This window comes from Aplidium turbinatum, chromosome 5 (assembly GCF_918807975.1).
Source record: "Aplidium turbinatum chromosome 5, kaAplTurb1.1, whole genome shotgun sequence".
NCBI lineage: Eukaryota > Metazoa > Chordata > Ascidiacea > Aplousobranchia > Polyclinidae > Aplidium > Aplidium turbinatum.
Genome location: NC_137476.1, coordinates 36,004,861 through 36,076,949, shown reverse-complemented (window position 1 = coordinate 36,076,949; position 72,089 = coordinate 36,004,861). Strand labels below are relative to the sequence as shown.

The window sequence follows — 72,089 nt, the reverse complement described above, 5'->3', positions numbered from 1 at the left end:
AAACCGCTGCAACGCTTGCAATACATTGTACATGTGAAAGTATCTCTAGTACTTGAATCTCCCGATGCATGTGATTGAATTAGATTACAAGGTTGATCATTTTAATTAGATTCTTTCAGAAAAAAACATGTTCAACAATAAAAATCTAAATAAATGTTAAAGTAGTTATTTCATTGCAGGATTGGTAACGGTTAATATCCAACAGAACCCAAATATCCCGCAATGGTACAAGTTCAGGTCAACTGGAAGGCTTGCAGACAAGGAAGATATAAGTAGATGGAACAGACCTCCTCATGGGGAAATGCAAACCTTCGAATTATATCCCAGGTTTTATATTAATTTCAGTTTATAGAATAGATGTTTCAGGTATTTATTTAAGCTATAATGCGTCATCATCATTTGACAGCAAACTTATCCAAATTGTTTCGGCAATCTGTCCTTTCGGCAATTTGTCCATTCAGCAATTTGTCCATTCGGCAAAATGTCCTTCAACAAAATATCCTTTCGGCAAAATGTCTTTCGGCAAAATGTCTTTCGACAAAATGTCCGCGCACGGAATTGACTTACAGCTAAAACAACAAACTTAATTATCAATTTTCATATAGAAAACAGTGATGATTTTCGTATTAAAAAAAAGCAATTTTGGTTTACCTTGAAGAGCGCTGCCAATTACAAGATAGTAAAAAAAAACCACTTGCCTGCAATATATCAAGCAATAATGACAACGACTGTTGATCGATTACAAGTAATTGGTTGAGTACTGTTCAAATAATGATTCATACCACCGTAAAACAAAAACAAGACAAATTCAAACACAAAGATGTAGCGCTGGGGGACACACAACAATGTAAAAGTTCGAGAGAGAAAACACAATTTCGCTCTACCTTGAACATTGCTATATCATGCCAAGTTCCCAACGGCGGAACAGGTAGACGAACTAAATCCTGCTCAACGGCTGTGAAGGCGGATGAAGGCTGCAGCGTGTCACCAGCTTCAATCATCTTAGCTTACTTTGCCATTGGACAAAGCTGGTGGCGCTGTCAAGTTTTCTTGTGCCTGTTGAGTGTATGCCATCAAGTCTACGTTAATCAACCCACGCACAGGCGTGCCAGCGATAAATTACACCCACAAACAGCTCTCCCAAAAGATCTTGCATGTTCTAAATGAAACCGATTTTTAAATCCAGGATTGGACTCATTAGCCATTTAAGAACTCATCGTTAGCATTTCATTGCAAATACCATCATCCTCGAAGACGAAGAATAGCCATCATCATCACCATGCCAATTACTGGGTGGAAAATATATACTCCGGAGTCTACAAAAGCAAGCAAAAAACGGCAACAAACACTTAGCTGTTGTGCAATCACAAAAGTAAAATAATCAATTACTCTTTAAAGAAGTAAATCTCAGCAATAGACACCCAATTATGAGAAGTGTTGCATCAAGCCTGGCATAGCTCTCCCGTGATTTTGGTAGACCTAATATGCGCCATTTTGTCGAAAATGACTTTTTTGCATTTTTCTACGTTTAAAGACTTTATGCATCTCCTGACAAAAATTTGTGCCCTAATGTAGTATGGTTTTCGAGATAATTGGTGGGTAAAACCTAACATATACTAATCTGTGCAAGAATAATTTTTTGAAACTTAACATATTCATCTACTCCAATCACGTAACAGGATATCGTCACGTGACAGCCATAATTTCAGAAGCAATTGCAGCAGGTTATTTCACAACATCTTACATATCTTGAGTTGCATGAAGCGGATTTAAAAGCGTTTGATAAAGTAGATTGAGCGAAAATGTTGTCTAGCACTAAGTAAGCTTAATTATGTAGGCTAGCCTAAAAATGTCCATCCGAACACACTAGCTTTTCTTTTCATTAAATGCCGTATCATTTACGTCTCGTCGATCAGTTTGATGTTTCGTTGCCTACTGGTGTAGGCTACTGATGGCTTAGTTGACTTTACGGTACCCTAAATAACTTAGCTTGCATATGATTATTAAGATTTTAAAGCAGAGGACCGGGAGTACGCTACTCAGTGTGTTTGGTCATTTTTAATCAACCGTCCCACATGCTGTGTAGCCAATGAGCCAATGTAGTACGGTAGCCTTAAATCAGGGGTGACAAACCTTTTTGCGGTCGCGGGCCACTTTGTCAATTACACATGAGTTATCGGGCCACACAACTTAGCGCTTGTCAAAATTCTATGACGTCATAGATTGGAATCGACCAAAATTACAAGGTGAAGTTGGTGAATAGTGTTAACAACTTTGCCTTATAGCTTTTCTATTTTCTAACTTTAAACCTTGGATGTTAGTGTTTAGGGCAAGAAAATAGCAAAGGAAAGGTGTACCAGTGATTGCATAAAACAGCTTTGAGATGTATTTTGTCTTTAATGCATGAGCAATTGTCAAATCGTTTTGCGGCCTCACAATACTCTTTGAGAGGCCGCAGGTTCGTCACCTCTGCTTTAAATGAAGGCATGGTTATTAAGTAGGTTACCAGCAACTAATTTTGAGTCAGCGATAGCCTTTAACCTAGCAGGCTTTTGTGATATCAGCAAAGTCATCTAAAGATTACAGTGATGAAATGATACACAGTTCTGGGAGAAATCCAGAGGCTTACCGGTACTTTAGGTTTGATTTAGGCTTACAAAGCCAACATAGTGTGGTCAAAGTCAACATTGAGCTTATATGAGGCTTTATCATACAAAAACATAACATTAAATAAGCCAATAAGGCGGTTAAAATCAACATCGAGAGTATATATTAGGTTTTATCATACAAACCTAATACTTTTTTTATAAGTAGTTATCTGGCAAAACCAAATATACGCCATATTTTAATAAACAAACAAAAACCTGGCTCAAATTTCATTCTTAAAAATTCTGTTTGGTTGTCCCCTCCAGCCTTCCAAAAGTCAACTTCGAGTGTTTTACCTTGTTAATTTTACAGCTATAAACACAAAAAGTCGTTTATCTCGAAAACTTGAAAATGGCGAATATTAGGTTGTGACAAATCACGGATACTGAAACTTAGCCTACATGGAAACCTAGGAGTTAGCGTTTAGGCATCGCGGTTTTTCATTATGCTGCCAACGTGTTGTTTCTTGAACAGTTGTGATAATAAAATAAATTTAAATCTTGTACAAAAACATTGTGGTAAGAAGATTACAAAACATCAATACAATATAAGTTTATTTCTTATTTTCACAGTTCCAATCAACAATATTCCACTGAAGTCCGATTTTGCTACTTCAATGGCAGAGACCAGATTCGGTTCAGTTGTGACGTTGGTTGGAATAATAATTTTATTTTATATGGTGGAACTAGCACAACATCCGAAACAGTTTTGCTGCGAGGGGTTTACAGTTACTTGAGGCTGTCTGGCAGTAGCGGCACGGTGTCTGACGGTGGCAGCACAAAGATAATCACTTCTCAAGATCCTGTGGTCTTTACCGGGCATGAGGAAATAGTAATACCATTTTTCATTCCAGGTAAACTTTTTATATACTAAAGAACTCTAAAAAACAATTTGTGGTCACATTGTCGTGTAATGTGTCGGTTTCTACACAAAATCTCAAACCAGATTCATATTCCCTCCGTTCTTTATCATATTTGATTTCCTATTTGCTATTCCAGTAGAGACTTAAGAAATGAAGGTTTGGCCAAATGGTTTTCTACCTTGTCAACAAACAAATTTTGTCAGTTGTATTTTCTTTATGAAAATTTAAGGTCTTTGAGCTCACAGCTTCTCAACTTGGGCAAGCACGCTTAACTGTCCATGATGACCTATCGAAGGGGTCTGCAAACTTTTTATACAAATAATGATTTTTCTGGCTTTTGGTTTCCGAGTTTGTGAAAATGTGAACAATTCAAATCATAAGATTTGACAGATAAAAGTTTTTTTAAGACAGGTTGTGTAGAAGTTTAAATATGTTTCAGACCACAGTGTCTTCATTGGAGCGCGATCAGATGTCGGTAAAATAAATTGGTTTTGGAGTGATGGAACAATGGTAACTGACCCAGACTATCCAACATCCAATGCAAGGGTTTGTCAACAAATGTCATGGCCGTTGACATACGATAATAGAATCAATTTACTTTCCAAGCAATGTACTGAAGATCGAGCATATTTTTTTTGCGAATTCAAATGTAAGTTTTTCCATTTATCTAGTATTTTTAAATTGTGTTGAATCGAAAATTAAATGTCTGCATCCTTTGACACTCCAAACACTTTGAGCACACTCAAGATTGCTTTTTTGTTATATGTCAAAGTGTGATAGGAAGATTGCCCGCAGGAATTTTGCCCTTGTGGGAAAATTGCCGTCGAGTAAATTTCCACCCGGAAAATTGTCCATCTTTGAGTAAAAAATAGCCGCGAAAAATATCCAGCTGTGAGTCTGTATTGAATCACTGTTCCTCAAATAGTCTAAACTTAGGACCCTTGCAACCAGATTGGTGCGACGAGATTTAATTATCACGTTTTGACACTGATCTTTGTCATGTACTAAGCGAATTTCATAAAGTAGCCTGCTTTAATCTGTAGCAAACTTGAAAATGTACATTAGGTAATTCACAGTAATAAAGGCACATCACATCATAAATTTATCATTTAGACATTGAAAGTAGCAACTATTTTTCATGCAGGTATGACAAGTATGGGGAAGGTTTAATTGATATCAGAAATTTACATGATTACTATTGTTGCTCATGTGTTAACCAAAGCGATCATACAGAAGGCAAATAATGAAAATACATCCATCAAAACACCCGGACGATTCCATGATAATATGCAAAGTGTAAAACAATTAAGAAGGGTGGCAACATAACAGTTCGTGTCATGTGCTTTGTGCATGGCAGATCAGCAAGTTTTCACTTCATATAGTTCACAATAACAACATCAATTACAGGGATTTACAAAGGCATGTCGGTGAAGCCTTATTTTAATTTAGGGTTACTTTTAAAATTCAAAATATATGCATATTATTATAGGCCACACTTCTTAAATATGACATTTTATCATTACTATCATATTTTGAAATAAGATTTATAAGCCGGACATCTAAGTCTCGGTATTTTTTTCGCATGGGAAGTGTATCCCCTTTTTCCAATTAAATTCTTCTCTCGCATGGGCTAAACTTTCTTCACTTTTTAAGGCATTGATTAAATTCCAAATATTAGGATGAGTACAACAAACGGATTTATCTAAAGAATTGTGAAAGGCCTCGACGCTATTAATGAATTTTCAAACCGAGTATAAATATTCCAACTAGCAATGGGGAATTGCGGGAGGTCCCTCCTCCTATTTTGTCAAGTTCCCCATTCAATTCCTATATAGGTGAATTCAAAATAGGATAAAAACTCAGGAGGGATTTCTTCATCATCGGAGAGTTCATCAAAAGCTTCAGTAGCATCTTAAGTGGGAACAAACGCGAGAGCAAAAAAATAACGCATCTTCAAACTGAAGCTTTTGTTATTATGGTATTCATGTGTTGCTCCAACTGAAGCTTTTATTATTATGGTATTCATGTGTTGCTCCTATGGCAGAAAGTTTAATAATGAGCTCGGCAGAAATGGAAGAAACAGCCATTATGAGTAGCACCAGGGAAGACTTGTTTTACTGCATTCATTGAAGCCTCTTCAGAATCACTTGTCACATGCTCTGGAGCATCACCAACCAGTTCCTTAATTTTGGCATAAACCGCTCCATATTATGTAACTTCGGTTTTATTTGGTAAAAGGCCAAATGTTTGTGGAATTGTTACATTAGCGATTTGAACATGAACAGTAAGAACTTGTAGGTAAATTTCTGGAGCGACCTTAAAAGTCCCATCGACCGTCAACTCAGTGTAAAGCTGTATACTTTTTTAGGTATGAGATATAGACAGTTGATATTTATATTCCCCAGAAGCATTTTTTCATTTGGTGTGGCGTTTGCCAATTAAAATTTATCACCCCTTTTATCACAGCTGGGTGCTAAGTGTAAACTATTGGAAGAACAATGGTTCAGCACAGACTCACAGCTGGATTTTTTTCGCAGCTATTTTTTACTCGAAGACGGGTAATTTTCCGGGTGGCAATTTTCTCGACGGCAATGTTCCCACAAGGGCAATTTTCTGGCGGGCTATATTCCCACACGGGCAATTTTCCGGCAGGCAATTTTCCATCGGGCAATTATCCGACGGGCAATTTTCCTAGTGCCATATCAAAGGCAAGTCTATAACAATCAATTTAACCTCACTGTGGTGCAGACATGGAAGCACTGAAATATGTATCCAGTATAGTAACGTTAAGCATTGCACCAAACACATACAAATAACTTTACAAGTTTTCACATTTTTTAGGAAAAGCTTATGAAAAGACCCATCTCTATTATAGACTAATTGAATTTGAACTGTTTCCGATCGACATAGGCTTATAATATTTTCTAACCATTAACTTTTCTGCTATTTAAAAAGTGTTTCAAATCTTTATATAATTTGTAGTCACTGCCTCTTTAATGCCAGAGCAATGCAATGCATCCCTACTGCACTTGACATGGAATAGAGCGACATTTGATGGAATAGTAGGAACGCCACCAAACTTCGTTGTTGAGGTGCATTCATAGTTTTAGGTTAAGATTTTGATATTTGTTCAGTTTCTAAAGACAATCATTTTTTTAAAACTCACGCAGTGGAGAAATCCATTGTTAAGTTGTTAAGATTTCTTAGTTTTTTAACAAATTAAAGCTCGAAGGAGACAACGAAAAGCTTTCACTTCAAGTGGTGGGCTGATGATGCTGCAAATGTTAACGACATAAATGGTATGCACCCTGCTCCACAGAAATACAATTTGCAAGAATGCAAAATTGTTATTCCCAGCTGGTGGGGAATAACCGACGGAAAAAGCAATGAAACCCGTCCGCATGTCAAAATCAGTTGATCCCCACGTGCTTTAAGACACTGGATGTTCTTCGGCTTTGGGGATGTTAAAACAGGGCCCTTGTTTTGTGTAGTTTGGATTCCAAGTTTCATTAATGGTTGCTCAATCAACCACGAAAATTATTTATTTGTAAGCTCTTTTCTTGAAAATGCTTGACAGAAATTGGTGTTTTGAATTTTGTTTTTGAAATGTCAATAGTAAAAACGTTGTTTAATCTTCACATCAGACACAGCTAGACGTTGTCATAAAAACCAATGAAAGACAATAATTATTTGTTGTATTTTTCAGGTTACAATTTTAGAAGATTCGCGTAATCCCATCACTTTACCTTATAATGTTTTACATTCTACGATTGATGGTTTGCAAAAACAAACAAACTACACTGTGGTGGTAAGAAGTTGTTAACTAACTCACAAATGCAATTGTTAACCAAATATTTTCTTAAGGTTGTAAAAATTGCTGGTTGCTTCGTTTTCATGCACGTTGAACTTCTTGAAAGGTATTACAATGATTTTCTAATTACAGTATAACGTGTATTTCTGATCAGTAAAATTTTGCTTATTTTAGCGAATGTCACACAAACTAAAAAATAGAAGCAAAAATATGTATAACATAATCGCAAAAACATCTTTAGGAATCTAAGCTGTACTGATCACTTTATGTTTGATCAGTTGAATGCGATTTGTACTTTCATTGCATTGCAGCCGTTCATGGGTCAATAATAACAGAACTGACATTTTAGGCTTCGCTCAAAATGGAGGGTTGCCAAACTTTCAGCGTTGAAACGACAGTTAGAGGGAGAACCAGTTATGGATTACCTGATCCAGTTACAAAAGCTTTCATATCTAATTCAACATCATCAAGAGATTGTGTGGTGGAATGGCAACATGACCCATCCGATGAATATATTATCGCGTATGGAATATTTGTAAGTTTGAGTCATGATCAGTTTAATATTAGAGAAAAAAATCAAAGCACGTGTGAATATTGAAATAACCGGTTGACAATAATGACAATGGGAAACACGTATCAACAAAGTTTTATAAATTTTTCAATCAGAAATACCAGTTAATTGTTCTAGATTAATGTTTTGAACTGATTTTCAATATGTGCTTGTTTTTCTCTGGCAAATTTGATTTAAATAAAAAAATGCACTTATCATTTACGCATTTAGCAGTATTTATAAATTAAGCAAAACCTACAGTAGGCTGCTTGCCACATACTGCAGTAATGTTAGGAAACAAAATCCAATGTTGAAATCCGCACTGCGCTAGACCTTAAATGGTAACATTTAACAAAAACAAATGTCAATAACTTAAAGACCTGATGTGCTAGACAACAAGTAACGACATTTTTGAAATTATGGTAAAAATCTTGTTTTGAGAAACATAAAGCAATCTCTGACTATAAATGTTCTATTGATCAATGTAATGATTTCAAGCGCATGAGAGTGCTTTATACCGTTTAGTCATATGAGTTTGAAACTGGAGCATAAATGCTTACTCTTGGATCACTAACACGTGGAAAGAGAAGACCACATGCAATGCCTTCAGACTCCACTACTTTGTCTCCAACGCTTGACCCACGCCAAAGAAAACAAACTCAGCCGACTGTCATATTTTATTTACTTAGTAAGATTGCCATAACAAAGACTTTATAAAACATAGCTAAACATAAAGTAAGCACCTTAACTCTCTACTGTGCACAGAGCACGCAGGATCAATTAAACAAGACCAATCAACAAAGAGAATAAAAAGTTTTAAAACATTTTCCCAAACTTTAAAATGAAAGCAATTTATACTAACAAAAACTTAGCAGTAACTAATAATACATTAAACGATTAACGGGGCTTTATTCACTGGTGGATCGACGTAATATTTTGGTGCGACAACACTTCCCCCTTTTGTTAGATCGTCCTTAACAGTCTCAGGCTATGTACCAGTAATTGGAACAACATCTTTTTTGCAAAAATCGATGTACTATTCAATTCCGATGCTCCTGGAGGAGTCTCGGTACTGTCAATTTGTTCAGCGACTTTACTACTACTGATAGTATTTTCGACATGGTCAGCTTCATCATCTGGAGCACACCCTCTGTCATAAATGGGTACGATCTACATTTTTTCGGAAGATCCTCCATACGGTGCTAAATGCTTTGTAGCTACTGTAGAGGTTCGTCCATCTGGATATTCTACACCAGCGTGATGTGAATTAGCTTCAATGAGTTGTACTTCACCAACTAACGGGTTGTTTATAGACTCTCGTACATAGCGTTTAAGAAGCACCGGGCCCGGAGTCGACAACCACGTAGGCATTGAACATCCACTTGTAGACAGGGGCGTTGACAGGTGGGCCTAGGTGGTACTTTTGGACCCGGGCCCGGAATATTTAGGGGGTCCGGATTTAAAAGATTCCCTGCGACTTCAAACATTATCAAGATTTTAATATAATCAAATCTAAAGGAATTGCCATCAGAGGTTAAAACAGCCACTTCAGCCGTCAGATGGTAAAGTACCGGGCCCCCTTCCAGGTATAGTGATTTCCCTAACCAAGATTTTTTTTTCAAAAACACGAAATATTTTTCACCCACTCTTTAATTCTGAATTTATATATTTTTGGTGGTAATCACTTCTAGCTACTTGCAAATCATAGTGGTAGGAGGTGGGTGGGCAGGGGTGTGGGGGCGGTTGCTCCCCCGCTGAAAAAAAATGTTGCAAATTTGGGAAAAAATGTCCAGTTATTTGAGAAAATCAATCTTATCACAATGTTTCGACGCTTCACCAGTTTAGAAACTTTACATAATTGTTGAAATTTATGATACATTAATATTTTCCAATGAATGTAAATGGATTATCACCGACTTTGAAAACTGTTGCATGTGGTATTGCAATCTGGGCAGAATAAGTTTCGATTCGACAACTGCAAAATAGAACTGTAAAAAGCACAGTTGGGTAACAGAGGTAAGCTTATTACTGATATTCACTAACATGTAGGGCTGTAGGCTGCATTTCTTCATGGGTAGGCCTAAGATTTAAAAGCCTACTGGGTACTGGTATCTTTACGAGATTTTTTGTTTTTTTTCAATATCCTACTAATGTGGTTGATTATAAAAATCATTTGGGCAAAAATGTCTAGTTATTTGGACAAATCATTTTTTACCATAAGTTTTCAAGATTCTACCAGTTTAGTAACTTTATAGTGTTGCATTTTGTATAAAAAGCATTTTGCTTTGAATGTAAAACAGAGTATCGAGAATTTTGAAAACTTTTATATTTGGTATTAAAATTTGGGCAGAATAAGTTTCGATTCAGTATTTGCAGAAAAAAATGCAAAATAATGCTTCGACAAGCTGAGATAAGCTTATTGCAGATATTCGTTAGAATATCACACTATAGCCTACATTCGTTCATTGGTAGAATTTTGAAACCTTGCTGGGTTCTGGTGAACTGATAAAGTTTTTGTTTTTTCTCTATATCCCACCAATGTAGTTGTTTGTAAAAATATTTGGGCAAAAATATCCAATTATTGGATAAGTCAATTTTACCATGCGTTACGCTATGCTCGCAAAACTTGACTTAAATACTATAAAGATATATAGCTGATCATATTTAAATATGGTCAAACAAAATAAGCATTTCTTATAAACCTTAATAATCAACAGTTGTGAGGGCCACATATACACCACTTTTGTGAGCATTGATCCCGGCCACTAACTGTAATTATGTTATGTACAAAGTGAAAAATTAAATGAAAACAACTTGTGAATTTTCCTGGATTTAATTTCATGTTTTTGTGAGCTATGGTTTAACTCTTTTCTATATAGAATTTTTTTATATAAACTGCTGTTTGCCTTTGCCAGTCCCAGGGTTGATATGCTCAGCTATTTACTATCTATGACACAGTATTAGAGCAACAACAATCAAATATAAAGACACATGTTATGTTATTTTGTCATCCAATTCATGCAGTTAATATATCAGGCAATGTAAGCAGTGCTATTTTTGTGTCATGTTTTGGTAATGTGGTCTGTATTTTGTGGCAACGATTGAGTTTGAAGTTATTATCTGGGAGTCATTTTTCTTCAGTGCTTGTGATTTGAGTAGGCCTAGCTGCTTCATTTTGAAGTAAGATTATCTTTGTAATGATCTTCTGAAAAAACATTGACTATGATTTTATTGTAATATAATATCAATATTTTTGGTATCAAAAGTAGTTTTGTTCAAAGGTGGAAGTTTGATGCACATAGCATGGTAAACTGTCCAGTTATTTTCAGGCTGTAGGATTTGAAGCAGCATGGATTAAGAAATGTTACTGGTTGGATAAGTAAGCGGATCATTTTTTACCGGATCATTTTTAATCGGATCATAAGCGGATCATTTTCGGCAAAAAAGAAGGCTGGCGCCGTGTTTGTCGATCTCACGGCTGCCTACGACACTGTATGGCACAGCGGCCTTACTTGCAAACTACTCCGTCTCCTTCCTGACAGGCACATGGTCCATATGATTATGGAACTTGTGCAAAACCGCAGCTTTACCCTTTCCACCGGTAGCGGCCGACGAAGTAGACTACGTCGACTCAGGAACGGCGTCCCACAGGGCTCTGTCCTGGCTCCCCTCCTCTTTAACACTTACATCTATGACCTGCCTGACACCATCTCTAGGAAGTATGCTTACGCAGACGATCTGGCTCTCCTGCATCCAGCCGGAGATTGGCAGTCAATGGAGAGGAACCTAAGCCAGGACATGTCAACTATATCAACATATCTCCAGAAATGGAAGCTACAGCTCAGCAAGGCAAAGACAGTGTCGGCGGCCTTCCACCTAAACAACAAGGAAGCAAAACGTGAGATCAACATTACCACCGATGACGAACACCTCCCCTACTGCGCCGAACCCACCTACCTCGGCGTAACCCTGGACAGGTCACTTACGTACCGACGACACCTGGAGTCACTGCGCAAAAACTATCTGCGCGCGTTGCACTTTTGAGGCGGCTAGCGGGTTCCGGCTGGGGAGCTGATGCGAAAACCCTTCGCATAGCTACCTTGGCCCTCGTCCATTCTACCGCTGAGTACTGCGCACCAGTGTGGTGCCGCAGCTCTCACACCCGCCACTTTGACACCGCCATCAATGACGCACTACGCACTGTGACTGGATGCCTGCGTCCCACTCCAACGGACTGCCTTCCCATCCTTGCAGGCATCCAACCTGCTGAGCTTCCCCGTAAAGGAGCCATGATTTCCCTTGCTCGTCGCGCACTGGACCCCGACCACCTCCTCCACAGTACATTCCAGCGCCTACCTGGAGGACAGCAGCGACTGAAATCAAGACGCCCATTTGTGCCCGCCGCACGACAGCTTCTGAACAACGTTGAAGATCTTGGAATAAGTGCGGCACACTGGACGAACTACACATGGAACATGGAGTGGCAAAACAACACCTCCCGACTCCGTGATTTCCTACCCGACGTCGATCCCCACCCTCCGGGAATGTCCCTCGCAAGACTTGCGTGGGTCCGGCTTAACCGCCTACGAACCGGCGTCGGTCGCTTTCGTTCAGACATGTGCAAATGGGGCCTGGCTCCCTCACCGGAATGCGAGTGTGGCGCCACAGACCAGACAGTAGATCATGTCGTCCATGACTGCCCAATCCATCAACCACCACACGGAGCGCTTGGACTGAAGGCCCTGGATGACGAGACTGTCGAGTGGCTGATGACGTCATGCTCAAACATATAGTCCAGAAGAACAGCTTATACGACGAAGAAGAAGTAAGCGGATTGTCATTTTAATATTTTTCAATGCAAATTTACAAATATTGAGTCTTTGGACTATCTTTGAATTGAAAAGATTGAGCTACTTTTGGTCAGGCCTTTTATTGAAGTTGGGCTGGAGATTTTCATATAATCTGGTGACATGAATATTCAGCAATTATTGTTATCCACTTATTGGTGAAGTCTCAGTTCAAATTTATTTGAATCCAGTTAGGCTTAATATACTGTATATTTTTTGTGATACACAAGAATGTTTTAATTTGATGGTTTATTTAATTGGGACAGACAGGTCTATGAACGTAGATTAAAGTAAGTTCAGCCTTGTTTTTCTGTTGTACGTGTTTTTTTGCTTGTATTTCGTACAAGGCCAAGTTGATGACTCTCAGAGATTTGTGAATAATTTTGTATTTTTGAAAATATATACGCAAAGACAAAATTTGGGAAAATTATGTTCGCCCCTCCAAAATGTTTTACTTTTCTACGGCTACTCTACTTTACAAAGAATTAATTTCAGTCAAAAACTCCAACAATTTTAAACATATTGATGAAGATCGTGATTGAGAGCAAAGATTTTGCGGTTTATGGAGAAATCCTTAATGCGTAATTGCACAGTTGGGGAAATTCGTGGATACAACAAATCTTTGAGAATATATAAATGATATTCCTCTTAATTTTCTACATTGAACGGCATGTGTCATCCTCATTTTAACAGCACATCAATAAAAGTTTGTACACAACCTTTATATTCATAACATTGTCGATAAAGGGGGCCCGAAATTAAATGGGTACCGGGCCCGAGAAATCCTGTCAACGGCCCTGCTTGTATGTAGATCTGCGAACAAAGTTATAAATCTCTCATGTAGAGTGATGTTAGTAGCTACGCATGAGAGTGATCTCATCGAATATAGGACATCAGGCAGCACATCCTTCTAGCACTCAGTAGGTAAGCGTTTCGACTTTAAGGCTAGTTGAATACCTTTCCAAATAACGCCATTGCACCTTTCGACTTGTCCGTTTCCAACAGGATTGTACGGCGTCGTTCTGCTTGTGGCTACTCCTCTTTCCAACAAAAACTGTTTTAGTTCTTGACTCATAAAAGAAGACCCTCGATCAGAATGTATGTAACCAGGCATTTTAAAAACAGCAAACAATAAACATAATGCTTCGATAACACTTTCAGTGGTCATATTGGTAGTGGGTACAGCAAGTGGAAACCTACAAAAATTCATCGATGACACACAAAAAGTATTTGTTACGATTACGAGATGGGAGAGGTCCTTTAAAATCTATGCTCAAACGTTCGGATGGTTGCGTTGGCTTTACCAGGTGTCATTACCAGGGCGATGAAAGCTAGGTTTCATTTCACTACATATTCTGCAATCAGTTATAGTTTGTTTTACATTGTCAATTGAATAAGGCAGATTACGCACCCTCACAAAATAGGCTGGTCTTGTAACTCCAGGATAATTCAAGCTATCATATATTTTGTACAAGGTTTCACTTGAAGGAAGATCACACGACATCCTTGACAGGGCATCTAGACCTACATTGTCCTTTCCTGGTTTATGCATGATATCAAAATCGTATCCAGCAAGTTGAAGTTGTAACATGTACTATGTTTTTAAGCAACAAAATTATATTTTTACATTTAACCGAAACTTATCAGAATTGCAAAATGCATTTTAACGCTGCAAATTCAAAACCAAAATGTTCTCACGGAGTTTGGCTCACCGCATTTGTATTTCTGAAACGATACAATTGTGTAACCGGGTTCGTTTCATAATTCTCACGATAGGCTATTACTGATAAAAAGGCACCACATTATGAAATAAGCGGGAAATTGAAAAATGCAGACACTCAGTAACAGACTTTCAAAGAGAACAGACTGAACAACGAAAGAGCAGAAGGTTAAATTCACGACTGGAGAATGTCGCTCATCACAATAAACTAAACCGGTTAGACCTATTTTTTAATTTCCCGAACTTGTAACAATTGATTCAAAATAAAATACATTTAATATTACATTTTACTTGTTCAATTTTTGTAGGAAATCATACCCCTAGACAGAAGCATAAATTCCCTTTTTGTAGCTAGAGACTCAGAGTCTCTCAATAACCAAAGGTCTACACTAAAAAGATAGCCAATTATTAGCAAAACCCTACAAAGTCACCATCGCAAATTTGTCATTTTTTATTTTATCTTTGTGTCGCTGATCAAACATGAAAGTAACACTTTCTACAGTGATTACTCGTTGAAAACAAGCTACTCCGTTAGTGACTCCAAACGGTAACCTTGTGAATTAATTGATATAACCAGCCATCTGCCTCAAATTCCGTGGATTTTCTATTTTCTATTGGAAGAGGGACTTGATGTTGCGCGCTGGTCAAATCGACCGTATTGAAAACACGGTATTGAGCAATTTCATTTACTAATTCTCCCATGTCAGGCAACGGAAAAGCATCCAATAGTCTGAATTTATGTATAGTTTGTGAGTAGTCGATTGCTAACCTTTTTTAGAGCTTTGTCCTTTGACAACCACGACTTGAGCTCTCCAAGGTGACTGAATTTCTTCAATGATTGATTTTTGTAACAGACGAGTGGTTTCTCTGCGAATAAACGCCCGATCATTCAAAAAGTATTTTCGTGATTTCGTAGCAATGGATTGACAGTCTGGGGTTAGATGATTAACCCTATCTTAATACTAGCTGTTTTCGTAGGCGGAAAGTACGTCACGGGCTACCTTAGCCCCGTGTTAATTATTCGCTAATAACGGAAGCTTTGAAAATCACAGAGCCAAAATATTTCACAAGATGGTACTGCTATTTTGCATTCATCAAATGCTGGCATTTGCACAACAATCTAACCTCTTAGTGTAATTTATTAAGTTAAGAATCGATTTCGCTATAGTAATAGCATCTTCAGCTAGCACATGTAAAAAAGAAAATTTGAAAAATACGTAAAATGAACAAATAAAGCAAACTCAGATGTTATCAACATGCATAAAATTCTATTTTAAATAGATGGTTACATAATATTTAAAATCAAAACCTGCAAGCCTAAATCTTAATTGGTGTTCTCCCACGATTTCCAACAATATACTGGTACAAAATTCAAGAAATACATTATCCTTATCATCCATCTAGTAAATTACAACAGTTTAAGAAGGCAAATACAAAGAAAAACGCAATCTAGTTTCAGTCCATTGCCGTATGTTTACATTGATAAAACGTCAATAAAGAATAAGTGTGAATGGGCATCCATTTAGTAAATTTCAACAGTTCAACAAGACGAATACAAAGAAAAACGCAATTTAATTTCAGTCCATTGCCATAAGCTTACATAGACAACGCGTCAATGAAGAATAAGTGTGAAGAGGCATAGTTGAAGAATCTACACCACAGGGGTCGGAGGTTGCTGATGACATGGGATTTAAGTGGTTGGTCGAATCACTTTCTGTATGTTTATGGTGGCTTTGATTTTATGTAACCATTTATCTTCAGCGATGTCTAAATAATGTTTGCTGGGTTGTTCGGCGAAAGTAACGACAAAGCATTCTGCCAGAGCTGGTTTTTTTTTGAGTTCAATATTGTGGAACTTCGCATAATGTTTCAATAATGCTGCTTTGTCACCGGATTTATCAGAGAAATTAAAACTGTTCCAAATAGATCTATGTGTGGTCCAACGTGTGGAAAATTTTGTCATGGTTTGTCCTACATAGTGTTCGTGACATATGGTGCACGTTATGGTGCACAACATATGGTGCACAAGATAATAGCCATGTGTATTGTGCGTATAGAAATTAAATTATTACCCAACAAATTTATTGAAATAAAGTTTTTGAGATGAAAAAAACGTCAGACAGTCTGTTTTTATTCTAATTTTCCGAAAATAGCTTCAAAATTGAAATTTTGAATTATAACATAAAGTAATGCTAAACTAAGCAAAATTTACTTTTGCTCATAAATTTAAGGCATTTTTGGGCGTTTTTACATTTCAAAGCAATTGCACTAACATTTACTTTGCACTAACATTAACATAATTAGCCTATATAACTAGCATTGCACGAAAATGTCTACCCAGCTGAGATGAAATGCTTATTGTGAAGGACAGGAAGGTAGAAAAATGACCAATGTCGGTTTAAAAAATTTGCAAAGAATAAAAAGTAAAAAAAAGTCAAGAAATTTCACATCTCTATCATATTTTCTTCTGTGAAAAATTTCACTACTGGAGTGGGGCGTCCTCAAGAAGCCCCGTTAATCTTCAAAAAGGTAAACCTGCACACAGGCACAAAAACACTCGGGTTTCTCTCCATAATGAAATTATCGACTAAACATATAACATAAATTAAGCACCTAAAATCTTTACAAACCTCACAACGCAACTGAAAAGTAGACAAAGAGAAATGTGAATAAGAGTTTCGCGAACCACGCCAGAAGCCAACACGTTGTCTGTGCACAGAGCACGCAGGATCAATTAAACACAACCAATCAAAAGAGAGAATCAAAAGTTTTACAACACCGACTTGACTGGATACTGCTGAATCTCCTCCACACATCATGCATTGGGCGTTTCGGATTCTTGTTGCACATGTGGGGCCTATCAGCATATGCGGCATGCTACTATGGTGTAGAGGAACAGACCGAAAACCACTTACTTTTCAGATTCCCAACTTTTACTCCACCAAGGCAGTTGGTCTGCCAATGCTGGACGACTGCACCAGCAAGTAGGTGCTCGAAGAATGTCCCCACATCTGACTCTGATAATATGCATCTAAAAATAACTTCTCATGTGAAAAAAAAAGATTTTAAACTTTTTGGCACAGCGTTTATTTTTCTGCTTATTTTATTTTGAATAATCTAAAAAAAAAAAATTTTTTTTATTTCATTTGCAATATTGCACCGTTAGTTTCTAGACGTCACTGCACAAATGTTTCCTATTTTCCGTCTGTTTTTTGTTTTGTGGGCATCAGTATTCCTTTTGCAAACATACTCAGGAATGGTTTGACATTACTTCTTTTTCCAGCCTTTTGTATTTAGTTAAAATTATTTAATTTAGTTTACAGCAATAACGATGATGCAATAGAACTTGATGCCATCATGAAGCTTTCAGCAAATAATGAAATAAAAATACATTAATATAGTTCACAATTGTTTCATAAATTTTCGGTTGTGCTTGAATTTTAATTTTTAAAAGCAGTTTAACAAAACAAGAGTTGGTTGGTAGGACAGAACTTAAAAGAACTTTTTCTAAATATTATGTGTAAATCTTGCTCCATTTGTTAGTGTGGTAGTATGGGAATAGCTTTTGGTTTGGGAAAGGATAAAAGTTAAATTTCCAAGCAACGCAACCGCACGATATACCAAGTCCAAGAAAGTACAACATTGTTGTAGCAATTTCTTTAAATTGCAACTTTTTTAATTAACTGCAAATTATTCAACCACGTAGCCTACGAAAGGAAATCTAAAGACTTTGACTTCAAGTTGTTGTGCTTTAAACGATTGGATGTTGATACATCTTTTTTATATATATCGCATTGAAAGTGACTTCTACAGTCAAATATATTCCATAAAAATTTTGTCCATTACTTTTTATAAATCACAATCGATATGCTAAGTTTTCAATCGAAATTGTTTGGGACAGTGTTTCCATTCTCACAGATCACAACTAATGATTTGGTCTCAAGAGTGGAAAGAAGAGATTTGATCAACATTGGACAACTTACCAGACATCTTGTTGATCTATCAGCACTGGAAAGAAGTATAACTGTTCAGTTTCAAGTCAGTACTTTCTACGAGCAATTAAACATGGGTAGTGTTATGTTTGCAATTTTCTTTATCTCAAACTATTGTTCGTTTTTGTTGTTTGAACAATTTTAGGTGTGATTTCGTTTCCTTGCTGAATATATTATATCTTTAGATTGTGTTTCTGATTTATACTAAAACACGATTAGAATCACTACCTGAATTGCAAAGTGATTTGTATCTTTGTATCTTTGTTTCTGGTCTTAGTCAAATTTCTGGTCTTGTTCAATGCATTTTTTTTTTTTTTTTTTTAAATGATGAGAATAAGTTGTTGAAATAAGTTCTCTTGTTCAAAAATTGTAGTTGGCTATTGGACGTGATTGATCTAAAGCTTAGAATTTTACTGAAATATTCAATTCTGGATGTTGGTTGTGCTATTATATTTTTTATCATCCGTTAACTTCCAATTTGTTTCAGATCAGAGCTATCTCATGCGAAGGCGAAAGTGAAGCTGTTGACGTGGAAGGTAGTTGCGTCACTCCACTTGAACTACCTTCAACTCCTCCACCTTCAACAACAACTAATTCTACAACATCAACTACATCTACAACAACAACTAATTCTACATCATCAACTACATCTACAACAACGACTAATTCTACAACATCAACCACATCTACAACAACAACTAATTCTACATCATCAACTACATCTACAAGTACAGCTACATCTACAACATCATCCTCTGCAGAAGGGGAAGAAATTAGTGGTTTAGTGACGTGGATTTGTATTGGAGTTGCTGGATTTGTCGTTGTCGTAATTCTGGTTTTGGGATTTATCTTAATACGACGTTACAAAAAGTGAGTGTAGTTTACTATCGTGACTCATCATTGTATTATTAATTCTATTAATAATCTTATTTCTCGTAATGTTCATATCAATTCATTATTATTTTGCTACATGGCATGACCTAAATATGAAATATCTTAGTTACATGAATTGGTATTATTGTTGCCGGATGGCGGATTTATTTTTGTCATAGTTTTAGTTTTGCGTGTAATTTTAATATGAGGTGACAAAAAGTGGGTGTACTGTAGTTTATTATCGAGAATCATCATTGTATTAGTAATGTTATTAATATCTGTAACGTTGCATCATTTTATTATCTTTTTACTTAATGGCATGATTTAAATGTGAAATATCTTAGCCACGTTGTCAATTCATCATATACAAATTGCATGAACACTATGTTTTAATACTGTGACCAATATGAGAAATGAATAACTTGGAACAATCCAATAAATAAATGATAAGTAATCATCAGCGTTAGTCATCAGTAGGAAGTGAGTTCATTTCAATTGGTTGAGTTTGAATAATAACTGTAGAATTTAAAACGCAATTCCATCTACTTTTACAGAAGCAACAGTAACAGCAACAACATGGAAGCAGACAAAGACGATTTAAATACAAGAAATAGAAAAAACAACCTCCCTCAAACAGAAGGTTTTATATAATGAAAATAAAAGAAAAATTTAACTTATATTAATTTCACATGAAATGCAGCTTATAAATAAGAATGATATCCTCCATTTTGTATCATTTCATATTTTCAACCGTTTTAACTTTCGCTTTATAACTAAAATCAATTCCATTTTCTAACCACATCTTGCCCACTTATCCATGCCAAATAAAAAAAGGGAGACGCTTGGCATCAAAAGCTTATGCGAAATCTCGAAAGAAGTTGTTTTGCATAAAACAGTATGACAATAAATAAAAACGGCCTGAATAGCATTGTTCAAGATACATTTGATTCATAACATTAAATCTAAGTATAAATGAGCTGTGAGGAATAGATCGGTCTTATACATAACATTATATTGTTTAGTGAATCAAGATGGATATGAGAATTACAATGGAAACGATAATAATGAATACGAGGAGGTCAAAGCAAGTGTCTACGAAGAGCCAAACAATCATCGAAATTATGAAAACGTCTCCAGTCAATACGAAAATTAATTTATTTTGTTACATCCTTCAATGTTCTTGATTTGTGAAAGTTATAACATTTGCAACAAGTATTTCTGTTGTACTTCAAAATAAGAGTCTACTACAAGTCAGCAGTTGTGGACTGTGAAAACGACAACTGAGCAATTGACAACTGAGCTAGCAACATTTCAGCAAGTGGCTGAAGTGAGTAAATGATAAAACTGATCAAGTAACACCTGAGCAAGCCAAAACTTGCAATGTAACAAGTCAGCAAACTTGGAATGTCACAAGGACCAAGCACCTCCGACGTGAGCACGTAAATCTCATTTGCTGACTTGGCAGTAGCTGAAATGTAATTGTCACATGCCGAGTAGTTTGACGAGCTTAACATAATAACAATAATAATTGTGTCTTTTGTACAGCATTGTATACGTCTCAAATACTCTTTGCTTTTAGCGCTTTACAAAGCAGACTGTGTTAAGTAAAGGTCATTTTTTTGAAACCAACATCAGGGTAAAATGGCTAATTCAGGACATTTTTCAGAAAGTGAAATTGTAAGCTTGTAGCACTGCTCTACTGCTCTAGCCTTACTTGAGAATGTTATGTTTATTATATATTTACATCAGAGCAATAAGTCTATATTTACTACCGAAAATGCAAAAATACAAAAACAAATAATACGTTTCTAGCGGCGCAGTGAGTAGCAACCCACTTATACACAGCTGTAATCATGAGGACGACTGGACTGGTCGGGAATATACGTAGAATAGGCTCCAAAAAATTTTTAGTAAAAATAAAAGCAACGAATTTGTATCATGCGTTGCATCATATGCCTTAAGCTAAACTTGGCTTATTTTCCTCAGCGTGAAATTGATTTCCTTTTAAGATTAGATTTTAATGACGTATCAATATGAAAAAAAAACTTCTTTCAATATGAAAATCAACCAAAATTACTTGACTACACTTGATTCAAAATTGCTATGGTTGTTCACTATTTTGTCTAGAAAAAATTGAGATTAGCCTACCGTAGTATGGTTTGCACATCTCATACGCAGTGCCTTTGGCGCATTCAGCCACTGTTTAAAAATATCGTACTGTTCCATATCTGACACTGATTTTGGTGACTGGGCAATCCTTCACCAGGTGATCGACGTCCTGAATGATGGATTCGCAGCGTGGGCATCCAGGACTGCTGAAAGTACCCTGCGCATGTACTGTTTGGGCAGTGTGGGCGTGTTTTCTGATGATCCTGTTAACGACTCTTGTCTGTTTGTTGAGTGGAATTTTGGAAGAGCCTTGGTGGGTTGGTGGTGACGTCTCCTCTCCTTGACAAGTTTGCGTGCTAGTAGCCTATTCGTTCCAATCATGATGCGAATCAACTTTATTGTGGCTGGGAATGTTAGTATAAGTGGAGAAAAAATCATAAGCACGCAATACAGGCGCCGTTTTACAATGCAAAGTTGAGGGTCACAGCATCAAGTAGCCTAATAACCATTTTGCAACGTCTGATTTAATGCACATCATGCATAGGCTGTTCAATCGGTTTTGTGTGTGACCATGGTTTGAGTCATGGTGAAACGTAAACAATGCCTTACAAATTTCTGTGCCCTAAAATTAAGTTTTGAACTCGCAACATTTGGAGGTATTAATTTACGTCAAAAATTTTCAAAGCAACAAAAATATTTGGAAAAGTGTTTCGAAAGTTGCATTCAAGGATTTCGTTGAATAGAGATCATGGGGTGGTGTGTTCCTGTTTCCTGTTTAGATTTTTTCAAAAGGACCAACTCATCCAAAATGTCATTATTGTAGCCTACAACTTGTTTAAATTTGCTCCACATACCCGCAGCTCCACAACAGACATACCAGTACGGTAAAATTTTCATAGATCTTCAAACTTATCGATGATATGTTTTGAGTTTGTTGATACAGTTGTTGACTATCAACAGCTAGCGAATATGTTACAACATTGTTGCGATTTTTTCTATCTCTTACCAGGAAAGAGACTTGGAAAGGATCAATGACGTAGTTTAATAGGATATCACCGCAACGCAGTCAATTAAATGGCCGAATAGTTGTACTAAGGAGATGATAAATAAAAATTGTTGAAGGATTTTAACGAACGGCTCATCACTGCCAGCAAATAATCAAAGTAACTATGAACAGCATAGATTCCAATGCTTGCAACTCTTAATCGACTTTAACGTGATTCACTTGCAGCTTCTCATATGATTCTAATTTCGATCACAATTAATAGCACCAACTCTCTTCTACACGTATTCAATAACATCACCTCTCAATTCAACTCTCAACAATCGTCTCACTATAATCTCTACATCTATTACCAACTATAGGCCTAACTACAATCTACTATAAAATTTCGCAAATTACGCCATTATTTATAGCAGGTTTGTTGGTCCAGTAACTTCGAGATTGACAATATCAAGCAAATTACTGGAATAAAAAGCATGCTGGAAACACTAATAAAAACAAAAGACAGAACAAAATGAGGCAGTTCATAAGGGAGATCACAGCTGATCAAACATGATCAATCTGTTGAAAAAGAAAAACTTTGAGATGGTACGATAATGTTACATCATAAGAGCTCATTGTTCTGGTCAAGTTTTACTACAGGCAAACATCTTTATGATATCATAACAACCAACACCTGGTAATTGTGAGAAGCAAGCTGGAGAAGCTTCCAGACATGCACGTTCGGAGAGTGTTCCAGGAATACGTCATATAAAAAAGATTTCGCAATCAAAGGTCACTACAGGACAGCAAACGATAATAACAGATCGCATAAGAATTTTACCATTAAAACAGTACGCTCGGTCTAGAAAAATGTAGGCTAGTCTGTCGTGAGGCTTCGCATATTGATTGTGACAAACATACAGTAGAATAAACTTTGTTTGCATTATTGAGCTGGTTAAATGGAGTTGTTGGAGCGTTCCATCCCTATAAAAATCAAATGTTTTTATTTTCAATTCATAGTTCTTGTAATAACAACTTAGGCTTGCGAATAGACTGGCCTACTTTTCTTAGTTTCCTTTAACTTTGAGTACAATTTGATAAGTTGATTGTTGATTGGTTGGTTTGGTTTTGAATCTTTATCTTTGGACTGACAAAGCCTTGAATAGGTTATTCCTGGTAGTTTCGCATACTTTTAAAGGCTTTTGACGCAGGGCCGGTTACAGAGATTGACTGAATGAAGTTTCCGATTATTGAAGTGTTGTTGTAGGGGAATTATTCCATTCATTAGGTGCCGCTGAATTAAGAGCAGTCCTCAAAATGCGTTGCCCAAGCGCATTCAGAGAGTTTGCACAGGGATCTCTGAAGAACGGGATGACTCACTTGAGAATTTTCGGTGTTTTAGTGGATACTAGTAGGGTAAAAAAACACACACGATTTTGAGAATTATGAATGTGACTCTTAGAAGTCGGTAGTGGTATGTTTTTGCAAGCAAGTCATGAATCTTCATGATATGTAATTTTATTATAATAGATACAAAACAGTGAATAGTTACAATAACTGTTTGTGCCTTTTCGGAAATGTCCCAGCATTTCTATGTTCAGGCTATCCAGTATCCTCCTTACTATTTTTATTAAAGAAATGTGGGCTATTGCACCAAAATAGTTGGATGTCTTAAACGTCATTATCAAATCAACATCGTATAGTTTTAGTATAGTGGGCCTACCAGTATTTAAAGAAACTTTCCCATTCACGCATTCACTGTTACATCACTATCTCTGCAAATCGTATTATATCCTTTTGAAGCCCACTTTGCTACCGCTTATTGGTAATATAGGCTACTTGTAATAATCTCTAAAATGTGGTCTGACGAAGTGGGTTAAATTGCCCTCAAAACATCAAAAAGAGTGGATCAGCGTTATGTATTGACCTCTTAGAACATATTAATTAAAAAAAAAAACATTAACAAGTTTGCAGGGTTTTGAAAATCTACCCTACTAGTGTCCTGGGCAAAAACAAGTGAGTCATCCCGTTCTTCAGAGATCCCTGAGTTGGACTACAGTCGCTTGATCTTGAAGCTTTTTCGTTCACGAAGTCACACGCGCTAACCAACTGAGCTATCGGGGCGGACATCTATCTATTGAAGAGTTCTTTGTCGCTGTATGAATAGGTTAGTCGAGCAGTGGCGTACCTATGCAAAATGGCGCCCTTGGCAAAGCTTAAACGTGCGCCCTTTTTAACAGTTCCAGTTAAATATTGCATACAAGCCTTTTATGAACAAATCACGAAAAAAATAAATGTGTTATTTCCGTTTTATTATGTTTAAATGCAGTCATGAGAGATTGTTTCGTGGTGCAAGTTTTTTCTCTGCGAAGCTAATCACTTTGATAGAACGCTGCGCTTTGTGCCTTCTTTCCAAGTTATTTCCCACATAACAACTAATAAAAAAAAACATAAAAAAACTAACGCGGCTTCCCCTTTTTTTTTCATCTGACGCTGTGCATACTGTAGCCTACTACCAAGTGAATTATTGGACATAATCGTGCATAAGTTAATTATAATATAAAGGCCTACATGTACAAATGTTTTCATAGTCTTTTACATATACCTACTTAAGATTCATCTCAATACATTTCATCATTCGATTTTTGTGCCCCTATTAATGTGGCCATAGCTCGAGCCATGCCTGCCATACCCTAGGTACGCCACTATAGTCGAGTGAATATTGTTTAGAACTAATTCACAAAATGCAGAGAAGCATATATTTGAAACTGCTTAAGTAGGCTGCTTGGATTAGACAGCTTTACTTAGAATTTCCTATCTGGCCAGGTTACAATTGAAATTAACACAAGATTAGCCTACAGTCGATCAACTCCAAAAATGATTCAAAGACATCAGGACAACATTATAAACTCCAACCAGAATTAAGCAATAACATCCATAAGCAGACAATAGGAAAAAGGGTTTACTTCCCTTAAATTGAATCTTGCTTGAACACTTTTAATCTTTCTAGAGTCCAGTGGTTCCCAATTTTTTTGTCTTGGTGACCGTCTTTAAAAATTTTCGTAGACACCGCAACCCCCACTTATATTCTTTCCTAAATGCAAGTATACTATTAACAAATAATACAACAAGAGGCAGCACTAAAAATGTTTTTCTTGCATTTATTGACAAATCAATGCGATGGTTGGCCTTGTAGGTCTGCAGCTAACCGTGAAATTCGAGGTTGCGTGCTTGACAGAGCCAGTCTCATGTCGTCTTCCACATCCATTCTATTTCTTTCCTTTGTTTTCATATGCAGAAGAGATGAAAAACCACTCTCACTTAGATACGTTGTAGCGAAGAGCAGTAATACTTGAAAAGCCAGCTTAGAAGTCTGTGGGTATGAATCATACATTTCACACCAAAATTGAGAGAGTGACTTTGTATTGCTGGTTTGCAATTACTAATTGCTCACTTAAATTAAACAACCAGCATTCCAGTCCCAGTTGAAAATATCTATCATTATGATTTCAAAAACACAAAGCTTTTGCACTGATGTAGGCTAATGTTCAAGTTCTCTCTTCCACCTACACTACAAATAAATACTTAAACAGACCACAAACTACTAGCACTAGGCCTAACTTCGTTGCTAAGATTTCATTGTGGTGTGTTTACATCACCCGCAACCGCTTCTTTTCGGTTTCATTCCTGTTGAAACTATCGTCATGAAATCCAGACTGCCAAGAATCTCATTTCGGTCATCGCATGCAAACAGACTACGAGTCTGGCAGACTAACCAAAACGGAAACTTTTCATTTCGGGCGCAATGAAACGTCATGTAAACGTAGCCTGGCACATACTACTAGCGGACCGGTAACTCGTCCTACTTACATTCACTTTTCTTGTTGTATGAGCAACAGCTTTGCGACCCCCTATTAAATGCTTTGCGACTCCCTTGGGGGTCGCCACCCCCAGGTTGGGAACCACTGATTCTAGACATATTGGGTCAAAATGCCTAGCTAACACAGTTTTTAAAGTCAGGGTTCAGTTTGTCAAGCAAAAATAGTAGCCTACACGCTTAGCCAAACGCAGCAGCACCAGTTTTCAAGTTAAAACAATAGAAACCATATTATTGTATAGGCCTAATGATGCAGAATCAGTAGGCTTAACAGCATCAAATTTTACGTCGAAGCAGTTTAACATAGCCTACCTTAATACGAGACTGATTTGTTTTTGATGAGAAACATCTGAAGTAACATCTACCATCATCAAAAAATACTTGGAACTGCCTATTTCATTCAAAAATTTGTTTATTTTTTAACACTTTGCTCCTCAAAGGGAGGCCAGAATTGGCCCCCCCTCAAATTTCCTTTAATTATTTGAAGCACAGTAACGCCATGCACTTGGTTTTTCTTGACTTTTCCTAAAATTGCCAGGCGGATCTGATGATATTAAATTTGATGCTAAAAGTTGTGTAGTTTTCTTGTAAATTCAAGATTTTAGTGAATTTTTGCTATTTCTAGCTAACTTCCAGCAAAGCGTGAAATGGATTACATTGCGATAACAAGCCATAAGCTCATAATTGCTTCGTGCATCGATATGCGCGAGCAGAGAGAAGCATCCTCTTGCTTTCCTTTGTTTGGTTTGACCTCAATAATACAAAGCGCGTTATTTCTTACGCTACAAAGAAAAGCCAGTGATCGCAAAGCTGTTAATTAGAAACAATAATAGCAAACGTTTTTTGCGTTATCAGCTCTACAAAGAAGAATAGCAATCCACGATCAAAATAGTATGCTATGGAGGCCACAAACTATTCAAAACAGTTGTTTCAAGCAGATAATATTCATTGACGAATAAAAAACGTTACATTAAGAAATCTTCTCTTGGGTAAAGACACGAAAACCTGGTTTCGAAATAAACGTTCTATGGAAATGCTTTCATTGACAAAACTTGCAATTGAGGAAATGTATCACTGCAAATGCTTTTGGGAGAAGCCGGAGAAATAGCGTTTTTGCAAACAGTAATTGTGAGATACACTCAAAATTGTGAGATAGGCTCCATTTACACGTAGCAGCTAACTCGATGGCGTCCCCTCCCTGCTTTATGTCACCTACTTGTTGTTATGTCCTGTATTTTTGTTTCACAGTGCACTGTGTTTTCTTCCAAAGAGCGCAAAATAAAGATGATAATGCCTCATCTACATTACAAAATATTTTGTAATGTACAAACAAAATGTACAATGTACACAATGTACATTACAAAATATTTTGTAATGTAGGCGAGGCATAAAGTTAGGCGTCACATAAGACATACAACAAATCAGCTTTCTTCTTCATTGATTCAACATCTGAATACGTTGCCCCAATGTATAAGAGGCCGGCTATTGTGTAGACCCGCCATTTATAAACGATCCGATTATACCAAAAGTGAGACAAACTAGTGGATCAAAGAATGAATAAACAATGCTGAGAAAACTAAATCTAAGTGACGAACAATACCGATGTCTTCATTTATCTTGGAAAAATGCTGCCTAAACTTATCAACAAAAAATACAGTAAATAACGGCAAGGATCCCGAAAGCAGAATTTGCTCGACTTTGGCATGAATTTAGTCAGACATCTACAGTAATAATTCCACACATACAATAACGGGCTCCCAACGGCTGTAAGATACATAATAATCAACCTGGTTCTGGACGATTTGTGTAACAGTTTAGGGGAAGACACTACTTGAAATGATGCACCACACAAAAGATTTCCAACGAAGACTGAGTCTAAAAACCGATGTGGATTGTGCTGCACAATAACTTCAAGTTTAGGACAGAAGAGGCAGAAAATATCACGATAAAAATAAAGACCTTGTGGGAAATTTTCGAGAATCATAACACGATGCAAATACCATAAACGCTTAGTTTGCATGCTGCTCTAAGCTGGCCGGCAACCACAAAGGTAGACAACACAGGCAGTTTATAATTCGATAACAGCGCAATAAACATTATAAATACGTAAACCGACAATTTTCTTTTACAAACGTTTTACGTCTAATAGTAAATTTTTCCCCAACAAGTTTTTGTGAAGCGCTTGCAAACCACGGTTTTGTAAAATAATTCATCATTATTATTTTTTACTTCTCGGATATTGTAAAACGTCATCAGCAAAATCACAAAAAAAATTTTATTACTTCAATGTAGTAGGCCTAAGAATTTTTTATAGAATTGTAGCCACGTTGTTTCAACAAAGAAGCCATTTTTTGGCAATATAAAGTTACAGAAAATAATTTGCAATCATGCAAATGTTTGGAAAGAATCTAGAATGTCTTCTCACAATCTGGCACAAAATGATTATGTTTATTGTATCTCTGCAAAATGTTTTACGACAAACTTTGAAGCTTCGTTATAATCATTTTTATCTTTGAAGTCAAAAGTTAATTTTTTTTTGGCCAGAAACATAATCACTGCCTTGCTGATGTTGTCGCCTTTACGCGTATTTTTTGTGCTTCAAACAATAAGGACCCAGTCAGCAATCCAGTCTATTTACATTGATTCAACATTTGTAAACGTTAAATTTATGTAGATTTGCTGACTGTGGGTTATTTCACATTTCCTTTGTTTACGCATGTTCCTCAATTCGCTGTTGCATTGTTTCGACGCTGGCGGACTAAAAATGTATTTTCAAATTGATTGACGCAATCTTCAATAAAAAGTGGGCTTCGAACTTAGCTTTGTTGATGTAAATGCTGTATTTTTTGTGGATGTAATTTATGAGTCATGTTTATAAACACCAGTAAGCGAAATGACTTATGATGTGGCCTGCATGATATTTGTGATGCGACTTGACACAAATCCACAATTTCAAAAGCACCTAATTTGAACTTAGAAATTTCGGATAATTTCAACAACTTGTTCAATTGTCTTCTCTCTACTAAAAATATTCATACTACAAACTCAATTGTAGACCTAAAATACACAAACGAAGATGTAAACAGCTATTCAAGCAGGCTAAGGTGTTACTTATGAGAAATTTGGTTCCATAAAACTAGAAGCTAGCCATGAGTTTCGGAATGCATTAGTTTAGGATAAAAATGTAAGACAACAAACGCAGTTTTTTTTTTTTTTTTCAAATTCGTGTAACAATATTACTCTGATTGTAACTATTTTAGAATCAGTGAGTAGCCTACAATAAGATTTGCTCGCAAATCTTTATCAATGCAATGATTCGGCACACCGCACACACACTTCGTGCGGTTGATCGAGCTCTTTGTTATTCAGAACTTTGCATGAAATCGGATTAGCATGGTAATTAAACGGCGGCAAGATAAATCAAAATTGTCGTTTTGGGTACCTTTGCAAAAATTGAAATATCAAGTTTAACATATAAAATTTCAAAATAATGACTTTTCAAACTTATAGACAAATGATTTGTTTTCACACCAGTGCAACTTCTGTTGAAATAGCACCAGCGGATAACACGTAACAGTCGATTGAATTTGATCCAAAAACGGCCCCCCCTTGAGCAGTTAACTTCCAAAAAAACGTTGAAAAGCAAAGGGTTAAGATGGTACACTATTATTTCAGTGAAAAAAATGGGGCCCTTTCAAACGTGAAAAAACGAAAAACTACTCGTTTTTCGTTTACAATGTTATGCTAGGGGGGAAAGTTGCCTGACTTCTCCCCTCTCAGAGCCCCTGCCCACAAAACGCTGCTTGCAATACCCATGATATAAAATGTGCTGGGTAAAACGGACGCACAACCTTGTATATGTATCGATGTCCCAATTGCAAGAATACCACCAAGCACTATGACATTCTAATCCTAAGATGACATAAAAGCATAGAGGTCGTGAGGAAACCCAGAAATTACCTACGGACAGCTTACTACATAGACCCCAGAACAACAGTAAGCATCTGAATCGAGGTCAGGGAACGTAAAAATGATATACGGAAGCTTGCAGGAGCTACTCATAAAATAATCATAATTACCAGGTTACTAGATAATCTTGTTGCGGAAAATCGTAAATGAGTAAACTGCTGCGCCTCATTGCCTCCAACCCTCGACGAGAGGAAGGAACTTATTGATGATGATGAAACTGCGAATGGCACAGTTGAATTACAACGATTTGATGTTTTATTCATTGTGTGTTGATTGTGACGCAACACAGATCACACAATGTGTCACTATCATGCCACAGTGCCCATGCCTACAAACAAGTCAACGATTACCCTTACTGTAGCACTGTGAATACACAACTACCAAAATTTCGATTTGGGAGTAACTTTTTTGAAGTTTGAGAAAAGATAAGCTTATTTTGATTGTTTTAAAACAAAAGTTCATTTCTTGATGATACAAGAAATATTTGGTATGAAAAAACGCAAATGTTATAACCTTACAAGGTGGAAAGTTTCAATACAAAGCAAGATCAATTACTTCCAATATTCATGAAGTTCAAAGTGAATCCCTGATGTTACATGGATTTGATTACCAATTGCCAAACTCAATTCAATACCAAATCTTTAATATGACCCGACCAACACGTTATTTGAACCATTGCGGTAATAAATCCAGTACCTGCTGACGGGTAGGCTTCTTTCCGATAGGCCTTGACAGACAAAGCACCTGGCAGTTTGTTGCAATCTGCTGCACGTTTCCACCTTGTCGGACCTCAGAAGATTTTGAATGTCCAACTGTGTGGTTGGACTTTTCGTGGCCACGAGTATTTCTAAATAACTTTACATGCAACTAACCTATGTTTTCATGTTGAACCAATCTCAAAGTTCAAAAAATACTTAATCGATTAAGTCGCGTTGAATGGAAGGTTTTCCTTTAAGTGTGTTGCACAAACACTCACACTGAATGTAGAGCCATCCTTGCTTGGCTTTGCTTTTTCTTTGTCAAGACTTTGTTTCTTTGTAAGTAGGCTACTGGTCAAAGAAAATCAACGTTAACAATTTTTTGATGGTCATAAGTTTAGTGCTGGAATAGATCACTCTAATACCTTCTCTGCAAAGATTTCACACAACAGAAGTCAAACTGTAGTCGTTCTTGTAGATTTGTTGCAGCTTCCTTCTGCTGTGAAAGTGACGACGACAATCACGATCAAGATGGAATGCTTAGTGCTTATTTGCGGGCTGGTAACGCAATGGTTACTGTCTGTACTTCGGTTTTGCTAATTTGCGACCAGGCTTCGAAGTAGTTTCTTCTGCAGCCGAACTGAGTTCTCTTCAAACAGGAAAATGGTTGAGATTAATTAAAACCTGCCAGGTTGTTGAATACTACAGTTGCCATATTGTCCAATAGGCTACAGATCAACTATGAATAAACTCCCACAAGCATCAACGCGTGAATCATGCAATCTAGACAATTGAATTTAAAATCACACAGTGATGTATAAGCTTGTGTGGATAATCTAACAAACGTTGTAAAAACCTGATTAGGGTAGAAGGCCTATTGCTAGCAGTTTATATAAAAGCTCATAACAAGTGTAGTGATTATAGGTTCAAGGTAGACTATCGGGCTGTGACAACATGTTACAAGCAAATTTGCAATAGGAGTTTCAAAAAGTCAACCATTGAGTTTAAAAGTAAGATATTTGAAAGGCTGAGAAAAAAGGACTACACTAAATTCTGAATGACCATGCATAAGCGAATGAACGTTGCTCAGTAACAAAATTGTGTAGAAAGCAAACTGTCATTACAACTCTAACTTGTAAATGGAAGATCTGACTTTGAAAGCTACTGAAGTTACATTTTCAAGTGAATGACAAGTTTGTTTAGTTTGTTGATCAAAGCAAATTGATGTAAAAAAAGTTCATATTTATGAGCAGATTGATTTTGTTACATTGACCCTTTCAATATCGTTGAAAGTGTTTCGTTTTACTTTAACAAAACTTAATCTATTTTGCTTGAAAAACTATTTTTTGTGACTGAAATAGTTCTTATACTCAAGGCTTCATTTCCAAAATACGAAAAACAAAACTCAAATAAAAGCTGAGAATACCAGTAGCTTAATTTAACTTGAATTTTAAATTCTTGTCAATTGACATTCAACAAAATTGCAACTAGCAGTTGGACTCAAAAAGTTTTGTAAACACTTCCAGAGATGACCAGCCGCAAATAATCTGCAACTATACGTCTTTTCAAGCTCAATTCATAAGTTTGCTGTGATTGGAATAATGACATTCAACACAATCTAATCTAATACTAAATGAAGTGTTATGACAATGGTGCAAGATGTTCTCTGAAATGAAATGCATCTGTATAATAATACTACTAACTGTCACCAAGAGAATCGCCGATGCAGGTAAATACTTGAACTTGATTTTTAATCTAATCGCACAGAAAACATGTTTCTTATAATTATGAAGTGCCAAGAACGAACTTCATTTTATGATTGCTACATTATAATAGAAATCCCATGAAGCATCAAATGACAACAACAAAAAATACAACTAGTTAAATTTGAGTAAAGGTTACTAAACTGGAACAAAAACAATTATTTTCGATGAATTGCGATTTTCTTCTTCGTTGTATGAGCCTCTGGGCCAGAGGGTCTATTGTTTGACCATCCCAGCTTTAAAATGTTTCCAGACTGCACTGGATGGCTACTAGAGAACAGCCAGTCTTTGGTTTCATCATCTAAGACGTGCAGACCTTCCGCTCCGTAGCGAAATGATTTCTGCAATCAATAATTTCTTAACTTGGCAGAAAATCTAGAAAATTTTAACCTGATGTATTCAAACAATAAATCAACACGTCTTTACGTTTTTATACAGAATGCCATAACAGTTTTCATGGACAACAAGACAAGATATACGTTTGGTCGGATGATAAAACCAATGCAAACAGCGCTCAACAAACGTGCATGGCATCCGGTGGAAATCTTCTTCAATCGAGAAGCGGAATTGACAAAGATGGATTGATAACTATGATGCAACAAAAGTACAACAATGGTACAACTAAATACGATATGTTGAAGACTAATACAATAAAATACACGTATTTGACATTGCTCATTACGTTAAGACCATATAATACTCAAAGTAACTTTTTTTAAATTATTTTTAAATTTTTAATCATCATTTACTCTCTGTTCTTTAAATAACTGAAATATGATGAAAACGCCCTTTGAACTACTACTTGCAAAATTTGTTATAAATATAAAATGCTACACTTTGTCGCAGACCTACAGTATGTTGTGCTTCAGAAACTATTTTGGCTTCACAGTTTCGAGCTCCATTCTGAATCGATAAAATTACACAGGCTGGCATAACCGTTTATCGGTGCTCATAAGCCAGTTTATAGGCTGCATCTGCTTTCAGAAGCAAAACTTTGAGATAATAAAGCATTAGCTAGTAAACTAAAACTAATAATACAACAAACAATAAGTCTATACAAAGTGCTAAGCAAAAAGGTTAAACAAACAAGAATAATTAAATTAACTAAGCTGCATAATAGTGATGTTATTTACTTCTTGACAATTTAAACATGATAAACTAACAAATACAACATTTGTGGATCAAGGAAAAATAACTTTTTAATTGCTATGCAAACTCATGTTTGAAAACGTTTACAACAAAATGCAACAGCCAGTTGTCAACGAAAACATTACTGCAATATACAGTGTCACAATCAATGTGCAAAGCCTCGCGTCGGGCTGCTTTGCGTCTTGACAGAATGTGCTGTTTTCATTATGGAATTCTGGTGCGGTGTGTTATTATCGGTTATGACCTAAAGTAACCTCTGATTACGAAATCTGTATTATGTAACGTGTATTCTTCTGGAATCATTTTCCCTACGTGACCTTCTAGAGACTTCTGTTGTTTACATTTCAATGCTACGTGACTAAACGATGAGTTCGTGTGATGCAACGTTACTTAATCTTCTCGAAGTTACTGGACTGAACAGCCAACTATAAATAGTGGTGTAGTTTGTGTAATTATTATTCTGAGAATTATGATGATTATTATTGAGTTGGTTATGAGAGTTGTGCTATGAGTTGTGGATTGGTAGTTGATGCAGAAATTATAGTTATTTGAGAAGCCGTTCGTTAAAGTTCTTCAAGAAGTCAGATTATCATTTCGCTAGTAGAATTATTCGACATTTAATTGACTGCTTTTCGGTTATAACCCATTAAACTACGTCATTGAATCTTTCCAAGTCTTTTTCCTGGTAAGAGATAGAAAGAAATCGTGACATTCTGGGGGCTCGTCCGGGATTTTAACCGAAAAACCGAAGAATACCGAAGATTTATTGAAAGAATAATAAATTAATGTCAAGATGGCGGATACTGTCAAACATGAGATGATTGAAGACTTAGGGAGCATGGCTGAACGAATGGGGCTGACTGGTAATGAGAAGTCTCAGTTTGTGATGGAAGAGTATCACAAGATAATGGACCAAAAAGCTCAGCGAGAAGCTGACGAAAGAGAAGATAGAAGAGCTGCTCGTGAAATAAGGAAAGCAGAGCTTGAAGCTGAAGAAAAGCGAGCACAACTTGAAGCTGAGGAAAAGCGAGCACAATTTGAAGCTGAAGCAGAGAAGAAGCGGGCGCAGCGCGAAGCAGAGGAGAAGCGGGCGCAGCGCGAAGCCGAAGAGAAGCGGGCACAGCGCGAAGCAGAAGCCGAAGAGAATCGGGCGCAACGCGAAGCAGAAGCTGAAGAAAGAAGAGCGCAATATGAATTGGAAAAGTTAAAACTTGAATTAGAAAGACAAAAGCTGGACATTAGTGAGCGATCTAATTCTACTAATGATAATGCTCGAGATGTTATTTTGGCGCAAGTTAGACGTCCAGATTTGCCATCGTTTGTTGAAGAAAAAGATGAGTTGGATAGTTATTTGTTAAGATTTGAAAGATATGCTACAATAGCCAAATTGGAGAAGTCGACGTGGGCTACCCAGCTAAGCATGTTATTATCGGGACAAGCTCTTGATGTATCAAGACTTTCGCAAGAAGAAGCCATGAATTACGACAGATTGAAGTTAGCTCTGTTAAAGCGATACAATTTTACCGAGCATGGATACCGTCAAAGATTCCGTGAGGCAAAGCCTGAAAAACACGAAAGCCCAGGTCAATTTATTGAACGTTTGAGAAACCTTTTGTTAAAATGGTTTGAACTTTCGGGGGCCGAACAATCATTGGACGGATTGGCAAACCTTATAGTTAAGGAACAATTCACAGATTCATGTTCAAAAGATCTGTCTGTTTATCTAATGGAGAGAAGTCCAAAGAATCTAGAAGACATAGCCAGTGTGGCGGAACAATACTTGGTTGCTCATGATGAGAAGTTGTCGGCTGAAGAAACGTTGTCATGCGATAATGACGAGGAGCAAACAAATAATTTTAAAGGAGGTGCGGTTCCAAGAGAAGTACGTTGTTTTAATTGTAATGGCTTAGGTCATAAGTCTGTTAACTGCCGGAGGAAGACTAACAGAAATCATCAGGAATCGAGGAAGTGGTGCAATCGTTGCAATAGGCAAGGACACGAAGCGAAGGAATGCAAGGACAAGTCGTTTTCCTTATCCAATCAGTCTGGAAAAGATAAAGACACAGACGTTTATCGATGCGGTTGTGCATTAATGATTCCGGAACCCACGCTTGACGAGGAGAAACCGGATGAAGATGTTTGCGGAAAAATAATACCTGAAGATTACCTGCCAGTAGTGGATGGAAAAGTTGGAAACAAAAAGGTAAAAGTTTTACGTGATTCTGGTTCTACGGGTATAATGGTGAGGAGAGATTTAGTAAATGACAATCAGTTAACGGGAAAAACTGGCCATGTGACAAAGATAGATACCACTTCAATCCAAGGACCGTTAGCGATGATATATATCGAAACTCCGTATTGTAGTGGGACTGTGAAAGCGTTATGTTTACAAAATCCTTTAGTTGATCTTATAATCGGGAGTGTTATTGAGAAAGATTCTGAAGTTACCTGTTATTCTTGTGGCAAGAATGGTCACTTTGCTCGAGATTGTTCTGCAGATAATCAGCAACGATCTCACGGTCATGGATACAATGAGCGCGAAGAACCGAGGGGAAGAGGCAGGCGACGACCATTTGGAGTTTGCTATAGATGCGGTAGACGCGGACACTTCGCCAGGGAGTGCGTTGCTGACGGCGGACATTCGGAAAACAGACGTTGCCGTGACAACCACTGCTACCGATGTGGAGAGATTGGACACATAGCCAGGAGCTGCTCTTTTGATGAAAAGGCTTGCTACAACTGTCGTAAAGAAGGTCATCTCGCCAAGGACTGTCCGGAGAGGAGGTGTTTCCGATGTAGGAAGATGGGTCATCTCGCTCGCCGATGCACTGAAGATGTTGAGGACGTTGGAGAGTTTCGCCGAAAACGTGATTATTGTTTTGAGAAAAGCTATCGTTGGTAGATCATGCAACGATAGACTTATGAGAACTGATTATTGAGTAATTAATTGTTTTATGGTGTGTTTTGTATTGATTGAGTAGTTATATTGTTTGCAACAATATTCTAAGGGGGGGCGTATGTCACAATCAATGTGCAAAGCCTCGCGTCGGGCTGCTTTGCGTCTTGACAGAATGTGCTGTTTTCATTATGGAATTCTGGTGCGGTGTGTTATTATCGGTTATGACCTGAAGTAACCTCTGATTACGAAATCTGCATTATGTAACGTGTATTCTTCTGGAATCATTTTCCCTACGTGACCTTCTAGAGACTTCTGTTGTTTACATTTCAATGCTACGTGACTAAACGATGAGTTCGTGTGATGCAACGTTACTTAATCTTCTCGAAGTTACTGGACTGAACAGCCAACTATAAATAGTGGTGTAGTTTGTGTAATTATTATTCTGAGAATTATGATGATTATTATTGAGTTGGTTATGAGAGTTGTGCTATGAGTTGTGGATTGGTAGTTGATGCAGAAATTATAGTTATTTGAGAAGCCGTTCGTTAAAGTTCTTCAAGAAGTCAGATTATCATTTCGCTAGTAGAATTATTCGACATTTAATTGACTACTTTTCGGTTATAACCCATTAAACTACGTCATTGAATCTTTCCAAGTCTTTTTCCTGGTAAGAGATAGAAAGAAAACGTGACATACAGGGTGACCCAAAAAAAAACGGGCCCCAACTCTAATTAGGCCCCGTTTCTTAGTGTTTTGTCCGAATGAAATGAAACTTTGGTTATAACTATTTTATTATGTTCAAAACATCACATCAAAACACTAGGGTCTTTGGCCTTTTTTTCTTCGTTCTACAGCATGTGTTCTAGATGGCCTCCATTTACCTCCGTGCATTTCTTGAGGCGCAGCACGAAGTTGTCCATGACGTTCTTACAGACTGACGTGGGAATTACTCTCATGTCCTCCCTGATGGCTTCCTTGAGATCCGTGATGGTTCTGGGTTTCCCTGCGTACACTCTGTCCTTAAGATAGCCCCAAAGAAAAAAATCTGGGCGGCTTAGGTCCGGGCTATGGGGTGCCCACTCAAAATCAGTCGTGAGACTGATCACTCGGCCTCCGAAGATCTCTTTCAGCCAATCTCGCTTCAGGTTTGAGGTGTGAGAACTTGCCCCATCTTGCTGGAACCAGAACTTGCTCATGAGCGACGGGTAGAGGGTCTGGAGCTCACTCTTGAAGGTTTTGAGGACCTCCACATACCGCTCCTTGGTGACTGTCACTACTGCGCCAGATTTTTCGATGAAGATTGGTCCGATGATGCCTCTGGCCGAGATTGCAGCCCACACAGTGCACTTAGGAGAGTGCAGGGGCTTGGTGGCTACTTCGGTGGGTCTGGAGGACCCCCAGAAGACATTTGTCTTGGAGTTCGCCTTTCCGTCAAGATGGAAGTGGGCTTCATCTGAGGTCCAAAGGAGGTTAAGGAAACCTGGTGTCTCCTCGATCTTCTCGAGCATCTTGACTGCCATAGCGCTCCTCTGCTTCTTGTCTGAGGCTGTAAGGGTCTGCATCGTCTGTATTCTGTATGGGTAAGCCCTGATATCGTTCACCAGCACTCTCCTGCAAGTGTCACGGGACATACCGAGAGACTGACTTCGTTTACGCACAGAGCGTTTCGGACTCTGCTGAAAAGACTCCCTTACACTTTCGACTAGCTCGGCTGTCCGCTTCTTGGGACGTCCCAAGTGGCCTGGACGGTTCTCACTGGCAGCGTTGAGGTTTTCCACGGTCCCATACTTCTCGAAGTGGTCCACCCAGTTCTGAATTCTGCTTTTGGATGGAGCCTTTTCACATTCGAACTGATGCATGAAACTGTGCTGGGTTTTCTTAAACGAGCTTGTTTTGTAGTAAAATTTAACACAGTGTATTCTTTGTACCGGCTCCCACTGGGGTGTTGGTGTACTCACGGTAGTTGATTTTGCCATGTCCTATAAAATAAGGGCAATCGGTGAATAAATAAAGGAGATATGACATAAAGTGTACGTGGGGCCCGTTTTTTTTGGGTCACCCTTTTATAACATGTGTGACTTCTAATTAGCCTACTATACTCTATATAGAGCTTCGATAGAGAGTTTGTCTTGTTGAACCATAGGCATACGAAGTCGAGCAACGTGATTAAGTTTAACATCTTCAAGTTTATTACATTTACATAAACATAAAACTACGCAACAAATTAAGTATCAAACGTTTTCGACATCACAAGATGTCCTCTTCAGGAATAATATACATACAACTTAACTACATCTGAAAAAATACAATGGTTAACTAAATCTATAAACAGAAAAAGACAAAAACTGCACAGTACTTCTGACTAGCTCAAACTCAACGATATAGGCTCCACGAGAATCAAAGGTAACTGCATCAAAAGGTGTTGAACAGATCACATGATATGGTAGAAAGATAAGGTGCGAAAAAACAAATTTTAAAATACAGAGAGCAAGAAAGACGAGCCGCAAGCATACAATTGTCTGTTCAAAAGTGGATTGTGACGTTTTATGTACAAGGCTTCCAAGAATTTAGTTTGATACTCAGACCTGCCTCTGGCATGATCTCAAACTGCTTGATAGAAACGTTATTTTGGCATTCTGTACATGAGAAAATGTGATCTTTAATTGCGCTTTTCTGTATAGAATTCAAATTCAGGTGTTCCCCAGCTCTAGTCGATAAATGTCTTGTTGACATACCGATGTATGTCAGGCTTGCATCACGCAAAGAACTGAATTAGGCAACGCAAACAACTGAATTATGTACGCAAACAAACAACTATGTATATTATTTCTGAAGAGGACATCTTGTGATGTCGAAAACGTTCGATACTTAATTTGTTGCGTAGTTTTATGTTTATGTAAATGTAATAAACTTGAAGATGTTAAAATTGATCACGTTGCTCGGCTTCGTATACTCTATATAATAGCAAACTTCAATGCGTGAGTTTGAGATTACCAACAAGCACAAACAAATCACAATTTTTGTCTGGCAAGTAACGATAATATACCAACCCAATAGAATAGATTTAATTCTCTTTCTTGTTCATTGATACGTAATTGCAGTAGATGTGAAAAAAACTTAATGTAAGAATATTATTGTTCCGATGCGATTGTTAAGATTATTCTGTAGCCTATTTCTGGTATTCTTTCAGAAAAAGCATATTCTACAATTAAAATCTAACTAAATCTTCAAGTAGTTATTTCATTGTAGGATTGGTAACGGTTAATATCCATCAGCATCCAAACATCCCACAATTCTACAAGTTCAGATCAACTGGAGGATTTGTAGACCCGGAAGATATAAGTGGATGGAACAGACCTCCTCATGGGGAAATGCAAAGCTTCAAATTATATCTCAGGTTCTATATTAAATTCAACTTATAGAATAAACGTTTTAGGTATTTATTTAAGCTATAATGCGTCATCATAATGTACATGACAGCAAACTTAATTTATAATTTCAATAACCCAATATCCGTTACCAAGAATATTGGTTATTTAGTTGCCTTTATCTAGTTCCCAGTATTTAGTTATCTAGTTCCCAGTATTTAGTTCCCAGTATTTAGTGGAAGTTAACCGCTCAAGGGAGGGGCCGTTTTTGGATCAAATTCAATCAGCTGTTACGTGTTATGCGTTGGTGCTATTTTAACAGAAGTTGTACTGGTGTGAAAAAAAAATCATTTGTCTATAAGTTTGAAAAGTCATTATTCTAAATTTTATATGTTAAACTTGATAATTCAATTTTTGCAAAGGTACCAAAAAAACGAGAATTTTGATTTATCTTGCCGCCGTTTAATTACGGTGTTAATCCGATTTCATGCAAAGTTCTGAATGACAAAGAGCTCGATCGACGGCACGAAGTGTGTGTGCGGTGTGCCAAATCATTGCATTGATAAAGATTTACGACTTGCGAGCAAATCTTATTGTAGGCTACTCATTAATTCTAAAATAGTTACAATCAGAGTAATATTGTTACACGAATTTGAAAAAAACACAAAAAAAAACTGCGTTTGTTGTTTTACATTTTTGTCCTAAACTAATGCTATTCGAAACTTATGGGTAGCTTCTAGTTTTATGGAACCAAACTTCTCATAAGTAACACCTTAGCCCACTTGAATAGCTGTTTACATCTTCGTTTGTGTACTTTAGATCTACAATCGTGTTTGTAGTATGAACATTTTTAGTAGAGAAAAGACAATTGAACAAGCTGTTGAAATTATCTGAAATTTCTAAGTTCAAATTAGGTGCTTATGAAATTGTGAATTTGTGTGAAGTCGCATCACAAATATCATGCAGGCTACATCATAAGTCATTTGGCTTGCGGGTGTTTATAAACATGACTCATAAATTACATCCACTAAAAATACAGCATTGACATCAACAAAGCTAAGTTTGAAGGTCACTTTTTATTGAAGATTGTGTCTATCAATTTGGAAATACATTTTTAGTCCGCCAGCGTCAAAACAATGCCACAGCGAAGTGAGGAACATGCGTAAGCAAAGGAAATGTGAAATAACCCACAGTCAGCAAATCTACATAAATTTAACGTTTACAAATGTTGAATCAATGTAAAACGACTGAATTGCTGACTGGGTCCTTATTGTTTGAAGCACAAAAACTACGCGTAAAGCCGACAAAGCGATACATCAGCAAGGCAGCGATTATGTTTCTGGCCAAAAAAATTAACTTTTGACTTCAAAGATAAAAATGATTATAACGAAGCTTCAAAGTTTGTCGTAAAAAATATTGCAGAGATACAATAAACAATCATTTTGTGCCAGAATGTGAGAAGACATTCTAGATTCTTTCCAAACATTTGCATGATTGAAAATTATTTTCTACAACTTTATATTGCCAAAAAATGGCTTTTTTGTTGAAACAACGTGCCTACAATTCTATAAAAAATTCTTAGGCCTACTACATTGAAGTAATGAAATGTTTTTTGTGATTTTGCTGATGACGTTTTACAACATCTGAGAAGTAAAAAGTAATAATGATGAATTATTTTACAAAATCGTGGTTTGTAAACGCTTTACAAAAAATTGTTGGGGAAAATTTACTCTTATACGTAAAACGTTTGTAACAGAAAATAGTCGGTTTACGTATTTATAATATTTATTGCGCTGTTATCGAATTATAAACTGCCTTTATTGTCTACCTTTGTGGTTGCAGGCCAGCTTAGAGCAGCATGCGAACTACGCGTTTATGGTATTTGCATCGTGTTATGATTTTCGAAAATTTCCCACAAGGTCTCTGCTTTTATCGTGATATTTTTGTGCCTTTTCTGTCCTAAACTTGAAGTCACTGTGCAGTGTGCAGCACAATCCACATTGGTTTTCAGACTCCGTCTTTATTGAAAATCTTTTGTGTGGTACATCATTTCAAGTAATGCCTTCACCTAAACTGTTACACAAACCGCCCAGAACCATGATGATTATGTATCTTACAGCCGTTGAGAGGCCATTATTGTATGTGTGGAATTATTAGATGTCTGACTAAATTCATGCCAAAGTTGAGCAAATTCTGATTTCGGATCCCTTGCCATTATTTACGGTATTTTTTGTTGATAAGCTTAGGCAGCATTTTTCCAAGATAAATGAATACATCGGTATTGTTGGTCACTTAGATTTAGTTTTCTCAGCATTGTTTATTCATTCTTTAATCCACTAGTTTGTCCCACTTTTGGTATAATCGAATCGTTTATAAATCGTCGTCGTCGTCGTGTGAGCGTCGTCGTGTGAGCTTCTGGGGCCGAGGGTCTATCCTTTTACCACCCCAGATTCACGATGTTCCCAGACTACAGTGGAAGGCTACTAGAGAGCAGCCAGTCTTTGGTTTCATCATCCATGATACGCAGACCTTCCAACTCCGTTAGGTGGCTTGAAGATGGAGCAGTCATTGATGATGTGGTCTGCGGTCTGTTCCTCGGCACCACATTCACAGGAGGAGGAAGAGACCATTCCCCATTGGTGCATAGTTGAGCGGAAAAGCCCGACGCCCATACGGAGACGGTTGAGGCGCACCCATGCCTGTCTTGGTAGTGTTAGACCGATGGGGCGTGTGTCGGCGTCGGGGATGAACGAATAGAGTCTGTTGGCGGTTGACATCCATTCAGAACTCCATTTATAATCCGCCCAAGCAGCCGCACATCAGCTTTGTTGAAAAGGAGTTGAGCGGCTGGTACGAATGGGTGTCTTGATTTCAGTCGACGGGGGTGCTCGTTTGGGAGAGCAGAGATCTTGTCGTGGAGAAGGTGGTTAAGCTCCAGTGCCGTCGACCGAGGGACAAATTAGCTTCTTCGCGACGAAGCTCAGCGGGTTGGATACCAGCGAGTATGGGGAGATTGTCTAATGATGTGGAACGCAGGCATCCGGTGGCTGTGCGCAGGGCGCTATTTATGGCAGTGTCCATGTTATGGCAGTGAGCACAGTGGCACCAAACAGGTGCACAGTACTCTGCTGAAGAGTAGACAAGGGCTAAGGCTGCTATTCGCAAAGTGTCAGCCCTCGCCCCCAGCTAGAGCCTGCCAGGCTCTTGAGTAGCTCAGCGCGGATGTGAGTTTCTTGCGCAGTGACACCAAATGGTGGCGGTATGTGAGCGATCTGTCCAGTGTCACCCCAAGATATCTTGGTTCGTGACAGAAGGACAGAGATTTTCCGTTGTTCTGGACATGTAGCTCACGATCAGCTTCCCGATTATGGAGGTGGAAAGCTGCTGCGACAGTTTTGGTTTCGCTGAGTTTCAGTCGCCAGCTCTGGAGATAAGCAGAGTGAGTTTTCATGTCCTGGCTCAAGGTGTCTTCTAGATTTTCCCACGACTTTGTGGAGTGGAGAATTGCCAGGTCCAGCATAAGCATATTTTGAGGAGACCGTAGTTGACAGGTCGTGGGCGTAGATGTTGAAAATAAGTGGAGCCAAGACCGATCCCTGTGGGACGCCGTTTTTCAGGCGTCTCAGTCTGCTTCGCCGTGAGCTACCGGTGGTGAGGGTGAAGCTTCGATTCCTGACAAGTTCCATAATCATATGAAGCCCATGTCGGTCAGGAAGCAGGCGAAGCAGCTTGCAAGTAAGGCCGTGATGCAATACGGTGTCATAGGCAGCTGTAAGATCTAGAAAGACAGCGCGGCCTTCTTTTTTGCCTCAAAGCAATTCTCGATGTCTTGGATTAAGAGTGTGACCTGCTCTACGGTGGATTTTCCGCGCCGAAACCCAGCTTGCTCTTTTGGAAGGAGCGGTCGATGATTGGGTTGACGCTTGCGTAGATCAGTCTTTCGAGGATCTTGAAAGGAACACAGAGGAGGAATATTGGACGATAACTTCTTTGGTCCTCTGGTTGCTTGTGAAGCTTAGGGATCGCAACTACTAAAGCTCTTCTCCAGATTTTTGGGATTGTGAGGTGGTGCAGGCAGGAAGAGAGGAATCTACGTAACCAGGACTTTAGGGCATGGCCAGCATGGAGCACAAGCTCAGGGCAGATCTTATCCGGCCCTGGAGACTTGTGTGGTTTCACTAGACGGAGGGCGGTGGCGAATACCTCTGGAGTGAAGTCTCCAGAGATTGCTTCCTCTTGTGGTGTTTTCACTCGCCAAAGAGCAGATACTTCATTTGCAACAAGGCGGGATTGCGGTCCTTTGTCTTGTAACTTGCGGTCCTTTGTCTTGTAGACCCCGTTTGCTCTAGCTGGGAAACGATGGCATTAGCAGAAACGGGGTACTGACGAGGGGAATTTGCTGAGCGCCCAGTGAGATTGTTGATGATGCTCCATGCTTTGCGGCTTGAGTGTGAAAAGTCGATGGTTTGGACAGCTTCGTTCCATCGCTCAAACTTCTTTGTGTCCAGCCGCTCAAGTAGTCTGGTGGCGGCGGTGTTAGAAGCAGCACCACTTGTGGCGCTTAGGTGAGCGATAGAGAGCTTCACCTTAACAAACAAGGGTTGAGCATCTCGGTTTATTATTTTGCAGCCAAATATTTGTTTTTTGTACAGTTGTGGTAATTAAATTAATTTGAATCCTGTACAAAAACATTGAGATAAGCTGATTACAAAACATTAATGCAACATAAGTTTATTTTCACTTTCACAGTTCCAATCAACAATATTCCACAGAAGTCCGATTTTGCTACTACAATATCAGAGATTCGATTCGATCAATTTGCGACATTGGTTGGATACATAAGTTTATTTTGTATGGTGGAACTAGCATGACGAGCGAAGCAGTTTTGCTGCGAGGTGTTTTCAGTTTCCCGACGCCATCTAGCCCTGGCAGCACAAAGCTAAACACTTCTCTAGAACCTGTGGTCTTCACTGGGCCAGAGGAAATAGTAATACCATTTTTCATTCCAGGTAAACTTTTATAATCTAAAAAGTAAAAAATAATTTGTGGTCACATTGTCGTGTAATGTGTCGTGTTCAACTTAAAATCTCTAACCAGACTCATAGTTTCTTCATTCTTTATCATGTTTGATTTTCTATTTACTTTTCTAGCAGAGACCTAGGAACTGAAGGTTTGGCCTAATGGATCGTTACCTCTTTAACAAACAAACCTTGTCAGTTGTTTATTTGATGAGAATTTTATTTTTTCGAAGTCAGGTCTTCTCAACTAAGGGTAGAAGCACCCCCAAGTTTCTATGGTGACCTATGAAATGGGTCTACAAACTTTTTTTCGAATTAGGCTGACCTGTAAACTGACCTTTCAAGGCACAGCACATGAAAGTTTCACTTGATATAAAAAGTTTCACTGATTAATGTATAAAATTTATGCAACTTAACTTAAAAATTAGCAATCGCTGCAATCCGGATTGTGCAATGCCATAAAAGAGTTGTTTACTGTGGTTGGTTTAGAGCAGGGGTTGGGAACCTATGGCTCGCGAGCCATATATGGCTCTTTTGACGACGCCATCTGGCTCGCAAAAAAAGCAATCTTCTAAAGTGCAAATCGCACAAGTTTTATCTTAATTTTTCATTACAATTTAGAGCTGAAAATGCGCTCAGAATGCACCAAATTAATTGTAATGTTTTATTTTTTTTGGTGGGGGAGACCCCCAAACCCTCGCTGTTTTTCTCATCTTGCTAAGACGCGTTCACACTTTCAAAACTTCACCAGTGCCACCACGTGTTAATTGTATTAAGTGTTGAAGCATTACAGTATAACCTATGGCTCTCACGGAAATGTATTTCCAAAAATATAGCTTTAATGGCTCTCTTACTCAAAAAGGTTCACGACCACTAGTCTAGAAACTAGCATACTGATGGTGAGGCTGGTCTAGTTTTTTAATTATTACTATTAAATACGTTGTAGTAGGCTATGTTTGTTGTTTGTATAACTTTTGACAAAACAAATTTTTATATAGCTTTCGGATAGGAGTGATTTTACAATACCATAAACAGATGACTGACAACAACTACATAGAATGAAATAACATTATTCAAAACAATTACAATGCACTAGCAGAAAAATAACACAAAAAAATTATGTAGAAAACGTTTCAATTTATTATGTTATCATTCTATTTGTTTCTCGGCAGCCGATTTGTAGCAAGAATTGACAGCGATAGACACGTGTTTCGCCCATGAGGCTGGGTTCATCAGTATCGTACCGTATGTTCAACTGTTTTATTCGCATCAACAGCGCACGGGTACAAAGGATTGACACGGCGAGAGAGCACAAACAAACATAGCCAGGTCGAAGACTTTAAGAAACTGGCCTGCCACACACCGCGGCGGCGGAGAGCGGCGTGATTTAGGGGTGATGATGCACCCGGAGGGATAAGTCCAACAGCATAGGTCGCGGGGGCCAGGCTGAGGAGTCGAGGTACCTGTGGAGGGAAAGTGTGGATCGAAAACGTTACATGACCCGTCCACAAATTTACAATGGCGGATCGGGCCAGGGAGACAGGCTCTTTCTGCATAGCCCAGAAAGATGACCTGCGACGGGCCGGGCGACCCGTCGCGTGTGGACGCTGGAGCCGGCAGTAATTGACCGCCGGGCGGCGCCCACGTCTTCTTCACGCGTCCTCGGCGCGGGTACTTTCACTCTTATATCCTGTCTGCCAGTAGGCAGAGCGGATAAAATTGTGGTCTACCACGAGGAAGAGAGTCGAACTATTTAAGAATAATTTGGCTCTCGTGGCAGACAAAATTCGAATAAAAATGTGGAGCAGAGGCTCGATTAATCAATAGAAACAAAAAAATATAGGTGGGAGTGTACTAAATACTCACTGGAGAAGAGCAAGCTTTGATTTGGCGAGCACGGATGTGCACTGACCAGACGTTGAGGCAGGTTCGCCCAGGTGGGTCGGGGATCGTGTTATTCAATGCGTTGAAAGCAGAGCGAGGTTGATCCGAGTAGGCAAGAACAGCGTCACAAGGCGAAGGCAGCGTATGATAATTCGAAACAATTAATTGATTAATACATAGAGATCTAGTGACAATTGTTGGTTTTTTTTGGGGGGGTTTTTTGGTTAAGAAACTGGTTCTGTCAAAGGCTTTTTCAAAGTCTGTTACCATTATATATAATTTTCTGTTTTTTAGTTTTGCTGCTTCGATGGCTGCTGGAATATTCATTGTAGCGTGTTCAATTCGTCTGTTCGGTAGACCACATTTTTGGTTGGGTTGAATCAGTGTTTTCATGAAGGGGATGATTCTATTGGCTAGGATTTTGCTTAAAATTTTGTAATCAGTGTTCAATAATTGAGATCGGTCTCCAACTTTAAGCACTGATTTATCTCTTTTTTTGTGAAAAAGTTTAACTATGGCTTCTCTCATCGTTACTGTCATAGTGTTCTTTAGAAAACAGTTGGTATACATTTTAAGCAAATTATATTTCAAAATGTGCCAACATTTGATAAACGATTGCGCTGAGGCCATCCGAGCCGGGGGCTGAGTTTTTATTTAATGTATCAATTGCGTTCTTAATTTCATTTTTTGTTATTAGTCTTTCATTTTCTTGTGCTTCATCTGCATGTATTGTGGTGTGGTTCAAAATGTTTAGATATTTAGCTTGTTCAGTTGGATCGACTTTTCCATCAATTCCCCATAACTTATGGTAAAAATTGTGTGTTTCTGATAGCATATCATTTTTGTTGGTTACTGCTTTATTGTCATCTATATGTAGCTCGGTGATAGTATTATTTTTACCTCTTTTCGTTTCAAGATGAAAGAATCCTTTGCTTGTTTGCTCTGAATCGTTTTGAGGTATTTTGCGGCGAATTTGTGCTCCTCTTTGCGTGTTATTGTGAAATTGTTCAATAACATCGGTAAGTTTTGCTCGGTCAGATTCTAGGTTTGGATGAAATTCGTTTTCAGTCTTAGAATTTAAGATCTGGAGTTGTTGGTTTGCTGTAGCATATGCTTCTCGTTGCATCGATGCAAGTTGCTGTGAGAGCTCTATCAGCTTATTTTTAAGTATTTCTTTTCCTTTATCCCACCATTCAAGAGTATTTTGAAAGTTTGGTTTTGTTATTGTCCAATAAATTAATCCATGTTGTTTCTATTTCGGATATTACATGTTGATGTTGGAAGATGGAATTATTTACTTTATATTTATGTTGATCCCACTTTATGTGTGTGTGAAAACTTAACGATAAGGTTGGTACATTATTATGGTATGAGTACAAATTTGTGTGATGTGTAATGTTTTCAAAGTGCTTCAAGGTAATGTTGTTTATATATATTCTATCTATTCTTGTCTTTGCTTTTGGATGTGAATATGTATAAATTGCTTTGTGTGGATGTTTGTATCGAAATATGTCTATTAGTTGAAAATTATTGACTAGTGTTTTAAAAGTCTTTTTGTCGTAGGTGTTTGAGAAGGATTGAGGGTTTGCCGTATCTAGAGGGTCTGTGATCAGGTTAAAGTCATCAAGTAGTATTATTTTGTCATCATTCCATTTTTGTAAGTTTGTGGATAGTATTTTTGATAGGGTTGTTTTGTCTTTACGATTTTGTGGAAAGTATGCATTGATAGTATGCATATTTTAGCCATTAATATTGATGTGTAGTTGATGGAGGTGGTTGTTCTTTAAAATAGTATGTCTGGGTTGCCCTTTCGATATATTCCATTTTTTAGTATTATCATAGTTCCTGCACGAAAACTCGGGGAATCAGGGAATATGTTTGAAAAAAGTTTTATGTTGTAAAATTTTTCCCAATTTTCCAATTGTTTAGGTAAAAGTCGATGAGTTTCCTGAATAGCTAAGGCAGAGAGTCTATGAAGCTTAAAGAATTTTATAATGTTGGTAAATTTTTGGAAATTCCATTTATATTGATTGAGCTAATTTTAAGCTTTTTAACTTGCGTATGGCAAGTTTGACTCTCTGCCTCAGAAAGCATTTCACTAGGTGTCAAAAGTATGATACACAATCACATTAGGCTATACTGCCTCAGAAAGCATTTCACTAGGTGTCAAAAGTATGATACACAATCACATTAGGCTATACTATAGGCTATTTAACACTATGATTATTAAAATTAATTTGCGTTCTTCTGGTGAATATTTACTAGGTTACCTCCTGATGTTAAAGATGATTAACTAGCTTTGTTGGATGTTAAAGTGGTTCGCCATAGCAACAACAAAAAACTAACCACTACCATACACAAAAAACCAACACATACAGACAGATACCTGCAGTTCAACTCACATCACCCCAAGCATCAAAAACTCACAGTGGTCAAAACATTGTACAACAGACTGGACACTCACATAACGGATGATTCTGAACGTTCACACCACAAGAAAAACATTCACAACACTTTAATGCTCAACGGATTTCCACAAAAACTTGCTTGCATACAGCGACCCAAACCGAAACCTTCGCTTCCTCCTTCTAAATCTTTTACTTGTTTTCCTTACATAAGGGGGGTAACCGACAAAATTCAGCGTATCCTCAATGGCATAGGAATCAAGGTTGCGATGAAACCCTATCTCACAATAGCTAAATACCTTCCCTCGACTAAAAACCCCGTGAGAGAAGATGAAGTTTCTGGTTTGATCTACCAAGTTCCGTGTCATGACTGTGATTTAATCTACATTGGACAGACAAAACGTGATCTTAAATCTAGAATCAACGAGCACCAAAGAGCTATTAAATTTCAACGTCCGGAGCATTCCGCTCTTTGCAAACACTCCATAAATTCACACCATAAAATTACTTGGACCAACGCAACCATTCTTAAAACGGAAAAGGATTATACAAAAAGATTGTTTACAGAAAAGTGGTATCGTCGTATATGTGTAGGTCGACCGCTATTTGGGTAATCCGCCAGCCGCGGTAAGCTGGCCAGATGAGATTTGCGGTGTCCGATGTTTACCCCACCTTTTCTAGGGGCTTCCCCATGTGGGGTGGGCTGCGGGAAATCCTAGATAGGCCAGCCCAGACACGGGTCTTGCTACCGGAACCCAATGTCACCGCAGTTCATTGGGAGACGATCATCATAGATCCGCCGCCAATGTGTGAGACCGGTCTGGAGGCTTCCAGCTCTACCAAGCCTGCCCCCGTTACCCGTAATATCATCGCCATTGGGCTTTGTTTTGGTCCTGGTCCAAATCGAGACAAAGGCCATTCGCTTGTGTGGTTGTTTAAGGTGGTCGTGACTACGCGAGGGCTACGCACACACTCTTGGACAGCTCCATGTCCACTGCGGTCCAATAAGATCGGAACGTGCAGATTCAGGGGAACCGGTTGCAACGGGCTGCCGGGTGCTCTGTTCATTGAGGCTGCCTTACAGGATGCCTGCCCGTCAGACACTGCCCTCTTCCGCCATAAAGAGATTGCCGTTGGGGACTTTTACGTGTGTCTATTAGCCCCAGGAGTTGCTAGGGATTAGCCTAGTTTTCAGCCTGGGTTCACCTCTACACCACGTTGAGGCATCTCCATAAGATGGAGGCTGAACAAAGTCAGCTCCCTAGACACTCCGATTTCGTAGAGGTGGTAAAGTGGTACATAAACCAGAAATAACAGAACAGAAAAGAAAAGTGGTACATAAACCAGAAAGCACAACGTGCTCTTAACCAGAAAGATGGTCAGAATTTCCCCTCTGTGTACAAAAAATTACTTTAACTTTAGCTTCACCTTTTCCATTCTCAGTGCGTCTTCTCCATCATTGTTATTGCTAATCCCCTTGTTTTTTGTCTTGTCTGATGTCTTTTCTACGTTTCTTGACGGTGGCCCAATAGATAGATAATTTACGCTGTTGGAAAGTAGCCTGCTGATTTTAGGCATTCACTGCATTCAGTTTAACCTCTAGGTATCTTGTTGCGTGTTTTAATTCTGATTCTTGCTGCTTTACTTTATTCATTTTATCAGTATGTTTTTGTGTTGTCCCATCGTTGCTGAACAGGTTGTGTTAACCTGTCTTAGCCACCTTGAAAAAGTCAGTCGTGCTGACTGACGAAACGTCGAAAATAAAAAAGCTATTTATCATCTTTAACACCAGGAGGTAACCTAGTAAATATTCACAAGAAGAACGCAAATTAATTTTATTATCAAATGCCTGGTGAACAGTCTCTCTCTGTTTTTACTATGATTATTATTACTTTTTGTTCAGTTTTTAAGCGATTAAGGGATTCAATAATAGTTCGTTTAAAAATGTTATAGTTAGTAAGTATTTTCGTTGTCTCTTGGCAGCTCTTCATCTTTGTTTGCTTCAAGAATAGATTTTTCATCATTTTCTGATGGTGTGAGTAGGTTTTCATCTGTCTGATGCTGGGATGATGTGTCAATCATCAGAGGCATTGAGTTTTGTTCCGAATCGGAGGATGATTCTTTGGAGTAGTTTGGATCTACTTTTTTGGGTCTTGTTTTCTAAAGGCGGACTATCTTCTAGAGGTCGCTTATTAGGTCTGATGTGGGTGGGTGTTGGTGAATGGTCACTTTCAGGTGCATTACTTTTTTTAGATATCGGATGTCTTTGTTGATTGTATGTTGTTTTCCTTTTCGTTTTCTTTTTCTTCTTTCGTGTGCTTTTCTTTTGAACAGGGTGAACTGATGATACACAAACTTTCAACAGTTCATTTTGTTTATTCAGTACATCACATGTTTGAGAAGTAGAACTTTCACTGCTGTCGAATTCACGTAAGCCAAATTTTAGCACAGTATATCAATAGCCCAATGGGTAGAATTAAAGCAGCTTGCATGACTGATGTCCAATATTCTTTTGAACGGATTTGTTCTGGACAAAAGCGACTTGCTTGTGCAGGAGAGAAACTTTCTACTTAAGTAGGCCAGTAATATGCAGTTACACTGTTTTTAAAAAAAAATATGGCATTAAATTAGCTCACAGCTGACGAATAACTTTATTGAATATAGGCTACTCATCTGCTCTGATATAGCCTAGGCCAGTGGTTTTCAACCAGGATTCCGCGAAACCCTAAGGTTCTGCCAGTAAGTCTAAGGGTTCCGCAAGTTTACATTCAAATTCGAGAGTCTACTTTATTATTATATGGATGCATTCTGCTTGTTGGTTGAAAAGGAATATCCTAAAATTGCGCAGAAAGCGCTGCGACTTATGCTGTTTTCAACCTCCTATTTGAGTGAGCTTGGATTTTCAACTCTGACAACCATCAAGCACAAGAGGTGAGCACAATTGCTGTCTGTGGAAGATGAACTTCGTGTGTGTCTGTTAAACGCACAACCCAATATTAAAGACTTGTGCAAGAAACACCAGGCTCAAGTTTCTCATTGAATTGTTTATGAGAATAAATATAATTTTTTACAGTTTGTATTTTTATTGTACATAAATAAATCTGAACATGAGTATTTTAATTTTATTTTATTAATTAAACGATGATTTTTTGCATAAGGCAATTAAATTATGGAACAGGGGTTCCTCGAGCTTGTGGAATGTTTCATTGGGTTCTGTTCCACCAAAAAGGTTGAAAACTACTGGCCTAGGCTAATGTCATTGATGTACCTCGAAACCAGTTTGCAGTTTTAAATCTTATATGATTTAAACGTAGCCTATACTGAATGTTAATTCAAATTCTTGTTCCATTGACTTAAGTAAAAAAAACACCCATTTTTGCCAAAAATGTAATATTTTTGCAACTAAAAAGCTTCAAAAAACCTTTCATTGATATTTTAGAACAAAACAAGTGTGAAAAGTGGAATCCTTGCCCCCCAAAACCCTGTAACAAACATCAAAAGCAAAATTTTATGAATAATTTATACCACATTTTAGATGGACCCAAGTTTGGATTTGGGACCCAAGTTCCAAATACCGAGCATAGCAGATACTAGTCCTTCTATTTAAGGTGTCTATGCTTTGAAGTGTATTGTTCATTTTTGTGTCCTTCGGCACTGTTGGGCTGTGTGCCTCTTCTTTTTGCATATATCGCACTGGGCGCAATCTGCTGCCCAATGACCTCGCTTTTTGCATATTCTACACAGGGGGAGATGCTCCTCTTCTGGCTTTGTTATATATATCCATATACCATGAACTTTTATTTTGTCTGGGATATTTTCCAGGTTTATATCCCTTAGGTGGATATGGACATATTCGTTTTTTATGTTTGGGAATTTTTTAAATCTCCCAAAGAAGATTTTTTCCGGTTTTCCCCATTTAAAGTCGTTTGCAATATGTCTTTTGATAGTTCTATAGGCCACTCTACTGGAACTGGGTAGAGTGTTACTTTGTCACAGGGTGGTTTGGGCTTCCAAGCTGTGACTGTTATTGTAGCTACTTGGTATTGATATGCAGTTGGGGTTTGGTGATCTTTAGCTAGTTTATCCAAGTTTTCCTTTTCTGCTTCTGTGTGTGTGATTACAAATTGATGTTCTTTTAAGTTTAACGTGCGCACTCCTTCAAGTCCTTTTGCATATTTGCTGAGAAAGCCATCTCCCATGAAGAAACTTATAAAATTGTCAATGCTCTACCAACCTTGGCATTCAACTTTTACTACAAGTCTTCGTTGAAAGTTATAAGGTTCGCTTGGTATCATTGTTGCAAGCTACTATAGCCTACTGTTTGAGTTCTCAGATCACAATTGCATGTAGCCTAATTGCAAAATTTTCAAAGCAAAAATTAGATAATTTGTGATGTTATAGACTAGCACTTGCAGGTTTTACCACGTTTGCAGTGAGAACGCTGCTGACGCTCAATCAGCCAAAAAACAACTGCTAACCTTTTCAAAAGAAACTGCCTAAGGTGTTTCTTTCTTTTTCACATCAACAAATTAAAAGTTTTTCCTTTTTGAAGAAATCAGCAGAAAGCCTCGGGGAAAAGAAGCCAGCTGATTGCCTCAAAAAAAGAAAAAAAAAGCAAGATATGAGTACCCACTCTAGATCAGTGGAGCCTAAGGCAGAGTCCACTGATCCAGCTGACGTAGGATACTCGCTTTACTTCTGTGTATTTACTATCCTAGGCAAAAGTACGCAAAACACAAAAGATTATATATATATATATTTATCTCCTTTTACTATACTAAATCTACTTTAAACACGAGTTTCGCCCATGAGGCTGGGCTCATCAGTATCGCACCGTATGTGTCCAACTGTTTTATTCGCATCAACAACGCACGGGTACAACGGATTGACACGGCGAGAGAGCACAAACAAACATAGCCAGGTCGAAGACGAAACCGGCCTGCCACACACCGCGGCGGCGGGGAGCGGCGTGATTTAGGGGTGATGATGCACCCGGAGGGGTAAGTCTACCAGCTTAGGTCGCGGGGGCCAGGCTGGGGATTCGAGGTACCTGTGGAGGGAAAGTGTGGATCGAAAACGTTACATGACCCGTCCACAAATTTACAATAGCGGATCGGGCCAGAGAGACAGGCTCTTTCTGCATAGCCCAGAAAGATGACCTGCGACGGGCCAGGCGACCCGTCGCGTGTGGACGCTGGAGCCGGCAGTAATTGACCGCCGGCGGCGCCCACGTCTTCTTCACGCGTCCTCGGCGCAGGTACTTTCACTCTTATATCCTGTCTGCCAGTAGGCAGAGCGGATAAAATTGTGGTCTACCACGAGGAAAAGAGTCGAACTATTTAAGAATAATTTGGCTCTCGTGACAGACAAAATTCGAATAAAAATGTGGAGCAGAGGCTCGATTAATCAATAGAAACAAAAATATATAGGTGGGTGTGTACTAAATACTCACTGGAGAAGAGCAAGCTTTGATTCGGCGAGCACGGATGTGCACTGACCAGACGTTGAGACAGGTTCGCCCAGCTGGGTCGGGGAGGCTAGCGATCGAAACCAGAGGCACTGATAGGTTACAGTACCGGTAAAAGTAGAAAATTGGGGTGAAAATTCTGAGGCTGCATCGAGTTGATCAGGGGATCGTGTTGATCAATGCGTTGAAAGCAGAGCGAGGTTGATCCAAGCGGGCAAGAACGCAGCGTCACAAGACGAAGGCAGCGTATGATAATTCGAAACAATTAATTGATTAATACATAGAGATCTAGTGATGAATGAAGTTACTTAATTGCTATTAAACCAGTCTCGATTCACAATGCACATGAGGCATTTAATTCCTTTGTTCATTTTTGAATGTTTGGATTTGATGAGACTGGAGCATTATAAAAATAGTGGCACTGATTTATAGACATAAGGTGATGATATAAGGTGATAAATTTTAGGCAATTGACCGCCGCTTTACCAGTCAGTTTAACTCTTGTCGTTGTAGAAAGAAAAGAGCCAACAAAACCAGCAGGCGCCAGGGCAAAGGACATTGTGAAGAAAGGGGCGTTTTTCCAGGCTATCAGCATAAGGCTGAGCACTCAGTAGTACTGCGAGCAGTTGCGATTCACTAACCATAACGGTATAGCCTCATGGGCGAAACACGTGTCTATCGCTGTCAATTCTTCATACAAATCGGCGGCGGAGAAACATATTGTTGATTGGATGGTCTGAATGGCTAGCGTGGAAGCTATACCGTTATGGTTAGTGTCACGATTTCTTTCTATCTCTTACCAGGAAAAAGACTTGGAAAGATTCAATGACGTAGTTTAATGGGTCAACCGAAAAGCAGTCAATTAAATGTCGAATAATTCTACTAGCGAAATGATAATCTGACTTCTTGAAGAACTTTAGCGAACGGCTTCTCAAATAACTCTAATTTCTGCATCAACTACCAATCCACAACTCATATCACAACTCTCATAACCAACTCAATAATAATCATCATAATAATCACCATAATAATAATCTCAGAACAAACATTACACAAACTACACCACTATTTATAGTTGGCTGTTCAGTCCAGTAACTTCGAGAAGGTTACATCATAAAGAACCATCGTTCGGTCACGTAGCATTTAAATGTAAACAACAGAAGTCTCTAGAAGGTCACGTAGGGAAAATGATTCCAGAAAACACGTTACATAATACAGATTTCGTCATCAGAGGTTACTTCAGGTCATAACCGATAATAACACATCGCACCAGAATTCTACAATCAAAACAACACGCTCGTTGAAGATACAAAGCAACCCGTCGCAAGGCATTGCACCTTGATTGTGACAGTTAGCGAATCGCAACTGCTCGCTGTACTAGTGAGGGCTCAGCCTTGGGCTGATAGCCGGGAAGAACGCCCTTTTCTTCACAATATTATTCTATTAGTGCATTTTACTTGTTTTGAATAATGCTATTCAATCCTATTAAGTTGTTGTCAGTCATCTGCTTAGTTTGTTGTATGTCCAACTAGATCAATGGTTTCCAATCGTTTTAAGCTAAAGGCACCCTACAGAAAAGAAAAATATTTTGTGGCACCCGGTGGTAGACCAACGATCTTTCACCTTGAATACCGTAACGTCATTGTATCTTGATCTTACACATTGAATGTTGTAGGTACAAACTTCAAGCTTTGTATTCCAAAGACTTTAAAAAATTGTAGTCGTAGCTTTTCTTTTAGTCGTAGTCGTAACTTTTCGTAGTCGGAACTCGTAGTCGTAACTTTACTTCGTAGTCGCAACTTTCAAGTTTCATGCAGCGAAGAGAAAAACAGACAAGTTCGCTTGTTGTATGTGCCCTTGGGAAGGACAATCAAAAATACAACCTTCAGAAATCCATATAATTACAGTATCACTTCAACTTCGTGCCACTTGGAAATTGAATGCCATTTTAAAACGTTTTAAAAATTAATTTTATAAAATAAATTTAATAAAGTTTTTTTTATAAAAAACATTTTAAAAATGCCATTTTATTTTTATTTAAAAAAAAAATTAGTAAAATCTACTTATTTTGAAGTCAGCGTGAAACTTAATTAATATACCTCTCCCGGACAAAATGAAAAATAGCCACAAAGCAACAACAATATACTGTATCGGTGCCACACTAAAAATCTGTGACTACGAAACATCATATGATATGACAAAAAATTCCCCTTAAATGATGTCACAAAACAATCGTGTATGAAAATGTTATCAGCAACATTGCCCCTAGCTAACCATTTGACAACAGATAAAAAATGAATACAGTAAATAGTTCGCAGCACCCCAGAGTATTGCAAATAGCACATCAAGGGTGCCACGGCAATTCGGTTGGGAAACACTGGGCTAGATCAATAAATGGAATACGGTACATGACTTTTTTTCCCAGCTTGTGAAAATGTGAACAATTCAAAGAATAAGATTTGAGAAGTTTTATTAAGACAGGTTTTGTACAAGTTAAAATATGTTTCAGACCACAGCGTCTTCATTGGAGCGCAATCAGATGTCGGTGAAGCAAGTTGGTTTTGGAGTGATGGAACAATAGTAACTGATCCAGACTATCCAACATCCAATGCAAGTGTTTGTCAACAAATGTCATGGCCGTTGACATACAACAATGGAATCAATTTACTTCCTAAACAATGTACTGAAGATCGAGCATATTTTTCTTGCGAATTGAAATGTAAGTTTTTCCATATGGGCTATCTGGTATTTTTAAATTGTGTTGAATTAATAATTTAATGTCTGCAACCTTTGACAACCCAAACACTTTGAGCACACTCAAGATTGCTTCTTTGTTGTATATCAATATCAAGTCTATACCAATCAATTCAACCTCACTGTGGTGCAGACGTGGAAGCACTGAAATATGTATCCGGTATTGCAACGTTGAGCATTACACCAAACACATACAAATAACTTGAGAAATTTTCACATGTTCTACAAAAGCTCAACAAAAGATGCATGTCCATCTTAAACTAATTGAATTAGAACTGATTAAGATCGACATAAGCTCATTATAATTTCAAATCATTATCAGTTGTTCAAAAAGTGTTTCAAACCTTTCTGTAATTTGTAGTCACTGCCTCTCTAATGCCAGAGCAATGTAATGCATCCCTACTGCACTTGACATGGAATAGAGCGACATTTGATGGAATAGTAGGAACGCCACCAAAGTTCGTTGTTGAGGTGCATTCATAGTTTTAAGTTAAGAATTTGATATTTGTTCAGTTTCTAAAGCATTTAACTTTGAAAACTCCACAACAGTGTAGAAAATAAATGTAAAGTTGTTGAGATTGATTAGTTTTTTAACAAATAAAGGCTCGAAGAAGACAACGAAAAGCTTTCACTCTTAGTAGTGGGCTGATGCTGCAATTGTTCACGACAGAAATGGTCTGCACCCTGTTCCCCAGCAATACATTTGCAAGAATGCAAAAATGTTATTCTCAGCTGGTGAAGAATAACTCGATGAAAACAGCGATAAAACCCGACTCCTTGGCAAAGTCAGTTGAGACGTATCCCCACATGCTTTGGTAGTTTGGTACAAAGAGTGTTCTTTGGCTTCGATAATGTAAAAACATGGAGCATGTTTTGTGAAGTCTGTATTCTAATTTTCATTTTTGGTCGCTTAATTAATCTCGGAAATTATTTTTGTCAGCTCTTTCGATGGGAATGGTTTATAGAAGTTGGTATTTTGAATTTTGTTTTGAAAACGTCAATAGTGAATATTTTGTTTAATCTTCACATCAGATACAGCTAGACGTTATCATAAAAATCCATAAAAGACAATAATTATACGTTGTATTTTTCAGGTTACAATTTTAGAAGATGCACGTAGTCGCATCACCTTATCTTATAATCTTTCAAATTTTACTATTGATGGCTTACGAAAACAAACAAACTACACTGTGATGGTAAGCAGAAGTTGACTAACTTACAAATGCAAATGTTAAACCAAATGTTTTGTCATGGTTGTAGAAAATTGCTGATTGCTTCGTTTTTATGCACGTTGAACTTCTTCAAAGGTTTTGCAAAGATTTCTTTATTACAGTATTACGTGTATTCCTGATCAGTGAAATTTTGCTTATTTTAGCGAACCTGACACCAACTAAAAGATAAAAGCCAAGAGAAGAAAATACTGTATAACATAATTGCAAAAACGTCTTTAGGAATCCGAGCTGTTCTGGCCGTTATGTGTACGATTAGTTGAATGCGACTTTGAAGTTTTAATGTATTACAGCCGTTCATGGAATCAATAATAACAGAACTAACATTTTAGGCTTCACTCAAAATTGAGAGCTGCCAAACTTTCAGCGTTGAAACGTCCGTTAAAGGAAAAACCAGTTATGGTTTACCTGATCCAGTTACAAAAGCTTTCATATCCAATTCAACGTCATCAAGAGATTGCGTGGTGGAATGGCAACATGACCCATCCGATGAATATATTATCGCGTATGAGGTATTTGTAAGCTTGAGTCATGATCAGTTTGATATTAAAGAAAAAAACATCGAAGAAGCGCTGTGTACATTGGAATAACCGGTTGACAATGATGGCGATGAGAAACAATTATCAACAACATTTTATAAATGTTATCATCAGATATACTAGTAGTTTGTTTTAGATTAATGTTTTGAGCTGATTCTAACTATTTTCTTGTTTTTCTCTGGCAAATTTGGTTTAAATAAACAATGCGCTTTATAATTTACCAATTAAGCAAAACTCACAATAGGCTACGTGTCATGTACTGCAGTAACTTTATGAAACAAAATCCAATGTTGAAATCCGCACTGCGCTAGTCTTTACATGACAACTTTAACAACAACAAATGTCAATCACTCCACAACCTGATTCAATCAATACCACGTGGAAAGAGGGGTGGACATGCAATACCTTCAGACTCCACTACTTTGTCCCCATCGCTTGACCAACGCCAAAAGGAAAGGAGCTCTGCCGACCTGCCAGGGTACGGCTAAAACTCCTCTGCAAAGGCATTCAGCGTTTCGGATCCTTGTTGCACAGATGGACCCTATCAGCATCTGCAGCATGTCACTATGGTATATACTTTACACTGTAAAGGAACAGACTGCAAGCCACATACTTTTCAGATGGCCAACTTTTACTCCACCAAGGGTAGCTGGTCTGTCAATGCTAGAGGATTGACTTTACCAGCAAGTGGTTGCTAAAGAAATACTCGCACGTCTGACTCCAATGATAGCCAGTCCATAAACTTCTTATGTGAAAAACCAAAACTTTAAAACTTTTTGGCAAACTTTTATTTTTGTGCCTACTTTATTGTAAATAATCTAGAAATAAATTCTTCTTTCATTTCATCTACAGTATTGTTATTAATGTTAGTTTGTAGACATCACTGCAAGAAGCTTTGCTATTTTTTTGTTTGTTTTTTTGTGTGTTTTTTTCCTGTGCAAATATTAGCCTTCCGTATACAAAGATTTTGATGAATGATTTGACAGTAACTATTGCTATTCGTGCCCTCTGTATTTAGTTAAAATTATTTCCATCTAGTCTACAGCAATAAAGATGATGCAATAGAACTCAATGCTATCACGAAGATGTCAACAATCAATGAATTATAAATACATTAATAGTGTTCACAACAATTTACACATTTTCGGTTAAATCAAATATAGTTATTACTATTGTGTTTTAATTCTGAAAAGCAGTTCACGTAAAAACAGGTTAACAAAACAAAAGTTGATTGATAGAATAAAACTTAAAAAAAAAAAAGTTTGTTCAAGTATTGTGTGTAAGTCTTGCTCCATTTATTTTATAGCAATATAGGGAAAAGTTTTTGGTTTACGACAAAATAAAAGTTAAGTTTTCGAGCAACGAAACCATACGATATCACAAAAACAAGGAAGTACAACTTTAATGTAGCAATTCTTTCTAAAGTGAAATTTTTTTAATTGAATGTAAATTATTTAACCATGTACAAAAGCCAACCTGTAGACTTTGGTCTTACGCTGATATGCTTTAAACCAGGGGTGGGGAACCTTTTTAGTATTGCGGGCCACATAAAATGAGAAATAACACAGGCGGGCCTCTAAAAATTTCGAAATTTTATTTACAGATAAAAAATGCAGCGAAGTAGTGACGTACACATTGTTGTTACAAATGGCCTTCTATGATGGATTAACTAGTCATCGAAGGCCATTTGCAATATACCGAGAATGCAGAACCTACTCTTTTTGAGCTGTTGTTTCAATATATTCTGGGTAAAGAAGTTTTGACGCGGCCACATGGAACATTCTCGCGGGCGCATTCGGCCCGCGGGCCGCAGGTTCCCCACCCCTGCCTTAAACGATAGGATGTTGATACATTTCTTTTTTTATATTGCATTGAAAGTGACTTCTACAGTCAAATATCTTCCATACAAATATGTTCATACCATTTTATAAACCACAATCAACATGCTAAGTTTTAAATCGAAATTGTTTGGTACAGTGTTGCTATATTCACAGATTACGACTAATGCTTTGGTCTCAAGAGTAGAAAGAAGAAATTTGATCAACATTGGACAACTTACTAGACATCTTGTTGATCTATTAGCACTGGAAAGAAACATAACTGTGCAATTTCAAGTCAGTACTTTCTACAAGCAACTAAGCATGGCTGGTGCAATGTTTGCAATTTGCTTCAGCTCAAACAATTGTTCGTTTTTGTTGTATGAGCAAGTTTTAAGCGTGATTTCTTTTCCTTGGTTAATATATTATATCTTGACATTGTGTTGCTGGTTTATATTAAAGCACAATTAGAATCACTACCTAATTGCACAGTGATTTGTATCTTTGTTTCTGGCCTTGATCGAATTTTTGGTCTTGTCCAATGCAAAATTATCATATTTTTCTTGAGCAAAATGATTAGAATAAGCTGTTGTAAAATTTCTTTTGTTTAAGAGTACAGTAGTTTACTATTGGACGTGATTGATTCAAACCAGCAAGTTTTACTGAAATATTCAATTCTAGATGTCGGTTGTGTGTTATATTTTTATCGACTGTTAACTTCTAATTTGTTTCAGATCAGAGCTGTATCTTGCGAAGGCCGAAGTGAAGCGGTTGACGTGGAAGGTAGTTGCGTCACTCCACTTGAACCACCTTCAACACCTCCATCTTCAACAACAACTAAATCTACAACATCATCCACTGGAGGAAGAGAGGGAATTGGTGGTTCAGCTACATGGATTGGTATTGGAGTGGCTGGATTTGTCTTTGTCATGTTTCTGGTTTTAGTTGTAATATTATTACGACGTTACAAAAAGTGAGTGTAGTTTACTATCTTGACTCATCATTGTATTAGTAATGTATTCAATCTCATCAGATGAACGTTGCAACTAGTGCTACAAACGATCATATCAGTTTATTATCTTTATCTTTTGTGGCATGACCTAAATGTGAGATATCTTAGCCACGTTGCTAATTCATCATATACACATAACATATTTTAATATTGTATCCTACACTAAAAATGAATGATTTGATACAATCCATTGAATACATGACAAGTAATCATCAGTGTTAGTCATCTGTAAGCAATAAGCTCGTTGCAATTAGTTGCGTTTGAATAATAACTGCGCAATTTGAAACACATTTCCATCTTCTTTTACAGAAGAAAAATTAACAGCAACAACATTAAACCAGACAATGACGATTCAAATACAAGGAATAGAAGCAACATTCTCCCTCAATCAGAAGGTTTTGTTTATATAAAACAAAAAAAACATTTTCTGATTTTGCCAACATATTTTGATTTGGCAACACAGATTGGGCTCGCCTTATTCATAACTTTGTTGTTGTCATTTCTTTTAGCAAGTCATTATTCACTAGGCTTTCATTTCTTGTGCATCAAATGCAGTTTGAAAATAACAATGAAATCCTGCATTTTGTTTCATTAAAAATGTGAATATATTTAATCTTCTAACTTTTGCTTTACAACTAAAATCATTTCCATTTATTAACCACACCTTGCCCACTTAAATACATGCCAAACACAAAAGATGTGTAAGGCTTAGCAACAGAGCTCTACCACATCATCAGTAACTCTACTCCCACACGTCCATGGAATGGGCTAGAACGTTTGTGTTTCAGTTTCATATTTTATTTCCAGCCTTTAACACAAAACATATTTCTTGTCATGACATAACAAGGGTCTAGTTGTTTTGAATAATAGTACAAAGGTTAGACTGCTTGTTAGTAATAGCCTTTCACTGTAGTCCGAATAGATTGCCAAATGGGTTGGTAAAACTGTAGACCCTTGCCATCAGAAGCTCATGAAAAATATCGAAAGAAGCTGTTTAGCATAAAACAACATGACAATAAATAAAACGGCCAGCATAGCATTGTTCAAAATACATTTATTCACAACATAAGATGAATAGATCATTCTTATACATTAAATTATATTGTTTAGTGGAACAAGATGGATATGAGACTTACAATGGAAACGATAAGAATGAATACGAGGAGATCAAAGCAATTGTCTACGAAGAACCAAACATTCATCGAAATTATGAAAACGTCTCCAGCCAATACGAAAATTAATTTATTTTGTTATATCGTTCAATTTTCTTTGATTTGTGAAAGTTATGACATTTGTAACATTTTGGTTATCAGGTGAACCCGTCTTGATGTCGTTGCTTTTTGTGTTGTAGTTTGAATGAGAGTCTGCTACAAGTCAGCAGTTGTGGACTGAGCAAGCGACAACTGCGCTAGCAACATTTGAGAAAGTGGCTGAAGTTGGTAAATAATGAAAGTGATTAAGTAACAACTGAGCAAGCCGAAACTTGACATGTCACAAGTCAGAAAAATGAGTTTGACAAGCGATGACCAAGCAAGTCCGACGTGAGCGCGTTAATCTCATTTATTGACTTAGTAACAATGTACGACGTTGTATTCATCTTAAATACTCTGCTTTTAGCGCTTTACAAAGCAGAATGTGTTAAGTAAAGATAACGTTTTAGAAACCAACACCAAGTTAAATTTAAAATTCAGGATTTTTTGCCAGAAAGTGAAATTGTAAGCTGGTAGCACTGCTCTAGCCTTACTTGAGAATGTTATGTTTATTATATATTTACATCAGAGCAATAAGTCTATATTAACTACCAAACATGGAAAAAATACAAAAACAAGCAATAGGCTACATTTGTTGCGCCGCAATTAGTACCAACCCGTTTATACACAGCTGTAATCATGACAACGACAACCCGAGCACAATAGTGATGGGATGACCTAAAAACAAGACCTACATTTCTTGTATATCAGTTTATTGCAATAGAAAGGAAGAAATCGTCACTATCAGAACGTAAAAAGAGGCTGAGCGGTCTAACAGCAAAATTTATGCCATGAACAAAACGCAGAGCAAAACTGTAGAACAACGGCGTCCACACCAGAAAACAAACTTGACGCCTAACAGTAGTAATAGAAGTTATGGCCACACCAAAGACACACTGGTTCACTGATAATAATAATGTTATGGTTTTATTTATTGTCGCTCAACAACAGCTAAGGTCTTTTAGCGACAGGGCTCATTTTTAATTTATATTTTAAGTTTACGATGTTATCACATTATTACCCAACTCATTCTCACTGCGCTATGCAGGATAGAACACAATAGGTACCGTTTTTGAAGTCTTTGGTTTGACCGGACCTGGAATCGATCTCAGATCTACCAGCACTAGAGCCGAAGGAGAAATCACTCGGCCACTGAGCTGGTTAGTTCATTGATACTAAGCTCTGGTTGCTTCAGCTTATAAAAAACCCGTCTTGATTAAAGAAATGTCGCTCAGACCATGTAGCCACGACACATTGATTGCAATACGGCATGTAACAAAATGTGTGACGTAGCACGAACGCAAAACCATGGATATGTATCGATGTCCCAATTGCAAGAATACAACCAAGCACTATGACATTCTAATCCTAAGGATGACAAAATAATCATAGAGGCTGCGAGGAAACGTAGAAATGGCCTATGGACAGCTTGCTACACAGACCCCAGAACAACAATAAGCATGGAAAGCGACGTCAAGCAACGTTAAAACGATACACGGAAAGCTTGCAGGAGCTACATATTTAATCACAATAACTCAGTTACCAATAGTATTGTTGCGGAGAAATGTGCATGAGTAAATTGCGAATGACACAGTTGAAATACAACGATTTGACATTTCATTCATTGTGTGTTGGTCGTGACGCAACACAGATCACACAATGTGTCACTATGATGTTATAGTAGTCACAGGTCAACGATTACACTTACTGTAGCACTGTGAGTACATAACTACCGAAATTTTCATTTATAGAAAACTTTTTTGAAGTTTGAAAACAGATGAGTTTTTTTTATGGTTTTAATACAAAATTTCATTAATTGATGATGCAAGATTTAGTATGAAAAATGCTACCAAATGTTATAACCTTTCTGGGTGGAAAGTTGTAATACAAAGCAAGATCAATAACTTCCAATAATTATGAAGTTTAAAATGAATTCCTGATGATATAAAAAATATTGTCAATGTAGGAATAGTTATTATTAGAATAGAAATGCCTCTGGAAGACTTGAAACAATCTGAGTTAGTGAAATTGAAAGTGTGTGTGAAACTTTGCTTTTTGTGTTGATATTTATAATAATATTGCGTGTTTTATTATAGCGCTGTGTATACCTCAAACATACTTTGCTTTTTGCGCTTTTCAAATAATAATTACAAATAACAATACAGTGTCATTGCAGCCGTATAGATGTGCAGTCCAGTCCCTTATTATCCTGAAACCAATTCCAGTGCAGAGTGCCAAGAAAGAATAAGAATTGAATATCGATTTCGAAACTCAACTCAATACCAAATCTTTACTCTGACCCATCATATTGTTCAAACCATGACCACTGACTCAGAAGCGGACATTCCAACTACAAAGCCACCCCACTAGTGGTGAATAAATTACTTCATCTTTTGGGAATCTTTTCAATCGCAAAAAGTCCAGTACCGGATGGCAGGTATCCTTCCGGTAGGCCTTGATGGACAAAGCACCCGACAGTTTGTTGCAATCTGCTGCACGTTTCGAGCTTGTCGGACAGCAGTGGATTTTGACTGTCCAACTGTGTGGATGGATTTCTCGTAACCACGAGTCTTTCTAAATAACTTTACATGCAACTAGCATATGTCTTTAGACTTTGTCTTGGGGAATGGAATTTGGACGGAATTTGGACTTGTCTTTGGACTTTGGACCAATACAAAAGTCCAAAAAATACTTAATTAGATTAAGTCGCGTTGAATGGAAGACTGTTCTTGAAGCGTGTTGCACAAACACTCACATGGTATGTACAACCATCCTTGCTTGAATTTGCTTTTTCTTTGTCAAGATTTTGCTTCTTTGTAAGTGCTGGTCAAATAAAATCCACACTAACATACATTTGATAGTCATAACTTTAGTGCTGGTGTATGTCACCTTAACATCTTATGTACAGAGATTTCACATAACAAAATTAAACTGTAGTTGTTCTTGTAGATTTGTCGCAGCTTCCTTTGGCTGTGAAAGTGACAACGACAATCGTAATCCATATAGAAAGCTCACTTACAGGCTGGTAACGCAAGCTTGATGTCTGTACTTCAATTTGTCCAATTCGCAAGGCTTCAAAGTAGTTTCTTCTGCAGCCGAACCGAGTTCTATTAAAAAAGAAAAATAGTTAATATTAATTAAAACCTGCCAGGTTGTTGAAAACTGCAATTGCCATATTGTCCAATACAATTCAATTATGAATAAACTCCCACAAGCATCAGTGTGTGAATCATACAATCCAGACAATTGAATTTAAAATCACAGTGATGTAGGCTATAGGCTTGCGTAGATAATTCAACAAACGTTGTAAGAACCTGATTCGGCTAGTAGAGCTATTGCTAACAGTTTTTATACTAATCTCATAACAAATGTAGTAATTTCAGGTTCACGGTAGACTTTTGAGTTGTTATTATAGAGAACATATCAAAATATAGCATATCATAAGCAAACTAGCAATGGCAGTTCCAAAAAGTCAACCACTGAGTTCTAAAGTAAAATGTGAGAAAGACAGAGAAAAAAGGACTACAATAAATTGTGAATAGCCATGCATAAGCGTATGAACTTTGATCAGTCACAAAACTGTGTAGAAAGCAAACTGTCATTACAACTACAACCATGGCCACCTAAAGATATGGCCTGATTTGTCACATTTTGCAGAAATTTCCAGGTTTTTCAAACTTTGGGCGAACGTTTGAATAAATTTTTCTAAAAATTAGATTTTTACGCTTTCTTTATTCTTTTCAACAGATGACACAACAGGTTTTAACATTCTCATATGTTGAAAAACAAAGAAAACTTGATTTCGAAGATTTTAGTCAGACTGTTTATTTTCAATAACAGTCTGATTTTGCGTTTTTCAACTTACTTTTTCTCATTTGCTACTGCTTCTCCAAGGCAACAAAAAAGTTTTATGTCATTAGGAAACCGCAAAAAGTAAAAACATTTCAAAAAATGTCGGTCAAGCACTAGCAGTAGCTGTAATCAAAATCTGCAAAATGTGACAAATCAGGCCGCATCTCCAGGTGGCCATGCTACAACTTGTAAATTGTAAACTTGACTTTAAAATCTAATGAAGTTACAATTTCAAATGAATGACGAGTTTGTTTAGTTTGTTGATCTAAGCCGATTTCTGTGACAAAGTACATATTTATGAGCAGATTGATTTTGTCACATTGATCCTTACAATATCGGTTAAAAGTGCTTCATTTTACTTTACCAAAAATTAATCTATTTTTTTCGAAAACATATTTTTTGTGACTGAAACTGTTCTTAAACTCAAGGCTTCACTTCCAAAACACAAAGAACAAAACTCAAATAAAAGCTGAAAATATCATTAGCTTAATGCAAATCGAATCTTAAATTATTATCATTTGGCATTCAACAAAATTGCAACTAGCGGTTGGACTCATAAAAGTTTTGCAAACTCATCTAGAGATGTCCAGCCGCAAATAATCTGCGAGCATAAATATCTCTTTACCAGCTCAACTGATAAGTTTGCTATGATTGGAAGGATAATATTCAACAGAGTCTAGTCTAACACTGAATGAAGTGTAACGACAATTGTGTAAGATGTTCTCTGAAATAAAATGCATCTTTATAGTCATACTACTAACTGTCACCAAGAGGATGGCCGTTGCAGGTAAATACTTGAACTTGACTTTTAATCTAATCGCAGAGAAAACATGTTTCATATAATTATGAAGTGTCAAAATCGAACTTCATTTTATGATTCCAACATTATTATACAAATCCCATGAGGCATCAAATTACATCGGACAAATAAAAATGCATCAAATCCAGTTAAAGATTACTAATCTGAAACGAAGCAACACCCTTATTTTTGATTCTGTGCGATCTTTTTTTTCCTTGTCCTGTGAGCCTTTGTTACCTAATGTCTATCCTTTTACCACCTCATCCTAAAAATGTTCCCGGACCACACTGGAAGGCTATTAGAGAAAAGCCAATCTATGGTTTCATCATCCAAGATGCACAGACCTTTCTCTTCGTAGCGAGATGAATTTTGCAATCGATAATATTGTTACTTGATAGAATAACTGGAAATGTTTAATCTGATGTATGCAAACAACAAATCAACACTTTTAACGTTTTTATACAGAATGCCATAACAGTTTTCATGGACAACAAGACAAGATATACGTTTGGTCGGATGATAAAACAAATGCAAACAGCGCTCAACAAACGTGCATGGCATCCGGTGGAAATCTTCTTCAATCGAGAAGCGGAACTGACAAGGATAGATTGATAATTATGATGCAACAAAAGTACAACAATGGTACAACTAAATAAGATATTTCGAAGACTAACACAATAAATTACACGCCTTTGACATTGCTCATTCAGTTAAGACCACAGAATACTGCACTCTTAGTAACTTTTTGTTTAATTATTTTTGTTTGTCGTATCCAGGCTTACACCTGGTGGTTGACGATTTAGATTAAGTAAACGGGAAGGCAAGGAAGCCAAACTTCATGTCTACCTTCAGGCATGTCTTTAAGTGTCCTGCCAAACACACAGCCGCATGCTGAGCGGTGTCGAACCGGCGCCATTCCGATTGCCGTTCCAGCGCTCTCACCACTCGGCTATGCAATTATTTTTGATCATAGTTTTAATCTTCTTCTTATGATGACTAAAGGAAGATTAAAACGTTGTTTGAACTACTACTTTCAAAATTTGATATAAACATAAAATGTTAAACTTTGTCGCAGACCTACAGTAGGTTGTTCTTCAAAAATCATCTTGGCTTCACAGTTTCGAGCTCCATTCCGAATCGGATAAAATCTCACAGGCTGGCATAACCGCTTGTCGGTCCTCATAAGCGAGTTGATAGGCTACATCTGCATTCAGAGGCAAAGCTTTGAGATAATAAAGCATTAGCTAGTAAACTTTAAGCTAATAGTATAACAAACAAAAAGTCTATATAAAGTGCTAAGCAAATAATATTAAACAAGTAAGCATAATTCAATTAACTAACCTGCATAATAGTGATGTTATTTACCTCTTGACAATTTAAACATTGGTAACAAATACAACATTTGTCGATCATGGACAAATAACTGTTTACTTGCAATTCAAACTCATGTTTGAAAATGTTTACAACAAAATTAAACAACTGGTTGTCAACGAAAACATTACTGCCATACATAACATGTGTAACTACTAATTAGCCTACTATATATAGCCTAATAGCAAACTTCATTGAGTGAATTTGAGATTACTAACAAGCACAAACAAATCACAGTTTTTGTATGGCAAGTGACAATATATACCAACCCAACTGGAATCGATTCAATTCCTTTTCTTGTTCATTCATACGTAATTGCAGTAGATGTGATCAAAACTTAATATAAGAATATTATCGTTCCGATTGTGACTTTGAAGATTATTCCGTATTTCTGGTATTCTTTCAGAAAAAACATATTCTACAATTAAAATCTAACTAAATCTTAAAATAGATATTGCATTGCAGGTTTGGTAACGGTTAATATCCATCAGAACCCAAATATCCCACAATGGTACAAGTTTAGATCAACTGGAAGGTTTGAAGACCCGGAAGATATAAGTGGATGGAAAAGACCTCCATATGGGGAAATGCAAAGCTTCAGATTATATCTCAGGTTTTAACTTATAGAATAACTTATAAATTACAGTATAACTTATTATAACTTATAACTTATAAATAACTTATAACTCATTATAACTTATAAATTCAACTTATAGAATAGATGTTTCAGGTATTTATTTAAGCTTTAATGAGTCATCATCATGTACATGACAGCCAACTTAATTTATAATTTCAATAACCCAAAAACCGTTGCCAAGAATCTTGATTATTTAGTTGCCAGTATTAAGTTTCCTAATAACCATTGCCAAGACTGTATTGTAAATGGAGATGTAAATAAAAAAATGAAAAGCTGTGTAGTAAAGTTGTACAGCAACAAATGATTACAATAATTATTTAAGAAATTGTCCGAACGCTTTGTTGGAAGCAACACCAACACATTTCGGCGTCCCAATTTGAACCTTATCTAAAATACGGAAAACATTTGACATTATCTGGCTATCCCTCATCTTCGAGAATGATGGTCTTAGCAATAAAAAAATAATTAAATAAAAACAAAAGTTAAAAAGCTAAGGATAAATTTTTAAGTGGTTAATGAGCCCAAGCCAGCTGTGCTAGGCACCTGCGCATAGTTCTCTGGTGGTCCACAGTTCGATGAATCTCTTGCCGCACATTCAAGAATAACAACTAGCTAAGATGAAAGTCGTTTCTTGGCGCTGAACAAGATTTCGTAACAGCCTTTGAGAGATATTCTGGCAATCAATTCATTCATAGCTTGTCTCACCAGTGTCGGAGCCAGATAAGAACATTCATCAATTGTGTCATGCGATGTGAAACTTGGTCTTCATCGAAAAGTCACTGACGTTAATTATGTTTCTCTGACTTGAGTCTTCAAGACTCGACCGATTGCTCAACCAGTTCTGTTAGCTTTGATGCCAAAATGTTTATCAGGAAATATAACCTGTGTGACAAATCACTATAGCTTGTCTTCCTTAGGCCTATACACTAGGGTAGATAAAAAAAATGAATTTTTAGGTTCGGCTTAGTACATTTGCCAAAGTTGTAGTTTGGGCTATCTTTTACATTGGTACTTGAAAAAACATTTTTTGACCCCGTTTGACCTCTATCCAAGAGCTGTCTAGTGGCCGTCGAGCCAAAATTCCTTAAATTGGCTATATTTTTTTTTCTAGTGGGTGTAGGCTTGTGATTTTGGTGTCTAACCCCACTAAATCAAGTCTTGGGAAGTCAATTCTGCAGTCTAAAATGATGCATGGGCAGCCAAAACTGCATAATGACATTTTTGCTCTAAAAAACGCATTTTATGGGGAATAATTGGCATTTTTAGATATTTTGGGCAGTTTTATGGATGAAATACTAAAAAAAGTGTAACCTAGGTATAACACACTAGTATATTACCATTTGTGTGCAAACTGGCCTCTAGTCCAATGAGGTGGTCGAGGTGGTGGTGATATGAGGTCCAAGTGTAAACTTAACTATTGCATTTATCACAACTTTAGATATTGTTTATTTCAATGGTGTCACAATCAATGTGCAAGGCCTCGCGTCGGGCTGCTTTGCGTCTTGACAGAATGTGCTGTTTTTATTATGGAATTTTGAGCAATGTGTTATTATCGGGTATTGACCTGAAGTAACCTTTGAATGAGAAATCTGTATTATGTAACGTATTTCTAGAATCGTCTGTAAGTATGCAACTCTGGAATGTTCTGTTGTTTTTCATGATTTCTGAGCGTCGTTTGTCATGACGTCATAAGGTTGTTTATCAGTGGATGTCCGATTGCGAAATATTTATTATGTAAGAATCTTCTACACCACGTGATATTCTTTAAACTTCTTTGGGCTTCTGCTTGTTGACATTTTGTGCAACTTGACAGAACAATGTGACATTACGTAACCTTCTCGATGTTACTAGACCGAAACAACTTTCTATAAATTATGATGAGTTGATTATTCGCCTGCTTCCTGACCGACATATGGTCCATATGATTATGGAACTTG

The 72,089-nt window shown here is 37.5% G+C and overlaps 3 protein-coding genes across 3 annotated transcripts in view; all 3 read left to right on the top strand.

Moving 5' to 3' along the window:
• The first annotated feature begins 7,680 nt into the window (after positions 1–7,680).
• LOC145771224 (uncharacterized) lies at positions 7,681–20,987 on the top strand. Its single transcript, XM_082582958.1, has 5 exons — positions 7,681–7,854; positions 18,355–18,474; positions 18,916–19,298; positions 19,856–19,941; positions 20,324–20,987. Exons 1-5 carry the CDS (start codon positions 7,681–7,683, stop codon positions 20,452–20,454), a joined length of 894 nt encoding a protein of 297 aa, XP_082439084.1. The 3' UTR covers positions 20,455–20,987.
• Positions 20,988–32,610: 11,623 nt separating this feature from the next.
• LOC145771223 (uncharacterized) lies at positions 32,611–63,571 on the top strand. The gene is made up of 12 exons (XM_082582957.1): positions 32,611–32,668; positions 33,141–33,317; positions 40,000–40,147; positions 44,868–45,127; positions 57,402–57,611; positions 58,008–58,117; positions 58,741–58,842; positions 59,208–59,387; positions 61,409–61,528; positions 61,966–62,204; positions 62,553–62,638; positions 63,354–63,571. The coding sequence occupies exons 1-12, from the start codon at positions 32,611–32,613 to the stop codon at positions 63,482–63,484; spliced, it is 1,821 nt and encodes a 606-aa protein (XP_082439083.1). The 3' UTR covers positions 63,485–63,571.
• Positions 63,572–68,119: 4,548 nt separating this feature from the next.
• LOC145771222 (uncharacterized) overlaps positions 68,120–72,089 on the top strand; it is a 23,119-nt gene continuing 19,149 nt past the window's right edge. The window contains exons 1-3 of the mRNA XM_082582956.1: positions 68,120–68,132; positions 68,610–68,786; positions 69,981–70,128. Of these exons, the coding sequence (XP_082439082.1) occupies positions 68,120–68,132; positions 68,610–68,786; positions 69,981–70,128 (338 nt within the window). The remainder of the gene's footprint in view (positions 68,133–68,609; positions 68,787–69,980; positions 70,129–72,089) is intronic.

What these genes read in the sequence shown, in the direction of transcription:
- LOC145771223 (XM_082582957.1), top strand. Translation starts at nt 32,611, where the DNA reads ATGAAATGCATCTGTATAATAATACTACTAACTGTCACCAAGAGAATC. An exon ending in AAACAAACTACACTGTGATG is followed by an intron (nt 58,843 to 59,207) that starts GTAAGCAGAAGT and finishes CTAACATTTTAG; the next exon opens with GCTTCACTCAAAATTGAGAG. An exon ending in ACATAACTGTGCAATTTCAA is followed by an intron (nt 61,529 to 61,965) that starts GTCAGTACTTTC and finishes AATTTGTTTCAG; the next exon opens with ATCAGAGCTGTATCTTGCGA.
- LOC145771224 (XM_082582958.1), top strand. Translation starts at nt 7,681, where the DNA reads ATGGAGGGTTGCCAAACTTTCAGCGTTGAAACGACAGTTAGAGGGAGA. An exon ending in TTATCGCGTATGGAATATTT is followed by an intron (nt 7,855 to 18,354) that starts GTAAGTTTGAGT and finishes CCATTCTCACAG; the next exon opens with ATCACAACTAATGATTTGGT. An exon ending in GTATAACTGTTCAGTTTCAA is followed by an intron (nt 18,475 to 18,915) that starts GTCAGTACTTTC and finishes AATTTGTTTCAG; the next exon opens with ATCAGAGCTATCTCATGCGA.